This window comes from Meriones unguiculatus, chromosome 1, assembly GCF_030254825.1.
Source record: "Meriones unguiculatus strain TT.TT164.6M chromosome 1, Bangor_MerUng_6.1, whole genome shotgun sequence".
Taxonomy (NCBI): domain Eukaryota; kingdom Metazoa; phylum Chordata; class Mammalia; order Rodentia; family Muridae; genus Meriones; species Meriones unguiculatus.
Window position 1 is genome coordinate 43,668,785 of NC_083349.1, and position 72,089 is coordinate 43,740,873.

Below are 72,089 nucleotides of genomic sequence, written 5' to 3' on the forward strand. Positions count from 1 at the left end.
CTCTCTCTCTCTCTCCCTGTCTTAAAGACACACTTAATTTTTAACAAAATGGCATCTGAGCTTGCCATTGAGATGGGACTCCGAACCCCACAGCAGAGCAGCGGAGCTTTTGCACCCCTCCTCTTCATCACTTTCAGGTTGGAAAGAAGAGTGCCCCGAAGATGCTCCCTACCCACCTCACAATACCAGCTCTCCCTAAGGGCTCAGGAGAGGGAGGGAAAGGGCTCCTTGCTGCCCCCCAGACCCCTCAAAGGCCAGCTCCATCATCCCGGAGGCGGAGGCAACAGCAGCAATAGTTGCATCAGCGCTCTTAGCCGCGGCGCCAGAAGGGTACAGTAGGGAGCTAGGGAGCGCACAGCTGCTGCGGCCGCAGGTTCCCTGGATCAGGAAATTAGGACAGGCACCCGGGATTGGAGGTGAGGACGGTGCGTGAGCCAACCAGCGGCCGCCCTGGGTGCCCCCGTGAGCCCCGGGCCGACGCGCGGAGCCCCCGGGCCCCCGGAGCCGTCCGGATGGCGGCGGCTACGGCCCCAGCCACTGCCACTCACGCACGCACGCCGCCACCTGCCCCCGCACCCTCCTCACCGCGCGCGGGAGAGCGGTGCCCGCAGGAGCTGCTGGCCTGAGCTCCCCCGCTGGGGTCCCCGAGCCGCCCGGCCGCACTTCTGCTGCCGCCCGGGTGGGTGCCCCCGGCCGCTCGACTCCGCTGTCCCCGGAGGCGAACGGGCTCCCCGCCCCCTCCTCCCGCGCCGTCCCCTCCCCTCCTCTCTCCCTCCCCTCTTCTGCAACGCCTGCGTTATTTTCTGCCCGCAGGGTCCGCGCGCGCACCGCGGCCGCGGCGGGGGGGGGGGAGGTGACCGGGTGGGTGGGTGGCCGGGCGGGTGGCTGGCTGGCGGGGAGTAGAGCGTGCAAGTTGCAGGGGAAAAGGGGGTGCCCGCTCCTTCCGTGCTCTCCGTGCTCCCGGCTCCTCACTCCTTCCCCCTCCTCCTCGCCTCCTCCCTCCCCGCCCCCACCTCCTTCCTCCTCTCCGAAGGGCTGGTAACTTGTTGTGCGGAGCGAACGGCGACAACGACGGCGGCGGCGGCGGCACCATCCGGGCGGGCAGCATGGGCACGTCCGCGCGCTGGGCGCTGTGGCTGCTGCTCGCGCTGTGCTGGGCGCCCCGGGACGGCGGCGCCACTGCAAGCGGTGAGTGGGGACGCGCCCCTCCGCCCTCGGCCCGGAACAAGCCCGGGCGGCCGCGATCGCTGCGTTTTGGGGGACCCCGGGGCTCCTCTTGCCCACCCCCCCCTCCGAGCAGACGCCTCTCCACGCTCCTCTCCTGCCTCCCCTCCCCACCCGGGTGGCGCCTCTGAGCTGTCAGAGCCGAGGCTACTGGGAGCCGGGCCCGGAGGGACCGTGGGGTTTAGGGTGTCCTAAAGCGTCCCTTGAACTTGTTGTCATCCTTCTGTGTCCCCCCTTCTTTCCCAAACCTCGGCTTTACGTGGTTTTCACCCCCACTGACAAGGGCTAGGGGCTGTGGGCTTGGGAGCCACTGAACAATGGTTCTGCCTCCTCTGCCGGGCGGGCTGTTAAGACCGGGGCAGAGCGTGGGGCCTGGAAGCCCGGGTGCGCCCCTCGGACTTAAGCGGGGCTGAGAGCGCTCGGTGGGTGAAGGTGGGCGTCTCCGGGGACGCCGGGCGCCAGGTGCCGGCCGGCCCGGAGTCCTCGCGCAGCCGTGAGCAGGCGCACGTTCGGTGGGCGGCAGCCTGGAGGCCGAGCCATGACAAGTGCGCAGCCGGCGCACCCGGACTGCGACTCCCCGGGCGCCGGGCGGGCTCTGGGGCTCCGAGTGTGGCTTTCAACCGGACCGTCCTCCGACTGCTTCCCTTCCTTCTCCGGGGATCCCGCCGCTCCTGCGGCGTTCGCCCACCTCTGGGTCTTTGAGATAACTGAACGGGGGAGGGGAGTGGGACCAAGACTTAATCAGGTTACTTTGCCGAGCCTCGTTCCGGGCGACACTTTCCCCCTAGAGAAACTGAGTCCCGGTGCAGCGACTGTCATTAGCCCTTGTTCTACACAATAGGACCGAAGGTTTGCTCCAAGAGCTCAACTGTGACTGTAACCTGGGGAGGCCTGGGGGTGACTACCGTAGAGTCCCCGGGGGTCGGGCTTGTGAGTTTTCAGTCCCCCCTCTTGGGTCGCACAACTTTCCAGAGCAAGACTCCTCCCTAGCAAGGTCCCCCGTCTGATCCTCGGTGGGCCACTGACGAGGTCTTAAGAGGTGACACCAGAGAGCTTGCTTGCCAACCCGCTCTAGGTAATTAGGGCAGAACGCTGTCCCAGCTCTAAACAGTCCGTGGTCCCCATCTCCTGTCGCCGGAGAGCTTAGAAGGCCCGCCTGCGTGCAGTCACGTGTGTCCTGGAGCGCGAGCGAACTTTCAAGTGTGTGGTCGAGCGATCTGTCGAGCTAGGCTGGCTCCCGGAGCCCCTGGGCCTTTGGTTCCGCTGTCCTGAGCGTGAGAAGCTGGGCAGGGCTTTTCTGCCCCGTGCGATTGGCTGCTGGCTGGATTGCGTTAAGGTGGATCACGTGTCTTCGCGGATTTAATTGAGCTGCCCCAGCTGGGTTACCTTTAAGATCAGCCTGGCTCAGAGGGACTGTTCCCTCTGGCGCTTTCTCCTGCCTGCACTCTGGAAGGGGCCCGTGTGTGGTGAGGTTAGAATCCTATGTGTGGCAAGCCCATGAGCCCACAGGAGCCCTGCTTAACAGAAATTTTCAGACGCTGCCATTAATCATTAATGGATGAGTAATGCTAACTTATTAAACCATCTCTCAGAAGAGGGACTTGACTTGCGTTATATTTTTGGTAATATTTCAAAACATGAAGGTACAAAATACGTTATTGACTGTGATACAGGGAGGTGGGAAAAAGAGTCACTTGAACTGCAGGTCCTTTTGTTTTCTTGGGATTTTTAACGTGCTGACTTTAATGTTAGGTGCTGCTTTTTATGGGGTGCTGGGAAAGGACCCAGGCTCCTGCAAAGAGCTGGTCAGCAGTCCGAAGTCGTTCAGATGGGGTCAGGAAAGTGAGGATACCCTCCGTTCCTCCTTTACTGCAAGCGGGATATGATGTTGCTGCAAAATGTGGAAGAGAGAACCCAGCATACACCTAAGCCATCAGAGCTGGGGAAACAGCTTTTTCCGAACTACAGGAAACTTGCAGTTGGTTGAAGCAGGCAGTGACCCTCACTCCAACTGTCCATGCCTTAGGTTAAAAACACCAAGACACGTGGACTGATGTTCTGCCCCTGACCATGTATGCTTAATCTTTCTCTCCAACCCTTCCCTGTGTCCCCTAACACACACACACACACACACACACACACACACACACACACGCGCGCGCGCGCGCGCGCGCATGCACGCACGCACGCGCGCAGGCACTCAGAGGCTGCTCCAAACTACCTGACACCGGGCAGGCAGGTGTGCACAAAGTTTCTGCACGGAACTTTAATGGGGCTAACAAGAGACGTTAACAAATGAGACGTTACAAAAGCTGATGGCAGAAGACATGGGGGCTCTGGGACTGAGAAGTGAGGTGCTGTGCAGTCTTTAAAGCCAGGATTCTGCAAAGGCTCTTCCAACATGACAAAAGACGATTACTTACTACTTTCCTTTCTCTGGGAGTGAGTGTTTTACCAGCAACACCAGTGTACCTGTAGGTAGGAATCTGGACGACCCGGAGCAATTATGCCTGTCCTACCAGAACAAGAGGTGGGAGAGAGGCTAGCAACCCATGTAAAAAAACGAAGGTTTTTCTTTTTAAAGAGAATTACAATCCAGACTCCACAGGCAGTGCATTTCCTAAAGCCCGGAAAAGCTTTCCCCCCAGGTTTATCCTCTTTACCAGACTCTCCAGTGCTGGTCCTGTGTCATTTCAGCTCTTTGCTCTTAATGCTTGAGTCCCCAGAGACCTACAGCATGTATGTAATGGCCAAGTTTACCGCATGTTTATAAAAGCCAAGTTCAGTAGAGCTGGCATGTGTTAAAGACTTCAGGCCAACCAACTGCGTTTGCAAACACTCTGCAATACTTGTAAAGGTGGCTGCTTCTACCTTCTAAACAATTGCACACCTGATCAACATGCCTGCTTTCTAGAAAAATGAATGACCACAGACAGGACTTCACCCCAGTGCTTTCTGTGGAAGAGCTAAACAGCTGCTCTGACCCCCTTCTGTTCTCTGAAAAATGTCAGACCAACAAAATGTGATATCCTACAGTGCAGCCCTAAGGACAGGAGCACAGATAGGGCCCCAGGCATATGGCTTCCGGCTTAGATTCCCAAACCCTGCCGCTTACCACGTAGCATAGAAAGAAAAAACTGTATAGTAAATATTTTCTAGTCCCTCACAGGGTATAAAGTTCTTCCAAGTGGAGGAAACAGGATGGAGATTGGGTAATTCCCATTTCAGCCTCTGCCTCGGACCTGGTTAACTTGACCTTGCTTTGGGAAGTCACTGGCACATGCTCGCCTATGAGACACTGCAGAGCTGAAATGGCCCTGAGATGATGCTTGTCACATATAGACCTGGCTTACAAGAGAGAGTTTTACACAGACTAAGGCAGCTGCCCTACACATAGTAGGTGATAGGGTTCTGCTAACTTGAAGTAATTGCAAGAGATGATCACCCAGACACGGTAGATGGCGTTCAAGAAAAATAGAAGCCCTTCCATGGAGGTTATGAGTGTAATGTACTTACTAAACAGGAGGAATCTAAGACTGTTTTCTTAATAATCTGAGGTAGCTTTTTCTGAGATCTTCAAAGCATAACATAACCCAGTTCTTGGAGAACCTGATTTTGTAAGCAAAAACTAGCTCATTTTTATTCTTTCTATTTGTTTTCAGTATGAATCAGTGTCTCTCTGCTAAGGTTCCAGTGTTGGTTTGCAATCAAGGCCCTGAACATGGTTAATCCCAACTGGTTAGACATGATGGCTGTGGTTTAGCTACGTGAGAAAGAAGGTGGCATTTTAAGCTGGACCACTTTGCCTTCATGTGGACAAAGAACCCTGGGTGTTTTGGGCCTGCTAGTCATATTTAGGCTCTAAATTAGAAATGTAAGACAGAATCCACTACATGTCATGGGAGTATGCACAGAGATTTCCAGAAACACTTCAGTGTTTGTGCAAAGGCTTTTCACTAGCCTTGTGTGGTAGAAATGCCCTGGGGGGGTGGATGTTGAGGGTATGCCTAAGCCAGCACTTAAGAACATTTAGGGTAAGAAACTACAATTTAGAAGGGTCAGAAACCCACTAGGGTGGCCAGTCTTGCCACCAATTTGGTGTATCTGGGTTGGCAATGTGGCCAATAGTCTTTGGGTGTCCAGAAACAGTCTCAGCATGGAGGTGAGGTTGAGGGAATGTGTAGTTCACCAGGACGTAATGATTAACCTTTGAGAGTTCATATGTTTAACATTTCCTACAAAGACTGTTAGTGTATGCGGTTCAAGTCTCTATACCTGCCTCTGATTTTCACTGTTCCTATAATACTTTCTCAAGCTCTAAGTTATTAACTGGCAGGGAAGTTATCAGGAAGGTTATAAATTGAAGCCAGTCTTCTTTGTACATCTGCTCAAAACCGCTTGCTATCATGTCCACACAGAAACCAGAAAGCTGGCCTTTTTGTGCCTTTTTTTTTTTTTTAATAGAAAGTCAAACAAGGAAATTCAAGATCCCAAAAGGGCCGAGCATAGAAGCTGTGAACAGAATAAGCAGAGCTGGTGTTTCTTGATCATGAAAGCCACAGATATCAGCTGAAGGTGTCTTGAGAGTCCCCCCACATGCTGCTTTGATGACAGCTCAAAATGTTTCCCTAAAATCAGCCGCAACTTAGACTTTAACATGCCAAAGCCAGAAGGGATTTTATCTCAGCCAAGGGTCCCGGGAAGGCGGTGACTCAAACAACAGTGGTGGGCTATTGCCAGCATTTCCCCACGAGCAGCAGCACATCAGAAGTAAGACCTGGGTCTGACACAGCAACCTCCTAACCTCGCCAGACCTTCCGTGTGTGTTAGACTCTCTCATGTGTAAATGTGACTGACTCACTAATTATGGCAGACAGATGTGCAACGTGCCTTGTGTTTTAATGATAACTTGCCAGCAGATGAGATGAAAGTACTCTCCCGGGCATGGGAAGTGGGTACCTTTATAACTTTATCTCTCAGAGGATCCTACCAGGCAAGACTTCATTTAGCAGGTCCCACTTCATTTCAAGTTCAGAAAAGCTGAGAAAAATATTTTGACAAAAGTCTGTAAGGCAGAATGGATTTACAGGCCAATTCGTTAACCAACTAATGCATTCAGGACTATTGACGAGCACTTAGCAAACCTTTGGATGCTAGGCGATAAATCCACAGGGAACTGGCTTTGGGATGGGTATGAAAACTTTTGGGAAATAAGCCAGAATCCCACCTGGCTCTAGGGACAAAAATATGAAGGCCGAAGGCCTCCATGGAGTGAAGTGGTGCTATCTGATCCTGCCCCTGGTGGGGAAGGGAATAGGAATCGGATGGACAAATAGAAACAAAACGTTAGTGAGGGCGACGTAAGGCAGGAGAAATAAGGGAAATCCCTTAGAGTTGTTAGCTCAGCTGCGGTAGCCAGAGCAGATGGTGGGTGGTGACTGAGAGGAAGAAGTCAGGGGAAGCTGGTAGGGAACTGAGACTCAATCCTGGAGTCAGTGGGAAGCCAGGAAATGATCCTGTCCTAGGCCCTTCTGGAGAGTCTAAGTGGCTTAAATCACTGTCTTAATTTGGATAGAGACTGCGACAGCCTGGAGGCAAAGGGAAGGGTGGCTTAAATTTAGATCAAGTGAGAGATGAAGGGTTAGACATGGCCAGGATTTGATGGCCCGAAGTCAGAGGAGAAGAGTCTGGGCTTCCTCTGGGCTACTGGTTCAGAGTAAGTGGTGAGCCGAGTAGAGATGAGACACAGAAGAGAAGAGGGTAGGTTTGGGAACAAACTGCTTTACTGTGCATATCTGCTAAGGCATTCAGACGAATGCTACCTATACGATGTGCTCAAAAGCTGTACTCAGGTTGTCAGCAACATGTCTGCTGTAAAACACTTTCCTTTATCTCCTGTCTCTACCCAGCGACAGACATGAGGGCTTATGGGAATTAACAGTATATTCAGTGTGCAATTTCAAGCTTGAAAACAAAGCTTCTTCCATGATCGTTGCCTCTATCTCGGTCTCCATGCTGGTGCCGCTTGGACTGTTCTCCATCCCCAGGCAGATAAGGTAGAGAGCCTTTACAATGACTCAGCCAATGTGCCCTAATCAAGAAGATCAAGAGACTTAGTCCTTCTAGAAAGAGCTGCTAGTGGAATTCTAGCAGCTTATTTAAAGGGCCAGGATGGGGATAGGAAATAGCCCTACCTCAACCATAAAGCTATACTGTAGAATGTCTTCTTGAGAAACTGTTTCATTCTTGATGGATTTCAGTAGACAGTACTAGCCAAATTCTAAGCAAATAGGATGTTCTAGAATGTAGTCCTGAGTTGGTTACTGTCATCTGTGTGCTTGACAGCGTGGGATATAGAACCAGAGCACTTGGGTTCAACTCTTAGATAAGCCCAGGATAGTCTTTGGTAAGTCACTGTATTTTTTTTTCTTTTCCTAAACTGTAAAGAGGGAAAGAGGAAAGATCACATAGAGCTAATGAGGTAAGAGATGAGAAGTCTTGGCCAACAATAAAGTGTTCGATTATACCTATGATTCTAAGATGACCCCAATCAGGTGTAAATGGATCAGCTTGTGATAACCAAACTGTACAGTTTACTATTCGGATCTCAGGACCTTTTTCTGGGCACCTTGCTGCAGCGGAAAAACTTTTTTTTGCTGACTCAGAAGTCTGTTTGTCCTAAAAGGAGTTTTAGCCTATGAATAGAAGGATTGGCATTAAATTAGTAAGCAGTAGAGATGAGGCAGACTAAAAATAAATGCCCTTGGTGGCCCTAGAAGTACCAAAAGAAATGGACTGAAGAAATACCAGCAGATGATAGCACCTTTAGGTGTCGGCATGGGAAGGGAGTGCTGGGCCTGGCAGAGGGTGGCAACACCAGACCCACCCCTCCCGATTTAAGTACCCGCTGGGCCTGATACTATGAACATCTTCTCAATATTCTAGGCATTCAGGCCAGAGGACTCTTGCCAAAGTCACTCAAAGCCTACAGGGAAATCTGTGGCCCATCCTGAAAGCCAGCTAGGCTATTCACTGTAAGGCCCAGGCAGCGCTTTACTGAAGCTCAGATGCTGATTTTCCATGTTAACCCTCGATGAACCAATTAGACAGTGGCAATCTGTGCATTCAAATCCCCACACCTCCTGAGGCCAGTGAACTGCTGACTGTGTGTGGCAGTGGGTGTGTTAACTATTTAGATGAGCAATGCTCCTGGGTCATGGATACTATGTTCTGAAGTCTCGTGACATCTGTAAGTGACAACAAAGGCAGAATGTTCTTCAACATTTTGGAGAATGTTATCTATTACTAACTTTAATAGTCACATACATGGGTAGGTACAAGTGACCCCAAATCTTCTGGCCCAAAAGGACAAAGGTATTCCTGCTCAATAGTCGAGCTAGAAGGAAACTTAGTTTAATCTCTTCGTGGAAGAGGAGCCTTTTCATGTTCCTCAACTAACACTAAGAGAATATTTCTCTTTGCAATGGAGGCAGAACTCCAGGCTCCCTGCCTCCTACTCTATCCCACCCCCAATCCCTTTAGCCCTGAGCTATTTTCTTAGAACCCTGCAGTTTTAAGGAACCCACTGAAAACTATATTTACTCCGGCTTCCCACCTTCGGAGCAGACAGATCCAGGGGTATAGAGTCCCTAACATTCCCACTCTCAACGTTCTTTATGGTGTACCGTGGCTTAGCTCAGCTTAATTAAAGAAACTTGGTTGTGGATGACTTCATGCCAGTCTGTTTCCTCGGTGAACTGTACTAGTGAACTTGAGATTTAACTTTCACGTTCATGGTTGAAGGTAAAACTACAGGTCTACAATCCCATAATGCCCAAAGGGTTGAGAATCAAAAGTTTAATTCATCAATTCATCAATTAATCAAAAGCTTTCAGTTCTGGACCACCAAGCAGAAATGGTGTCAATGGAACACCCATATGGAAAGGTAGGATCATTTTGGAACCTGCAGAGAAAACCTTAGTGTTCCAGGCTGGTGGCTGAGGTCTCTGTGTTCAATTGAGTGGCTGAGTTCTTCCAGAAGTGCATAGAACAGAGACCTCAACAGAACAGGGAGCAACCCTAAAGTGCTGAGGGAGCTAGAAATCGGAGAGGCATGGTCATAAGGCTTAGGGTCTTTGTTTGCTTCTCTTTAGAGGACCCTTTAGCAATGCATCTGGCTTACCAGCACCTTTTCTCAATCATCTTTTAGACAAGCAGGAATGTTTTGGTACTTACTGTCTTCCTCATGTAATAAAGTATCATGTGTATCATGGTGACATGTAACTTTCTGATAAGCAAGCAGAAGCCTGGGTGACATGGACACGTGTAAGACAAGAAAATTAGATTAGCTGGGCATGGTGGCACACTCCTGTAATTGCAGAAGCACTCGAAGAGGCAGAGACAGGCAGATTTCTGTGAGTTCAAGGCCAGCCTGGTCTACAAAGTGAGCCCAAGACAGCCAAGGCTACACAGAGAAACCCTGTCTTTAAAAACCAAAAACCAACGAAACCAAAAAAGTAGAAGTTGCTTTAGATATTAGAATGAGCAGATGAAAATTCTTATGTCTATTATAACCCTGTTTTGGGCCAAATCTACAGGGATTTTAACATATTACTGTTGAAAGCTTGTATATTACATCTAAATCCAGAGACCAGAATGACCATGAACTATGTATTAGCCTTATCATATTATATCCTGGGCTTTTAGCTCCAAGAAAGCTAGAGTATCTACAAGATCCATCACACAAGCCTCATTTTTTAGGAACTTCTCTCGCACAGGCCTAATCCTGGGAAAACAAAACAACAACAACAACAACAAAATAACACAACAAAAACCAACTTCCAAGACTGATGGCATGGTTATCATTCTCACTCTACAGATTTCAATGTTTTGGGTTTTTTGTTTTGTTTTGTTTTTTTTTTTTTTTTTGGCTCATTTTGACTTGTCCTTCATAATGAAAGTCCTTCAAATGTCAGTTTCTTTAGCCCTTACTGCAATGAACTATCCTTTCTAAGTGTGTTTTATTCTATATGCTCTGAGTGTAAACTCCTTTTTCTAATAAAGTCCTCAAAGTAGATTCCTTCTCTTCCCATAGTCCATCAAACTGAAAGGATATAGAACCAGCAAATGGCTCCTGGAACATGTATCTCCAGCTTTGAGAAGATGGGGAACATCCTGCGAGCACAGTGGCAATGGGGCAGTGTGGGCGGGGGTGGGGTGGGGAGAGGCAGCCAGATACCTCACACTTAGCTTATTGGTTTTAAAGACAAACAAGCGATGTTCACCTCTTGTTTCCTTTGTAACTCCCTAGCATTTTTATTCTATAAAACATTTGTAGAATGAATAAACATTATGAAATGTTGGTAAGAAATATCAAGTTATATTGCTTCGTAGCCAAGTTCTAGCTGCTAAAAGTTTAAGAGCAGAAAGGTCCGTATATCTTTAAAAGCAATATACACAGTACCTGAAGGTAGTCACACCCATGTGGTAAGCTTGACTTGGGCCAAATTTTAATCTCTTTGGGAATTAGCTACAAAACTCAGAATTCTCCCCGACGGCAGGGCGTAGTTGACACTAGAGAGACCAACTAGAGCATTGTGTGTTTCACACAAGAGTTCCAGTCTGTGCTTGCCTCTGCCCTGTCTGTTCCTATGCCAGCATGCCCCAGCTGCAAGTGAAGAGAGGTGGCAGGAAATCGGAAGGCTTTCTGCTTGGAAACACCCTCCCCCAGCAAATCTGCATGCACCCCAGGACTCACGCTGGGTTTTGTAAGTCAATGCAGTGTGTTTAGGAGAGGGCTGTAAGGGACAAGAGCTGCTCCTTTTATATTGCAGAGCAATCTGGTCCTGAAGAAGGATAGACACACTATGAAGAAAGCACTGAACATTAGCTGTCCTGGTCATGGAGCACCTCCGTGAAGTCTTAGTTTACCACTCTGTAAGCGACAGGTCCCTCATGAGCCAAAGCAACTGAGCTGGGAGAAGCGGAATTTGGGTGTAGGGCTTTAACTTGCTCTCCTTTTCTCTCTCCACTGAGTTAGAAATGGCACCCTGTTGCCTCCTAACCATGCTTTCTTGATGCTTTCGACTTGTTAGGGGAGCTGGTGTTTAAACACGTGTTTTCCAAAGGAGGCCTCAGTTCTTAAGACAGGGGACCATTATCAACCCTTTATTTCTGCTCACTGCCTCCAGAAGTAGTTTTCTCTTTGCTTGTGATAGCAGCAGCACTCTTGAATAAAGCTGTGGGTGTGGCCAGGAAATGCTATTAAAGGGATTATGGTTGTCTGCATGTTGCTGGCCACACACAAACACACTATGCAAAGAAGAGTCCAGAGGCCCCTTGCATCTCTGACCTAACTAGGTTCATTATTCTAGGTCTGATTCCATTGGCCCAAGATTGCTCTTCCAGTCACTCTCCAATTTTTTAGACATAAAAAGGATTTTTATTACCTTATTTATTTCTTATGCTATTATGTGTATACACGGGTGCCGTAGCATACACAAGAGGTCAGAGGACAACTTACAGGAATCAGATCGTTCTTTCTACACTGTAAGTCCCAGGAATAAAACTTATGCCTCAATCTTGGTAGCAAGTGCCATTGCCTGCTGAGTCATCTCATCTCTGGATCCTGGAAGAAAATGATCTCCGTGTTCTTTTAGAGATACAGCCATGCATCACACACTGATAGAGATTAAGTCCCAACAAGTACAGTGTTGAACAATTCATTGCTCCTTTGCTTAAACACACAGCGATGGTTGTATTATTTACTGTCCTATTTCTGTGATGAGATACCATGAGCAACGCAACTTATAAAAGAAAGTACTTCATTGGGGTCTCGCTTATAGTTTCAGAAGGTTAGTCTAGGACCATCATGATGGGGAACATGGCATCCGATAGACAGGCATGACACTGGAACAATAGCTGAAAACTTACAACTTGATTCATCCAGAGAGAGAAAAACAGACAGACAGACAGACACACACACACACACACATAGACAAAGACAGACACAGACACAGAAACACAAAGACCCAGACACACACAGAGAGAGAGACAGAGACACAAAGACCCAGAGAGAAAGAGAGAGAGAGAGAGAGACTGGGCTTGGTGTGGGCTTTTGGAACTTCCTAATCATTCCATCAAGTGGAGGCCAAACATTAAAATGTGTGAGCCTATGGGGACCGTTCTCATTCAACCCACAATGGTTTGACTTCATACCTATGGTCAAGCCTATTGAGTCTAGGCTACCTGTATACAACATGGTACTTGCACTAAATCTTGTAGGCAGTTATAACACAATGGCACGTTTGTGTGTGTGTATCCAAATATATCTAAACATGTAAAGGAACAGAAAAATACACCTGTAAAAGATTAAAATGGTACCTCTGTACAGGATGCGTAGCATGGATGGACTTGCAGGATTGGAAGTTGTGCTCTGGGCAAGGCTGTGAGTGAAAAGTCAAGGCCAAGGACATTGTTGTCACTTCAAAAATATGCTTGGTGGACCCTCAACTTAGAAAAAGTTTCTAAACATATTTCTGTTTTTAATAATGAAGTATCCTTATTTTTGTTTTTAAACATTAAAAATTATATGCTTATTCCGTGGGTAGGGAGCACACATGCCATTGCACCAGTGTGAAGGTTGGAAGACAAATTTCAGGAGTCATTTCATTCTACCATAGGTTCCAGGGCTTGAACCCAGGTGATCAGGCTAGGCAGCAAGTGCTTTTAGCCAATGAGCCGTCTCACTGGCCCACTTTTTTAGAATTTTAAACTCTGATATCATCTTAAAACACATGCTGCACAGTTACACAAAAATATTTTCTTTATATGTTTATTCTATAAGCTTTTCTGTACTTATCTTCTTGTGTCTTGACCTTTTTCTAGGGGCTAGCACAAGCACATCCACCTTCTTACAGGCCTTTAGAGGGTCAGGCCCATCATTATCTTGCCTTGTGTCCATGAGCTATCCTTTGCAGCACTAAGGCCTTTTAAATTTTCTCCCAGAGGAGAGTACTGGAGCTCTCTCTGGGGCGGGTCCTTCCTTCACGCTTTTTGGAAATATGCCCGGGGTGGTCTGCATGCTTTGTTTCTTCTTCTCAATCAGACAATTCTCTATGGACTCCCCTTCCTGTCGATGAAGCCATTTTAGTGCTGGGTGTCCATGTTTTCCAATGCATTCCCGAGCTGCTTAAAGTCTGCAATCTTCTCCTAACCCTTCAATTTTCTCAGAAGTGGTTCTTTTTCGTCTGAAGATTTTTTTTTTCCTTCTGGTTCTTCAGCTGAGTATTCTCTAGATGCTGGGAATTATTTTGCTCTCTTACAATTTTACAGTCACCACTGGAGATGGTGACATAAAACATCACTGGCCAGCGTGTGACTGGATTTCTCAAAAGCTCTATAACTATTTTCTGCTTTCTGGATTCTACTAGTTGGAACCTGGGATCACAGCTGTGCCTCTCTGGGAGAAAAGCTGGAACTCTCGTGTTCTGTTTTAGCTTGTTGCCCAGTGAAAGACTGTGCTACTGGTGCCCACTGTCCCCAAACCCATCCAAGGCTGGACCCTAGAATGTTACAGCTTGCTGAATCTGCAGCTGTCCTATCCAGGGAAATTGGGGAACTTGTATCTCTGACTCACCTTCAATGCATGCATTGTTCAATGTTCCTTTCTCATCCTAGGGAAAAAAGGCAAATGTGACAGCTCCCAATTCCAGTGCACAAATGGCCGCTGCATTACTCTGCTGTGGAAATGTGACGGAGATGAAGACTGTGCTGATGGCAGTGATGAAAAGAACTGTGGTAAGTGAAGACTTTGGCAGTCTCGCTTGTCACAAAGCTTTACTTCTTGATTGGGCTTATGCACTTGATTCAAATGTGCAGGTATTCTGTTAGTTCCTACAAATGTATTGAAATTCTACAAATAAAAAGTATCGCTTTGAATCAGAGTCCAATTAATCTATACTGATCTAGAGGACTATAATTGAATATTTGACGTGAAGTAATCAACTTGAATATGGAATGTTGGCCACCAAGTGGGATTTCTTCCAAGTGAGAAGACCTGATTTATCTTATGTCAGACAGGCATGTGCTATAGGAAACAGAGAAAGAAAAGAGAAGACCTAGAAGCAGACGGAAGATTGCTTGAAAGTGACTTTATACAAACACGGCAATGTGCAGAGATGTCTTAGTGGTTACGATTGTATGTGGCTTTTCCAGAGGACCTGAGTTCTGTTCTTACTGCCCGTGTTGGGCATCTCACTAATTCTCTATAACTCCAGCTCTAGGGGATCTGACGCTCTTATGTGATACTCATGGATATTCCCTGGGTATGGGCCCATGTACAGGTGCACATGGTATACAAATATATAGACATGCACATGTACACAAAAATAAAATAATCTTTAAAGTCCCAAGTGGCTCTGATCCAAGAAGACAGCAAGCTACGGATACTATGAAATCCCTTAACATGTCTGAGATTAACTCACTGGTGTAAAAATAACAAGCCAGCACATGTCAAAGATCAGAAAAGGAGTCTTTCTGTTTCTCTGCTCACAATATTTTCTTCTTTGAAAGCATTAGGCAGGGTAGAAAATATTCTTTCCCCAAACGGATACGAACATAACATCATACCATTGATCAGCCTCTATCATAAGGTCATTGTGAGAAATGCCTGTGTGTAGGCCCCATGACCTATGTCACAAAGAATAGCTGAGAACTTCATGCCAAGATCACACAGACCTGGAATTCTTGCTGAAGTTTAGTTTTTTTAATCCCTTTGTTCTGTATTCTAAAATCCCTGAGCAATGTTGAGTGAGATCAGTGTGACCATTGTCATTTGCCTTTTGAAAGATGGTACCTACAGTGCTGCTTATAGAGACACATGCATACCCCAGCACTCAGGAACAGAAGAAAAATAAAGGCCATGTCAGATTTTATTGACTGGCATGAACTTTTTTTTTATTACAATTTATTCATTGTATATCCTGGTTGTAGCCCCCCTCCCTTAACTCCTCCCAATCCTACCCTTCCTCCCTCTTCCTCCCCCATTCCCTTACCCTAGTCCACTGAAAGGGGGAGTTCCCCTCCCCTGCCATCTGCCTCTAGCTTATCAAGTCTCATGAGGACTGCCTGGCATGTTCTTTATGCCTTTGCCTGCTTCTTTGTTTATCATCATTAAAATGCCACAAACATAATCCTAGCCAGCCATACCCCAGTGCCAGCTCTGAAAGTCCATTCTGTAAAAACTTACCCCCAATCTCATGACCAAGAATGGTTCTCCTGTGCTATCCTTTTCCTTTGTGTGCTTTTAGTATAAAGATTTCAGTCTGCTCCAGGAGACATTGAGTTCCCTACTGTTTCTAGGTTGTTTAGAGAATATGGTTCTCTCAATCTGTATCTCACTAAGAGGACCTCCTTTCAACTGTTCTTTGGTTGAAAAGAACAAGTCTACCAAAAAGTAAAAAATAAAAAAAATCATGTATCAGGCAAAAGCCTTACTTTGCTTATTTTTATACTTCCTGTTATAGAAGGTTTTATCATCTAACTCAGCAGAAACACCTGGGTCATCATAGGAGCAATAACCAGACCAAGTCCTTTCTGCATAAATACTCTCTACCAGCCACAAGGTAGAAAGATTTGGGTGAGGAAGGGGGGTAGATGAACAGCACAGTGAGTCAAGATCACTTGAGGAATGATAAATTAAACATACCGCTAGGCAGATTTGATGCTAGCTCCCATCCATGGAGGTAAACAGGGAAAGCGTAAGCATCACCAAAAGCAGCCTTAAACGTGGGCTTGAAGTGGAAAAACTATTTACTTAAAACTGCCGAAACCTCCTTCCGACTTCCCTGCCTAACTTCTGACCCACACTGGTTGTCATTTTCAGGAGCACTCACTTTTGAGAGTGACATCTAGTGTAATCAATCAGTTTGAGTGTGGATTCCATATGCCACTTGCTTCTGTGGGTTCCCAGAAATGGCTTTCCTTCCCTATAAAACACTGTCTGTCTGCATGTCAGTGTTGATTCAAGTATCTTTTCTTTGCCCTTACAGTATATGCTCAAGATTGAGAAAAATGAACTCTGTGAAGACATGTCCTTATGTATCTTTGCTCTAACTCTTTGTTGCATAGTTGATCTTACATATCACCATGGCATTTTCTACCTTGCAAAATCATCTGCTTTCTTCATGGCCATTACCCTGTTCTCTCTTTTGCAATTTACAGCGGTGATCCACAGATTGAATTAACGCAACAAGCTCTTTAGCCTGGCCTCTGTTTCCATATGGGCCCTGGAGAACATGTATAGCCTTGTATAGTATTTTCTGTGTTAACACCGTAGTATAGTGATCTAGAAACAGGGGTGAATTTATGAGCTGGCATGGCTTTCCATGGTTCCTTAGCTATGTAGTTCGAGGCTATGAATAAGCCCTTAGAGATCATCATAATTCATTAGCCCATGCTGACTGTTTCAAAGTAACTGTCTCCCAAGTTTATAGGCTGAACCAGAGTGACCTAAGAGTAGGCCCTAGCTCCTGAGGCCTCTACCTAGCTTAAAGCACTTGCGCCAAATAATCTCTGTTAAAGTCGCAGTGCATTGTAGGCTCTGGATGATTTACAAATACAGAACACTGATTCTGAGTGGTAGTTTGAAAATGGATGTTTGAGTAGAAAGTATAGACACATAGGCATGGAAGAATCTAGTGTAATCTAGTCACAGGGTGTTGGTGTCTTACCTGGCTACTTTGGCAAGGTTCTTTCCGATTCTCAAACTCCTTCATGGGTATGGTGACCAAACCCCCTGCTCTGCTTGTCTTTACTCTCCTGGTCTAATGAACGATGAAAAGCTGTAGTGTAACTCTACATAGTAGAGTTGATATTTTGCCTTTTGGCTATTTGGTAGGAGCTGTGAATTATGGAACTTAGCACCAGCAGCTTCAGTGATTTTCATTTGGTTGATATTAAACCAAACTTTGGCTAAAATCTCTTTGAATTCCAAGTTCTACCGCTTGTTATAAGTGTTATAATTGGCTTTGAGTTTGTCTAGGGGGCGAGCTCCTCTGCCCCGGAAGGCTGGTAGGAATGGCAATATTCAGTTCTGGAGCATACCTCTACATACCTTTACTCTGAATGCATGCATTGTGATATATGCCCCTGAAACAATCTTGGGTTACACTGCTGTGGCAAAAATACCATAGGCAGGATGGCGTAAATGATGAAAGTTTGATTTGAGAATTTTGAGTGCTAGAAAGTCCCCCAAGAAGTGGCAGCACTTTTACCAGAGTGGGTTTGATAAAAGCCCTCTTTCTGAATTGCAGATGGTTGCTTTTTTCCTATGTCCTTCCATGATAGGAGTGAGCAAGTAAACAAGCACCCGTGATTCTAATGAGGGCAGCCATCCCACCTGCAAAGACTCCATCCTCATGATATAATCACATCCCTCAGGTCCTCCCTCCTAGTACAGCACAACAGGGATTCCAGGATATGAAGTATATGAAGACACACCATTCTTTCCATAGCAAACAGTTACCCTAAGGACCAGTCATAGGATGGAGCGTTTGGTTATTAAAAATATTTTCTATGGTTATTAAAAATATCTCCTCTGGGGCTCATGCTGAAGTTTGATTTTTAATAAACAATTTTAAAAGAATGGTGTGAGAGGTGTTAGGGCATTTAAGAAGTGACTAGATCAGTGAGGAGGAATAAATTCTCCCTGGACCAGATTAATTACTGAAAGAGTGGGCAAGACAGCAAGGCATGAGATCATCCCCCAGAGCTGAGCAGTCACTAGTGCATGCTCTTAAGAGTCCCAGTTTCTAGAACCTTGAGCTGAAATAAGTTCCTTTCCTTTACAAAATGTCCACTATAAAGTGTTCCGTTATAGGGACAGAAATGGTCTTAGGGAAAAACATCTCAGAGTGCGTGAATGAGTTGAAAGAAATCCATGGCGATAGCGTTGTAAACAGACTAGTTCATTTTAAGATGCCCCTGGATCATAAGACAATGGACAGCCTTTGTCTTCCCTTGACTCTTTTGGCCTTCAAGTCTCTCCAATAAATAACTCCCTCTCCTGAGACCTATGAGGAAAAGATGAGCTTTCTAAAGACTCCCTAGATATCAACAGTTTGAATATCAGTCAATCGATTCAGAATTACTTTTAAAGGAAAACATACCTAAATCTAGTTTTTACCTAATGCGAAAAGTGGGGTCTGGGATAACTGACTCTAATTCTAACTCTGGCACTAAACTCTTGTAGTGAAGAAGACCTGTGCTGAATCTGACTTTGTGTGCAAAAACGGCCAGTGTGTTCCTAACCGATGGCAGTGTGATGGGGATCCCGACTGTGAAGATGGTTCTGATGAAAGCCCAGAACAGTGCCGTGAGTGTGCCTTGAATTGCTTTGGACTTGACCTCTTCCGTGCTGTTCTGTCTCTGTTCTAAGTGAAGCTTTTATCGATTGCTTGGCATTCATTTTTCTTTGCCTGCCTTAAACTTGAGGCCAACTGACTTGAAGGTCATTCAAGCTATTAACAGTTATTCCATCTTCTTTAAAGACTGCTTTCCCTAGTCTAACAAGACTGACATTCTCTTGGGTAGCTTCCTCATTTGAATACTCACGACTGAAGCCAGCAGATTCAATTAAGAACTCCTTGACTAGGTGCATAGATTTCAAACGTTTGACAATAACTGAATAGATGATCCCCTGATCCTGGAGGTGAAGTCAAGATGTGAAGGATTCCTAAGAGTTGCGCATAAGTTTTGAAATGCCCAGATTTTCATATTATTAAAACAACAAGATGATTAGTAATTGGATAATTTGGGAATTTTAACAAACCTGCAGGGCCCATAAAGTCTGTTGCTGGATAAGAAAAGCTTTAAAAAGGTACAAATATATCTCTCTTCCCATAGGATGACATGCAGGCAAAAGTCTCAAAACCATAGAGAAAGATGAGTTGGAATCAAATAAACAGAGATTATTTGCATGCTAAGATGAAAAGTCTGAGGATTCTTTGCAGGAGAGGCCTGCTGATACAGAAGAAATAGGATTGGCATGAAACAAATTTAGGTTTAGGACATGATTATGAAAATAACTAAGGCTGGACTTTTATTTTCTAGCAAAGAAGCGCTAGCGACAATTTTGTCAGTGAGTTAGAAACCCGAGGGTCCTAGACAAGGTCTACACAGATTCAGCTCCATGTTTTAGTAGCTAATGATGTGGTAAAAATCAAGGATCAGGATATATTCTTGCTTTGCATATATAAGGAAAGCTGTGAAAGGAGGCCTAGGAAAAAACTGTCCCCTGGAAGACTTCAGAGGTATTAGCCCGTCTGACCTTTAAGGGAGTAGGATTAGGTGACAATATCTGGTGTGCCCACTGATGTCTAAACATAAGTAATGGAGTAGGAGCAGGCCAACAAATCAACTTAACTGTGCCAAGTAAAACAAAAGCCAGAGCTGAGCATGCGGCAGAACCTTGAAGGAGTGACCTGGTCAGGGTTCTCAGGTACGCTGCCAGGTGGCCTTGCTTGGCGGAGCTTCTAAGGACGGAGCTGGCGAAGGATCTGCCTGGCTTCCACCACTCAGTGTGCCCTGTGTACCTGACCACTGAGTTCCAGGTGTTGCACTTCCAGGCAGCACGGGAGCAGCAGCTTTGCACTGACCAGTTTGGAGGCTCTTTTGAGACTGTATGTCATCAACAGATATGAGAACATGCCGCATAAATGAAATCAGCTGTGGCGCCCGTTCCACTCAGTGTATCCCAGTGTCCTGGCGATGCGATGGTGAAAATGATTGTGACAATGGAGAAGATGAAGAAAACTGTGGTAAGAAGGCCAGTGTGCAGTGGCATACCCCAACGACCCTTTTCCTAAAGAAAGGTGAACAAGGGATGCTAACTTAAGCCCGAAGACACCGTGCCACTGACTCACTTTTCAGTGGCTTCGCTGTCTGCTCAATATTTGTCCTTCCTAACCACCATAAGACTATGAAAGTCCTTTTTCCTGGCAATTGGCCATTGCCTGGCATGTCTTCCAGGCACACAGAAGCAAGCAGAGAAATCATCTTGGTGCTTACATTCAGCATAGTGCATTTAACATAGCTTAGTGAGGTAGCAGCAATGTGGGCTTTTGTCTTTTATGACAGGAACTCATGGGCCTTCCTTACATTGGCTCAATAAGAGTAGAAGGTGACAGGGCCAGAAGACACAACCATAGGTTTAGTTAGATTAGCTTCTTGGAATAAGGTACTTGAGTATGAGACAAACATTTCCGCCAACTAGAATCCGTGGCTAAGGCAGCATAGAAGCCTGATCTAGCACGTTGCCAGCAAACAGTCTACCCAAGCTTCGTGTCCTGTTATAATACTGTCTCTGAATGCTAGCACTGTTTCCTATTCTTTCATGCTTCTATTCTTGGAAAGTCTATAATGAGGTGTTCCATGTTAAAGGTGAGGTCCTGGGAAAAAATCTGCAGGTTAGAACAAACATTGCTCTCAGTTTTCCTTCAAGCTACTACCCCTTGATGGCGCTTCTAGAACCTGAGCTGATGAGCCTAATGTCAGGCTGCAGTAGTATCCGAGGGAGTCCAGAGTCCTCGCAGGTCAAACACTAGTTGTACAGATCACTTCGTGAGGACAACACCACTGCACCTAGTCCAATGAGTTTCATGTTCAGTCATAGAATTGAGCTTCATACATTGTCATGGCGAGCCCTGGAGCTGCCAAACATTTCCCTCGCAAATCTACACTTTGCTTCCCAAGAGAGTCGTGGTCTCCTGTCCAATTACCAACAAATTGTGACCTTGGTATGTTTGGCAGGAATTTAACCAAAATCCCAACTGGCTGCTATGACTACCTTGTCATCAATAGCACGCAGGGTTGCTAGGCTGTGATTCTGGCCCTAGCAGTGACTTTAAAAAAAAAAAAAAAACTGAAAATTATTAAGATGGTATTCCTAATGCTTATTTAAAAGACCCAAAAGAAAGAAACCGTGTAGAGTGTTCTTTGGTTTGTTTCCTTTTGGATAGTGCCTTAATACCCATTATACATTGCCCATAAAGCTGATGCATTTCCTCAGCTAGTGATGTGCTGTGGGCTGACATGCAATAGGTTGGTCTAGACATAACTCTGCCTTCCAAAATGAAATACCCAATACCAGCTTAAGCTATTGGACACTGTCCCTTTAAGCGTCAGTTGTGGGTCTCATCTCAAATTAGTTTCTAGCCTCCTACTGTTTTCTTGGTCATTTATTTCTGCTCTTATACATGGTATGGCTGCATCTTTTATACTGTGAAACTGTTTTGTCATGTTCCAGATGCTTGTTCTCAGTATCACAGCGCTATAGCTTTTTAAATTAGAAAGCTAAAGTTAATCATCAAAGATCAGTGTGCTTTGATTTGGCGACGAGAAGCTTCTGTTAAAAACCAACGAAGGCTGATGCACCTTCCATGGGGCGTCTTCCCTCTAACAGGCAACATCACATGCAGTGCCGATGAGTTCACCTGCTCCAGTGGCCGCTGTGTCTCCAGGAACTTCGTGTGCAACGGCCAGGACGACTGTGACGACGGCACTGACGAGCTGGACTGCGCGCCCCCGACCTGCGGCGCCCACGAGTTCCAGTGCAGCACATCCTCCTGCATCCCGCTCAGCTGGGTGTGCGATGACGATGCGGACTGCTCGGACCAGTCGGATGAGTCTCTGGAGCAGTGCGGCCGGCAGCCAGTGATCCACACCAGATGCCCCGCCAGTGAGATCCAGTGCGGCTCTGGCGAGTGCATTCACAAGAAATGGCGCTGCGACGGCGATCCGGACTGCAGGGACGGCAGCGACGAGCTCAGCTGCCGTAAGTAGCTTTCCGGTTCTCCTCCACGCGCCGGCAGGCAGCCACGCGGCTGACCCTCATTCCGCCGTGTGGTTACCTCCTTCCGCAGCCTCTCGAACCTGCAGACCTGACCAGTTCGAATGTGAAGATGGCAGCTGCATCCACGGCAGCAGGCAGTGCAACGGCATCCGAGACTGTGTTGACGGCTCTGACGAAGTCAACTGCAAAAACGGTGAGGGGGCTCTCAAGGGCGTTCTGTCAGGCCATTGGCCACTCCAGTCAGACCAACGGGGGGACTTCTCTCCTGTGTTTGGTTTACAGTCAATCAGTGCCTGGGTCCTGGAAAGTTCAAGTGCAGGAGTGGGGAATGCATAGACATCACCAAAGTATGCGACCAGGAGCAGGACTGCAGAGACTGGAGTGATGAGCCCCTGAAAGAATGCCGTAAGTGAGGGGGCTTGCTTGAGGCCACAGCTAAGAGGTTGCGTTCAGCCCGTCGGAGCTGATGCTATTTGGACCTCGTTTAGTGCCCTGTTGAACTCAGGATGAACTAAAATCTAATGGTTAAGCTTGAAGATAAAGCATTACGAAGTGGAACTTCAGCCATTGACAAGCTAACTCAGAGTTTAGGAACTCCTTCAGATAGATAAAAAACAATCGCAAAACTTGACTCAGTCATGCATAACTAACTGATAGCTTCCCATCTAGCCTGAAATGTATAGCTTCAATAATCATAATAATCATCAAATCTTAGAAAAGGCATCGCCGATAGTCCGAGCTTAAATGTGGATAAGACAACTCAATGAAGAATAAGCTGTCATGCTAATTTGGACTCTGGGTTACAAAAGAGAAAACAAAATGAGCACATGAAGTTGGGAGGGAGACGCTTGCAAAGCTTCTTCAGAGGGTTGGGTCGGTAGGGGGTGGTGGATAGAATCAAAATACATTGTATCCATACATGGAAGTCTCAAAGAATAAATTAAAATATTAAAAGCAAAACAAAACAAAACAAAAGCTGTGGGTTGACTTTGCTACCCTTTAATTCCAGATATCAACGAATGCTTGGTCAATAATGGTGGCTGTTCCCATATCTGCAAAGACCTAGTTATAGGCTATGAATGTGACTGTGCAGCTGGGTTTGAACTGATAGATAGGAAAACCTGCGGAGGTGAGTTGAAGCGAAGAGCCTGGCTCTTAGAGGACAGGGGGAGGGGGAACAAGCCTCTAGGGACAGCAAGACTAATTCTAATTTCCCTCCTAGATATTGATGAATGCCAAAACCCAGGGATCTGCAGTCAGATTTGTATCAACTTAAAAGGCGGTTACAAGTGTGAATGTAGTCGTGGCTATCAAATGGATCTTGCCACGGGCGTGTGCAAGGCAGTAGGTAAATGGACTTGGGCTGGTGTTGCTCTGGTACCTTTATGAACCAGTGATTCTGAAAGGTACAACCGGTGGCTGCAGCAGCCAACCTACACATAGCCACACCCCAGAGCAATGCTCCAAAACACCTAGTGGAGCAGGATAGTTTAGATCATCTTCCCACCCATCTGCCTTGGTGCCCCTTTTGCATAGGATGCTATGAATAGTCATCATGTTGGCCTCCAAACAGCACAATTCAAACAAGTACCTGCGATTGTATGCTGCGATCCCAAGACTGCCTCACTAAATAGCGTGGAAGTACTTCCAGATCCTGGGCGGTTGGGACCCCAGGCTGGGTAGTACTGAGATGTTTACCACTATCTTTATAAGTGTTCCTCCGTGGGGAGCAGGTAACTTGGCAGATCCTGCCTGACAGCAAAACTAAAGCAACCTCGTGTCTGTCTTACAGGCAAGGAGCCGAGCCTGATCTTCACTAATCGAAGAGACATCAGGAAGATTGGACTAGAGAGGAAGGAATACATCCAACTTGTAGAACAACTAAGAAACACGGTGGCTCTGGATGCTGACATCGCAGCTCAGAAGCTGTTCTGGGCTGATCTAAGCCAAAGGGCCATCTTCAGGTAACTTTTCAGCAGCAGCATTCCTGACATCTGGGTGGAGAAGTCATTGTCATTGGGCCTGTGGGAAGGGTTGGGGTAAGGGTTGGTTCTCTCTTTGTCTCTAGCTCCAGTCGACCACCTACTTAGCTGGGGGTGTTGAATCCAACACTGGTTTTTTGGCTATTAAATTGCCGTTACTTAGGAATGGACCATTGTTCATGACGTAAAAGATGGCTATGCCTGCAGAAGACATCTGAATTCCTCATATTTCCTCCCCTTTTATAGTTGTGAACTATCTTCTTGTACTACAAATAGCAATGATGATAGCAGTTCTTTCTCAGCAGAAACTGTAGACCTGGGATGATGGCTGCTTAGTCAAATGCTTCTCCTCCTGTTTTGTTGAGCTTGCATCTAGAATTCCTATCCACAACTAGATAAGCTACAGTATTACTAGCTTTCCATCCCCAAGCAGCATGGCTAAATAGTTTCAGTGGGGAGCAATGGAGTTCCCAGGGACCTTTCTGAGTAAAGTCTTTGAACATATTTCATAAGCAGAAAGTCCATTCTCCAGGGTCCAATGGTGACAACTTTTCAATTTCTTGTGACCTATTCTGTTTCAGTGCCTCAATTGATGACAAGGTTGGTAGACATTTTAAAATGATCGACAATGTCTATAATCCTGCAGCCATTGCTGTTGATTGGGTGTACAAGACCATCTACTGGACTGATGCGGCTTCTAAGACTATTTCAGTAGCTACCCTAGATGGAGCCAAGAGGAAATTCCTGTTTAACTCTGACTTGCGAGAGCCTGCCTCCATAGCTGTGGACCCTTTGTCTGGGTTCGTATTCTGTGTTTACCTTCACTTAGCCACGTAGGTCAGGAGCTGTTCTCATAAGGTGTTCATGACCTTTGCTCATAAAGATCTCACTTATTGGAAGAGTGCCCAGGAACAGAGTTACCTGGTTCAAGACACCAATGATAGTGTTCCTTGCCTAGCCCCTCCCACTCCCCCCTCTACCCCTCCAGCCAATTCTCCCTCTTCTTTCATCTCATGTCTCTCCTCTCACTCTCTCCTTTTTCTTCTCCTTCTCTCTCCCTCTCTCCTCTCTCTCCCTTCTTCTCTTCTTCCCTCTTTCTCTCTTTCACACACACTCATGCAATTTATGTATCTTTACAAAATCTGGTATCTACAAGTAGGAGAAAAGATGTGATACTTGTTGTTGGCGTTTTCTGTACTTAATACAGAAAACCTCCAGTTGCCTCCATTTTTCTGAAAAATAAAATAATTTCTTTCTTCTCTATGGCTAAATAAAATTCCATGTGGACATGATAAATTTGAATGAAAATATCTTCTTGAAACCAATCACAATACACAATTGATACATGTGCTAAATAGTAAACTAATAAAAAATGTTGTGAGTAACAAACTATGAGCAGCCCTGGGACAGCCCTTATGTGTGATGGGCTCTTCCAATCTTGCTCCTTCTTTTCCAGCTGCTTTAGATTTGTGCATTATATACACCGAAAGTATGTTTGAATCCATTGTCTACCCAGCTTCTGTACAAATAATCTTGTGTGTGTGTGTGTGTGTGTGTGTGTGTGTGTGTGTGTGAACACTTTGCTGGGTTAGTTAGCTCTGTGTGGTCAAATCTAGGACTTGCAGGAAATACTGGGATTTGCATAGCCCTGTTCCCTCAAGGTTTCTATCTAAAAATGCAAATTGTGAAAGTACAATTGAAAGGAATAGACCTTTGTCAAAATGTTTCACAAATGCAGGCAGCTTAGAAAGTTGACTGTAATCATCACATTTGGCCCCTATGAAATGTCATTAGAACACAATCTTCAAGCTGCTCCTGCAGAGCTTACAGAAAATGCCCCTTTTGTGACTCTGAAAGAATGTGCCTTTTAAAAGGAAATGGAGAGACTTGGGACTTTGGGCTGATACGTACATATCAGATCAACACAGACTAACATGGCTATAACTTGGAAATTATATTATTGTGTCCGATAGTCCTGAGGAGTGGACACAGAGCCTCATACATGGTAGGCCAAATGCTCTACCACTGAGCTGTGCCTCCAACCCTTGTGAATTCCAACTGTTAAGTTTAATTTACTCAAAGCATAATTAGAGCCTTAAGCATCAGCATTCATCTCAAGAGCCTCAAGCTCGAGAGTGTTCTGCTCATTCTTTAAGCTTTTGTTTTAAGTTGCAGCTTTATTTCTTCTAAGCCATTAAGGCATGTTTCTGATTTAACTTTTCCCAGCTTCGTTTACTGGTCAGATTGGGGTGAGCCAGCTAAAATAGAAAAAGCAGGAATGAACGGATTTGATAGGCGTCCACTGGTGACGGAGGACATCCAATGGCCTAATGGAATTACACTTGGTATGTATGTCCTGCTCCCTCACTCAGTAGTCAACTGTCTTCACAGTGTTTAAATGTTTGCCCCTTATAAATTTGAGGTGATTCTTCTAGTTCCACCAATAGCAGCAACTTTGGGAGAGACTGGCTGGGGAAACATGGCAGACTTAACAAACTGGGTGCCAGCAATTTCTGATTGGACTAAAATGCAATGGACACTCAGTGACTCTTGAATCTTTGGGGTTCTCATGTGGAACACTGCAGGCATGGGTGTCTTTGCCTTTCCTGTGTGGTAACTTATAACAGTTTCCTTCTGAATTATCTGAGAAGAGATGGAAAATACAAGCCTTCTCTTTTCTTTCTTTTTTTTTTTCCTTTAAACACTTTTTATAATGTAACATACCTTGATAGTCTTAGCAATCCCATCCCCCCCTAGGGAATGCAGATAGACACATGTGGCTTCACCAGTATCATGTGACCCCATTAAGAACCATAAAACAGAATAGATACTTTGGGTATTTTAAATAGAAGCCGGAGCAGCAACCACTCACATAATGTCAATTATTTTCCTGCCTAGACCTTGTCAAAAGCCGTCTCTACTGGCTGGATTCCAAACTGCACATGCTGTCTAGTGTGGACCTGAATGGTCAAGATCGCAGGATAGTGCTCAAGTCTCTGGAGTTCCTAGCGCACCCTCTTGCACTCACAATATTTGAGGTAAGATGTGTACCTCACATCTAAGAAGAAGCTTTTGGAACAGGTGTGTGGGAAGGGGAAGGAGCCATAGACACCAGAACAACTTTCACCTAAGGCCTGGTATACATTAGACACTAAGTCTTCAAGAGAACTTCAAGAAACTTGTCATTTGCTTCTCTTTCCCTAATCATGAAAAGCTTAGATCTTGATTGGTGTCAATCTTGGGTATATGCATGCTAATTGTAGGGGTTCTGTTTTAGGATCGTGTCTACTGGATAGATGGAGAAAATGAAGCGGTGTATGGTGCCAATAAATTCACTGGGTCAGAGCTGGCTACGCTAGTCAACAACCTCAATGATGCTCAAGACATCATTGTCTACCATGAACTCATCCAGCCATCAGGTAGCATGGAGAAGCCCATGACAATGCTAAAGGAATAGTGTGATCCACAACCTATCATCTACTGGCTCCTTAGCAGCGCACCTTCCTATAAAATGGAGCCTTTGTCCATCTTGAACCCCAGGCCAAACTCTACCCCTGATGCCTGATAGTGCATCCCAGCCATCTTAAAGAAATGGCCTGAGAGTCAGCTCCTAGCTCCCTCCCACCCTCCGGCAGAGCTTTCATCTCTATATCTCCTGGGTCTTCCTTGCTAAGCCTGTTGTACCAGCTTCCATGGTAGCCTTCAGGCCACAGATACACCTTATGATTAGTTTTCTAGGTTTGCTGTAGCAAAATACTGCAAACTGGGTGCCTTAAACAACAGAAATTTACTGTCTCACAATTCTGGAAACTAAAAAGTCCAAAGTCAAGGTGTTGGTAAGTTGGTTCCTTCTGGGAACTTGAGGGAAGACTCTCTCCCACATTTCTCTTCTGCGCTTGCAGATGGCCATGTCTATTCACTTCTTTTTTTTTTTTTTTTTTTTTGAAACATGCATGCATCCATATTTCATCTTCTGAAAAGGACACTGGATGCTGGAAACCTACCCTAATGACCTCATCTTAACTTGATTGCCTCTGTCAATATATTATCTACAAATAAGGTCATATTCTAAGATACTGGCAGTTGAGACTTCACTGTGTGAATTTTATGAATGGACACAATCTGTAACACTGATGCAAATTATCAACTGAATCTAGTCATGTTATCTCCCACCCAGAACACCAGCTCATCTATCTAATGAGACCCTCATACCTCCCTGGGGCTGAGTTCCTTCTACTTTGTAGGAATAAGTTGATATAAAGCCAGGCAAATTGACTTGTCTCCTTCTGGGTCTTCACTCTAAGCTTTGAATAGTGTGAGCCAGACTTGGCCTCTCATCTCCCTTCACACCCATGTAGGGAAGACATACTCTTACTCTATGAATCTGGTATCTTTAGAGTTTGCTTCCTGTACATCGATTGATACCCATTTAATGCCCATGATAGCCATTCTTCACTGATGTTAATCTCACTTGAAGGATTGACAGAGTGGACAAACTTAAGCTCCATGGAGACTATACATAGTTAATACTGCAATGCCTATTTTAAAGAAAATTTTCCTGACTAGGTAAAAATTGGTGTGAAGAAGATATGGAGAATGGAGGATGTGAATACCTCTGCCTGCCAGCACCACAGATCAATGAACACTCTCCGAAATATACCTGTTCCTGTCCCAATGGGTACAATCTTGAGGAAAATGGACGAGAGTGTCAAAGTAAGGCTTTCTGCATTTCAACCACAAGCAAGACATAGAACAAGCCCTGTAAGACACCAGCTACAACTTCTCCATTTTTAGAGACTCTGCTGTAGCTAACCTTTGAAACTGATTTCAGGATAGGTAATTAGGTGTTACGATTGCACGGTGAGCATTCTCTCAGTGCTTTGGGGCTGACCTGTGACCCATTTCAATATCAGAGGAGTCTATAGGGGACAAAAGTATCAATGCACCACATGCTAATTTGTACCCATATCATACCCCTAAGCTAGCCAATTTTTAGCTAACTAAAGTCCTCCATAGATGACAGAACAAATATACTGAAGACAATTGAGGAAGAAGGCCATAGCTTCAGGACACTTACCGGCCTCGGGAGATTACACAAGTTTAAACTCACAGATAGTCTGAACTTGAATTTTAAGATTCTGTGCTCAGCTTTTGGTTGAGCAGCAAACTGAACTTGCTGATTGTAAGCAAGGAGCTCACATAGTGATGTCTTAGTTAGCATCGTTATATAGTACCATGATAAACACTTCCTCGGTTTTCTGAGGATATAGTTGCAAGACCTCCTGGGGTGAATAGCACACTCTAGCAGTCTTGAGAGCATCTGTGGTCATTTCATGAGGTTGAAGTTTTGTTGAGAAGGGAATCCATATGTCTGTGACTCTTTCTGAGCTGTCAAATTCCACATGCTGACTGCCCTGCTCAAAGCTTCCTATGTTTCTGGGGTTTTGAGCAAAGCTGGCTATTTCTCTACATTCAGATACATCTGCTTTGCAAGTTAATCCTGCAATGGGTTGTCTCTTTTTACTTGGAGCTAAAATAAACTTTCAACGTGACTTCTCCGGACGATGCAGCCGGCCACTCAGGAACCTTGGCCTTTAACCAGGTTCTTGGTTTTTGTAATCCAGGTACTTCAACTCCTGTGACTTACAGTGAGACAAAAGATATCAACACAACAGACATTCTACGAACTAGTGGACTGGTTCCTGGAGGTATTGGGTCCAGTACTGCCAACCGTTAATGTCAACTAACTGCCGCTTACATAATTAATGCAGCCTTTAACTACTGGTTCTGCCCCAACTGGCTACTTGTGCCTAAAGTCCAAAGATGTAGAATGTGCACATCCTGGATTCCTCTGACTTATTTAAACCTGTTGGCGGAATGGCCATGTAACTCGAATAATTCTAAGCCAATGTTCTTCTGATACCAAATTATAGTGGATACTATATCAATATCCATACCGTCAGTATTAGGTACAAAGGTAGGAGGAGCTCTACCTCATGGGTAGATTGCTATGTCTTAATCCAAATTTCTTTAGACTGATTTCTTGCATGTCCTTGTAGGGATTAACGTGACCACAGCGGTATCAGAGGTCAGTGTTCCCCCAAAGGGGACATCAGCCGCCTGGGCCATCCTTCCTCTCTGTAAGTAAATTCATTTTTCATATAGATCTTATGGATGGTTTTAGTTCATCTGCAACCACCTTCCTGTGGTCTTTTATGCTGTCATAACACACAAGACACTCTAAATTGCACCCCCTCTCTCACCTACTTGGTACCTACACTTCAGTGCAATTTTTCACATGACAATGCACACTGGTGAATATTCATCAATTGCCTAAAAGGTCCTATCATGTGCTGGACTCTTTAGCCTGCTTATTCCTCTTTCAAATGTTTTTTGAAAAGGAGGTAGAATTCAGGAGGCGTAAATTAAAAGTAGTAAAAGATTTTCAAGCTCAGGGGCAAAGCATGTGAGTGCTGAGGTACTTTGCTTTAATGGCCCCTTTAACTTAGCTTACTAGTTGACCTAACACACGAGGACTACTTGACCAGCACTCCAAAGGCTTCTGTGATTTTCATGCCTTTGGCCGAGGGTTGGAGCTTAGGATGCTGCCCTTCCCTGAGTGCACTTTCCCCGGAGCAAAGATTCACACAACCACAGGGCTGAAGTTATCTCAGAATTTTATCTCACCCATTTTCCAACTTCTAATTATCCAAGCTCCCTAAAACATGGAGCTTTTGTTAATGTCAATTATCATAGATCCATGAACATTAGACCTTCCTTAGTCTCCTCTGATTCTTTTTTTTTTTTTTTTTTCAGTGCTCTTAGTGATGGCAGCAGTAGGTGGCTACTTGATGTGGCGGAATTGGCAACATAAAAACATGAAGAGCATGAACTTTGACAATCCTGTGTACTTGAAGACCACTGAAGAGGACCTCTCAATAGACATCGGCAGACACAGCGCTTCAGTAGGACACACATACCCAGCAGTAAGTGTGCTCTGTCTATATTACTGTGGCTTGAGATGAATCTCTTCAAAGGAAGCCATAGCTGCTAGTGTTGGCTACCTGGGCTGGGGAGAATCATTGAGTCCCCAGACATTTTATCCAGCGACTGCATGTTAGATGCTAAATGTCTGGCCCACTGGAACAGTCAGTTAATAAACATCTAACTTAGAGAGGAAGGCAGATAAGTCCCACCTGACATTATTTTAGGTTATAGAAATGGCAGTATGAACCATTTAGCTTCTCTTTAAACTTCAGTTCCTTGCATACTGGACAGCTAAAGGCACATGTGAAAAACATTTCTAGGGGAGCTGGCTGAAAGTCAATAGCTTGAGTGATATTCAATATTAGCCAAGAGTACTAAATGCTTTCCTTGAAGAGGCGCTCCATCCCACCCAGGAGAGCCAGCTTCCTGCAGGTGCGACAACAGCAATCACTTGTTCTTCTTCTAAAAACCCACGTGCATATTTGGCCTCCACTTCAGGATCAGTGGATGAGCACGAAACGTGATGAGCAGGAAGGGTGTTCTTGCAAGCTCTCCAGCGAAACATGGAACCATGTTCGCTTTACATTATATGTCTTTTCACATTTGTCTCTAGGACTTAACAATTTGTAGACAGAATCAGTTGCACTGTTTTTGTTTTCCCTACCAAGTAGTTAGGGGTTAAGTATCCCTTATTTGAAATACTTGGTGCCAGAGTGTTCAGGGTTGGGGATATTTTAAAGGTGTCAGTGTTAGGGCATGGCTTTTCTAATTTTTGCATACATAAAAAATTTGAACACAAAATCATCTTGTTTCATGTATTCTTATACACATAGGCTAAGACACTTTACACAATATTTTAATATGTGCTCATTTTGACCACAACGAATAACATAAGGTGAGGTGTGGAATTTTCTCTTTGTGTGTCATGGGGAGCCTCTTAGAGTTTCAGGTTTCCAGGTTGGGGACACAAATACAACTCATGTGTCTGACCTCCAGCTTTTTACGTCTTTTAATGGCCAACACGAAAGCAAAGTCCACTTCATAGAGTTGCTAACAGTGAGTAACACCACGCTTACTGGAACCTTTCTTCTCCGCAGATATCAGTTGTAAGCACAGATGACGACCTCGCCTGACATCTGAACAACTCTTAACCCGTGAGGTTCAAACCAAGAACACCCAACTCTGAAATGGTAACTGAGCCAGCGCTGAAGTCTTTTCTTCCTCCCATCTGGAAGAACATCAAGATATCTTTTCGTGGCTCAAGTTTGTGTACTTGACCATTTTTATATTACTTTTGTAAATACTCTTGGCCACATTCTACTTCAGCTTTGGATGTGGTTACCAAGTATCTTTAACCCTGACTCTCTAGACAGTATTGCCACCTCTGGCCAAATATGCACTTTCCCTAGAAAGCCATATTTCAGCAACGAACCTTGTGCCATAGTGACTCCCACCTGTACATACACTGTATAGGCCACCTGTACATACCCCAGAGAACAATCACTATTCTTAAGCACTTTGAAGATATTTCTATGTAAATTATTGTAAACTTTTTTTCAATGGTTGGGACAATGGCAATAGGATAAAACGGGTTACTAAGATGAAATTGCCAAAAAAAAAAAAATTTGTAAACTAATTTTGTACGTATGAATGAAATCTTTGACCTCCGTGGAGGTTTGCAAAGACTGACTTCAAACTACTGTACATTTTTTTTCAAGTGCTAAAAAGATTAAACCAAGCAGCTTAACCCTGGTTTTGATCATTCCTCTAAGATGAGCTTCTGAGAAAAGGAGTACCAAATGCTCTAGACATCTAAGCTATAGTTCTTGATGTTGTACAACTAAGTCCATAATTGGGCTAGAATCTTTTACAACTAAGAACTAACAACAAAAATTAGTATTTAGTATTTGTTCCCCCAAATCTATCATCTATCCTTCCTTTCTTTTTTCCTTCCTTCTTTCCTTTCTTCCTTTTTCCCTTTCTTCCTTTCCTTTCTTCCTTCCTTTCTTCGATGCTTGCTTTCTTCCTTTCTCCATCCCTCCCTCCCTTCCTTTCATTTCTTTCCTTCCCTTCCCTTCCTCTCTTCTGCTTTCCTTCCTTCCTTTCTTTTCTTCCTTCCTTTGCTGGCCTCAAACTTGCAATGCCCCTGCCTCAGCTTCCCAAGTTCTAAGATTACATGCCTGTACCACTATACCCAGCCCATTTATTTTGTTTTTTATTTTATAAAAGACACTGTCTTCAAAGAATTCCTTTTGCTAACAGAAGATTTCTTTTTCTTATTTTCTTTCACAATGATCTAGAAATACATGCTAAGATTCCCATGAATTCTCACACTTGGTTGTCCATGTTCTATCACTCTTTGTAGGTCAAAGACAAGTGCCTTCTCTGGCATGGGAAAGGGCTCGATTATAAGAGTCTGGCCTGTCTTACCATGGAGCTGGGTAGGAAGGATACTCGGAAGTGTTCTTGAACAGTCTAAGTTGCGGTTCTTAGTGTGTCTCAGGAACAGCAGCATGGGCTGCTAGGAACCTAATAGAAATGAGGATTTTGAGCCTCACCCCAAACCTACTTAATCAGAAACCCTAGTGATAGGGACGAGGAAACAGTTTTCACAAACTCTTCATGTACTTCTGATATAACCTAAAGTTTGACAAAGAAATCATGTTAATGCGGCTTCATGGAAAGTATAACTGTAACATTGTCTAGCATCATATATGTAGAGACATGTTCTTCCTGTGGGGAATTGGTAGAACTCTGTGTGAACAGACAAGGAGTTGGGGGTACTGTATAAAGGGGGGGGGAGATTTGTTTGTTTTCTATCACATTGGCTGCCACATCCTTACTCTGAAGTGTCAAGATGCCTGGGAAGTGAAGAAAGATGCAAGGCTTAAAGCACAGTCAGGATGCTCTACCTAACTCTTCTGTGAGGTGTAGAACAGCACCGGTTCCTCGGGGAAGAATTGGCCGAGCTAGTATCTAAAACAGTCAAAGTCATTTTGTTCTTTTAACCTTATCTCTTTTGTAAAAGAGAAATTTAGATAGAGATTTACAGTAGATTAAAAAAAATGTACAAAGTCACTGACAGAGTGTTGTTAAGTATTGCTAGAGTAGCTAGCTATCTGGTGAGACTGCTAATTGGTTCAGTGTATAATAGCTTATAAGGGATGAGAACACTGGCCTTTATTACCCAGACAAAACCTTAAGAACTCTGTGAGATGGGTTGATGCAAATTGGGTGAGTCTCCAGAGCAGTGGTTCCCAACCTGTGGGCCTTGACCCCTTTGGGGTCACTTATCAGATATTCTGTATATCAGACTTATGTTACAATTAATAACAGTAGCAGAATTATAGTAGGAACAAAATAATTTTATAGTTGGGTTAGGGTGCTCTATTTAAGGGTCGTAGCATTAGGAGGGTTGAGAACCACTGCTCTAGAGCTTACTGTAGTAAATAACTCAGTAAGGGGTGAAAGATGAGCAACAAATTCTTAGGAAGGATATTTATGATTAAACTACCTTGTCACGTAAGGCAACTGTGAGTGGAATGTCCAGGGACTTGAGGAATATCTGCAAAGGATAGAAAAATCAATAGATTTGTAGACCCTGGTGAAGAAATCTAGCCAAGTCTCACAGTCCCGAATCTGTAAAAAGGTGTAAGGAGCTATATGCTCCTCAGCAAGAAGCAGGCCTGGCAGATGACCAGTCCCCTTAGAATATTTGAACAACTACTTTGAAGCCTTGGCATCATTCCTGAGCCTTTGGATCTGGATAAATTGGGGGCAAAAATAATTCTTTGAGGCTTCTACTTGGCGCTTGCCTTGATTGCCTTTGTTATTAGAAGTCAGGCCACCCCATCAAAGTGAGCAAGCGAGTTTTACACAGCACTGACTGTTGACCTGTTAAAGGACTAGCTTTTCAGCTGAGAACACTGCAGAAATCTGAGACCCACCCAAAGTCTAGCCTTTAACCATCTTCACTCCAAACCCAAAGAAGCTGGCGGGCTTCCTGTGAATCAGGCAGTTAAACAGAATTGATTTCCTAGCATTCTGAACTAGTAAAATCTTTCCTAATGGGACAGTATGTTCCCTTAAGCTTTTATTTGTGGCAAAACAAACAATCAAATAAAAAAAAATCACAGACCTTTTTGCTTACTTAGATTCAAGAACAACAACAACCAAAAAATAAGAAGAAGAAGAAAATTAAAATAAAAATAAAAGCTATTCTTGATCAGACTTTCAGCCTTTTGTTTCTAAAGCCAATGTTTTGCCTTCTATGGAAAGAGTATGACTTGGGTCCCAATTTCAGCCATATGCTAGACTCAAACTGAGCAAATTCCGGAGATGGAAAAAAAGCCTATAAGGGTATCTTGTTTTCAAGGAAAAAGGAAAATGACTTTGAAGATGAGACAGTCTTTATACAGGTTTACTTGTTTCTTTTTTTGTTCGGTTATTTTTCTCCCAGCCAGCATGGAGGTTTGTAGCTCACCAGAGCTTTGTGGAAGGATAGTAACGGTGTTTGTGTGACTCTCCTTCCTATCCGCCTTCACCAGCGAGAAGCTGAATGTAAGTTAGTAGGGAGTCCTAGGTTGAGGTTTGTGATTGCATCGCTTTACAGTGTCATTTCAGCTTAGTGTTTATGAACCCGGCTCATCCAAGACACAGGAATGAAGTGTAGCCACAGACCAGGGTCCGATTAGGTCTCCCTGTGTGTGTCTGTGTGGGGCATGGGAAAGTGTGAGACAGAAAAAGTGTGGGGAGTGTGGGCTCGGCAGTGACTCTGGGATATCTCAAGAATGGCTTTATTGGCTGTGCTTGGGGGAAAAGTAACGCAGGCGGCTGGGTGGGTTTGTTTAGAGCTCTACCTGTTATGTCAACAGCACATACTTCTCTGTCCTGTGGGTGCCAGCTTGGGCAAGTTCCTAAGCTTCTCTGTGGTACAGAGATGACAGAGACTCTCTGGGACAAAAGGATGGGTAATAGAATCTAATTGTTCAGTACAGTGTCTGGCATTTGATGTGTATGGGCAAACGTACTGTCACTGTCAGTATGTGTTTCTACAAAGCCCGGGGGACTGGTAAGTGACCGCGGGTGGGCAAGGCAGGCAGCTTCCCTCACTGAGTAACGAGGGCCTTTCACCCTGATAATACTTGTCCCCCATCACACTGAAGTCTGAAGTTCAGCCCATACAGGTGAAAAGCCTTGAAGGGCTCTATAATTTAAACGCTGGAGTCATAGCTGGTCTGCATCTGCCTCCATCTTGACTGCTCCTCCTAGGACACAGAAACAAGTATTGGAACATGCAGAGTCTTTAAATGGCTGTTGAAGCGTTTTTATTGGCCCTTCAGTTCTTACCGTATGCTTGATGTTGTGCTAAATAAATGTTCTTCCATCTCTTATTAGGGCTTCCCAGTAACCCTAATAGGCAAGGACTATCTTCATGTTGCAGATGTAAAAGCTAAGGCTATGAACCATGTGAGATTGCAAACCAAATAAGCTTGCTGCCTTGGTTTCGGGAGAGGGTGCTGTCCTGTGCAAAATGTTAAGCTGTATATCACATTGTATGTTTGCCGAGTCTCCTTTTCTATAGCCTGAAGAGCATGGGTACAGTTTCTCAGTTGTTTCAGATCCAGTATGATGGTGCACAGAACTATAAAGTTGACACCAAGGCCTCAGAATACCACAGTACCACTCAGTTAAGCCATGCCTTCAAGATGCTAGACTTGGTAGGGTCCTTTTCCTTGGTCACCAGAGTAGAAATATGGATAGCTTTAAAGAAAAAAAAAAAAACAACACAGATTTCCTAAAGGAATTTGGAGACATCATATCAGTCACTAGCAGAGCACATTAGGGGAAAGCGTGCTACCACACAATAATTCTCAGTTTCCGAGGCAGCCAAGTGGAGAACACACCAGAGAAGACAGGAGGAATGTGGCTTGCTCACAGAATGATGGTGCTGTGACTTAAAAACCGATCTCAAGTGTTTCAGAATCTGCCATGATACCCGGCTGTTTCTCAATTTACTTGTATACTTGGAGAGAAAAGAATGTTTTTAAGTAGAAAGATTGACTTCACAAAACTATCTAGTGTCTTTTAAATATCACACTTGGTACTAAAATATGATTTAAGAGCCTGTGGTGCCACAGGAGGCCCATGTACACACCAGACCATCCTCAACTTAGGATCGTCACTGTTGTAAAGGCACATGTTGGAACTCATCAAGTCCTGCTGACCTGTAGATAATTATTTTTCTCTAAATGAACTGTACATTTATCTTAAATAAAAATTTATTTTTGAGATAACTGTTGCAAGTCTACTTACTCTAGAGACATTTTAGGAAAACATTTGCTCAAAATTTCCTTCTTCTCTCAGCTGAATAACTAAGGATGGACCCAGTCACCCTCTAATGAAAACAATAAGAATCAGCCAGACCTGAACTGCTTGGGCTAAGACGAGCCCTATATTGCTTCACTGAGAAGGACAGTAGGGCCTCAACACAGGTGACAGTATGTTAGTTACCTCTTCAACACTTCTGCATCCCTGTCTCTCTTTCCATGAATGAAATAAAGTGAAGGCCCTCCTGTTCTAGAAGACTGTTGGGCCAGCTCTTCTGCCCAGATCAGGCTGCACCTGAGTGAAAGGATGTTGCTTCAGGATGACAGATAAAACAGGCATTGACCAGCTGGGAAGCCATTCCTGCATTTTCTGCCTTTACCAGCTCTTCTAAGGTCTATTGAAATTGATTTATAATAAGAGTAAGTCTTCATGAGCCTTATCCCACATGAACCTTTTCTAGATGTTCCTCAACCAAAGAATGGATAAAGAAATTGGGATATGTTTACACCATGGAATATTACTCAGCTATTAAAAAAAAAGGAAATAATGAAATTTGCAGGCAAATGGATGGAACTAGAAAAGATCATCCTGAGTAAGATAACACAGAAGCCAAAAGACACACACCACACACTGTATATACTCACTTATAAGTGGACATTAGCCGTATAATATAGGCTAAACATACTAAAATTCATAAACCAAAAGAAACTAAATGACAAGGAGTACCCTAGGGAGGATGATTAATTCTTATTCAGAAGGGCAAATAGAATAGACACTGGAAACAGTTGAACAGAGGGAAGAGGAAACAAGCCTATCATAGGTGTCCTCTGAAATATTCCACCCAGAAGGCCAGTGAAGCAGATGCTGAGACTCAACCAAACTCTGAAAGAGTGACGGGAGTCTTATGGAAGAGTTGGGGCATTAAAGGACCAGGAGGGGACAGGAGCTCCACAAGGAGAACAACAAAGCCAACAAATCAAGGCCCAGGGCGTCCTTCAGAGATGGATACACCAACCAAGGAGCAGGCATGGAAAAGACCTAGAACCCCTGCTCATATGTAGCCCATAGACAGCTCAGTCTACATGTGTGTGTTCCCTAGTAAGGGGATCAGGTCTTATCTCTGACATGGACTCTGTTACCTGCTCTTTGATCATTTCCCCCTGGTGGGGCAGCCTTGCCAGGCCACAGAGGAAGAGGATGTAGACAGTCTCCATGAGACTTGGTAGGCTACGGTCAGATGGTAGAGTGGGAGGACTCTACTCTATGTGGACTAGGGGAGGAGAATAGGGGGAAGAGGGAGATAGGGTGGTACTGGGAGGAGATGACAATGGGGGTTACAATTGGGATCTAAAGTGACAAAATTATAAAAAAGAAAAAAGAAAAGAAATGGACTACTGGTGTTTGAATTATACTGGATGAAAAATCTTGAAACTGACTTCTGGAGGGAGTTAAGAAAATTGGAAGACAGAGAAACTCAGAAAAGGAAGACAGGAAGGGAGGAAGAAAGAGGAGGTAGAGAAGGAAGGGGAGGGGAGGGAAGAAAAGTAAAAGGGCAGGAGGGAAGGACTCTGAATGCAAAGAGACACACACAGGGACACAGCCACCTGACTGGCTGTGGTCACACACATACTGGCTACCATCTGGGCTCTTCTGAAAATTACCACACCTCCCTCCATAGGTGTCTCAGAAAGATACAACACGTACCAAGTAGATGGTTCAAATAACAACTACTGCTTTCCTTGTACCACCCCTAAATCATCATCCTCAATTTTTTTTTTTTTAGTAAAGTTTAAATCTTTTACTCATGTTCACTTAGGGATCTGGTTTTTTGATCTAATCCTTTGCATTAATCTCCCATTTACAAGTGTTCCTTCTTAATTCTCTCCTTGAAACACTAGCTTTGGTGACCTTTTCTACATTCCTAAAAAAACAAGAGGATTAATCGTCCCACACTTATGGGCTTTGCACAAAGCCTCACGTGTGACTTTCTACTGATTAAAGAATGCAAGAGTTCGCCAGTTATACAGCGAGCTCTTTTTAATCAGTGGAGGAAGGCAGCTTACACCTAACACAGCTCAGGAAGGCGAGGTTAATACACCCTCTAGACTGATTATATTCAGTAGGCATGCCTGGCCCATAGTGTAAGAAAAAGAGAGCTCAGGTCTGAATAACCAAGGCAATAACTTGTGTTTAGTTCTGGGGCAGAACGCTGGCCATATTATTTCTTTATTTAAAAGAAATAAAGAGGGTTTTTAATTACATGTGGGTGCATGTGTCTGTGTGTAGGTGTGTCCGTGTGAGCGCAGATGCCCATCAGAGCCAGTGCTATTGGATCCCACTGGAGCTGGAGTTACAGGTAGTTGTGAGCCGCCCTACACAGTGATGGGAACCAAACTTGTGTCCTCTGCAATAGCAATTTGTGCCTCTAATTGCTGAGCCACCACTCCAGCCCTGTATTTGTCTTCATCTATTCATAAGTGACATTTTCTGAGGATCTGTTCTTTAATACAAAAGGAAATTTACCTCTGCCCTGATCCCAAATGAATAGCCCTAGGGTTTTCTGATAAAAACTTCCCAGTGGAGGATAGTGTCAGGTAGTTAGATGCCATACTGTTCTTCCCTCTTGCCCCAATGAAATAGTGCTGACAGTCTCTCAGAGGTTCAAGATGGGCAGATTCTAGAGGGAACATCAATTAGGGCAAAATGTGAAACTCTCTTAATGAAATTAAGCTAGGATGTGTGGACTTGCCCTTCATGTAAGTTACTCTGCCTCATGTACAAACACACATCACATCATGTGTGCTATCCTTAATTCACTTGCTCAGCATGTCCCATAGGTCAGGCACTGTTCTTTATGCTGAGCAGCCAGTAAGACCATGACAGAGGAAGCCTTCTGGTAGCCTTCATGGTGCTCATTCTACCTAGCAGCCTGACACTGAGCTAGGTGAAGACCAGAGCCAGGAAGGAAAATAAAACAGGCCACAGAACACAGAATGATAGTTCCAGTTTTTGATGACATGTCAGGGATACCCTTCCAGGGAGGTGACTGCAGAGGAAAGCCGTGATGAAGTGTGGAGCAAGCCCAGCAGGGGAGGGGCAAGGTTCTGAGTGAAACGCTTGTGTGACTCATCACAGCCAAAGCAAAGGTGGCTTCATAGCTATACGAGGCCAAGGCAGAGAGCGGGAGGAGAGAAGGCAGCAAGACCAAGTGTTGTCAGCTTGGAGGGTCATGCTTAGAACTCAGGAACGTCTAAGCGATAGGATGGCACAAACAAACAATTTTAAGAGCTTAGCTCCGGAGGCTGTTTGGAGTAGACTGCAGGGAGACGAATGCACGAGGCCAGTGTAGGTTAGAGGACTAGGCTTGGTTGGGGTGCATAGAAAGCTATACTTCACATTCGCTGCCCGAGGAAGGTATGTGCACAGCAGGCCTTCAGGAATGGAGAGTGAGTTGTGACACATGTCCTTTCATCCAGGCTCCTATCTCAGCTGTGTCTTCTGCCTGAAGTTACCAGCCAGACTGACCCTGACTCACAAGCCACACAGATGAAAGAAAACCTAACCGTTCTGTGAGCAATGGGATAAAAGTTAACGGTGCTGTTCTGGAGACAAGGCAGTTAGAATCTAAAGGAATCTAGTAGCACCTGGAGTGTAAATCTTCATCTGCAGCCCAGGGGCCTCAATGTGCCAGACAGTCCTTTTCTATCTCCCCAGTGAAGTCCTTCTTGGGACACACTTGGATGGGGTCATTGGAGAACAAAGCTACAGGCCAGCTTGCAAGCACCCACCTCTGGAAGCTTGCTTTCTATAGGTGACATTTTCTCTTTTATAACACAGTGGCTTTAGATAGTGTTTTCTGTCCATCCAGCAGCTTCTTGTGTCTCTGCTAGCCACTTAGTTCTTAAAACTAAAACTTAAAAACTTCAAAGAACCATCCAAACTACTTACCTTAGGAAATGTTAGAATCCCAGCTTTCCTGAGTTAAGGGGACCCAAAATCACTGAGCCTGATACCAGGAGGAGGAAGACAGCCTGGTGGAGCAAAGAACCCATTCAGCAGACTGGCTTCAAGCCACCCACGATGTAACAACAACTCTTGTCATAGGCCAAGGGAAAAAAAAAAAAGAAAGTAAGAAAATAAAAGGATAACTGTGGGCAATAAGGTCTTCTTGGGGTCTAAAATGTGAAGGATTTTATTTAAAGGTACTAATACATGAACTGAGTTTCCAAGCTGCCACTCTGCATGCCCCAGAAAAGAACCCAAATGTTAACAAACAGCTTATGAAACAGAAAGCCACTTCCCACACATCAGCCCCAGTACCTGCCTCTGCTCAAAAAAAGCAAGCCTGCCTTCACACTATCTGGGGATCTGGTAACCTCCAGGAAGGACACTGCTGAGAATAGCGTACGTGCAGCTCTCCTCGCAGCCCCTCCCTGGCAGCACACACAACGTTCCCAACACTCTGTGAACTGTCTCCATTAGGAAACAGATAAAGATTTCAATGGGCCTAATTAATAGCGTCAATTCACCAGAAGTGGCAAACTAGTTTGCATGCAATCTCGGGCTCTTGGAAACCCAGTGAAATTGGGGTGGAATGGTATCTGCTCTTGCCTTGGCAGAAGGCCTGAGAACATAATGTCCCTGGGAAAGGCACTTTCTATATCACTCTAGGGATGGGAAATCCTTAGATTTACAGCAGAATGTCCCTGAGTTGAGTCTGGGGAGTGGGCTAATCCCCTGCTCCAAATTCTATGAAGAATCAGGTCAAGAAGGGGAGAAGGTTGAGCCAAAGTGCAGGGCGTAGAAGTCTGAGCCCTGAATAAACAGACAATAGGAATATGAAATACACAATTTGTGTGTGTGTGTGTGTGTGTGTGTGTGTGTGTTTGTGTGTGTGTCTGTATGTGTACACACACTAGATAAATTCTCCCACCTCCATGGTCCTTCGGTAAAATTTACTTGAGTAGCTTCTGATGAAAATCATAGCAAGACGGCAATCCTAGACCTGGGTGCACATGTCAGCAGAAGAGGGGACTTACCAGGCAACCCATTGACCGCACAAATTCAATCACTGGAGAAGCACAGAGCCCGGAGAGGGCACACTCTGGGGAGTTTTGTTCTCTTACAGTTCAGGAGCCCTTATACACATAACTTGAAGGTGATCCTATACAAAGAGTTTAATCATTCTGTCTATGAAACAAGACTCATGCTATAAGGTTTTCTTCTTCTGGTATAATGTTAGAGCTCAAAAAGTTTCTATTAGATGTTTGGGGGATGTGGATGCCCAACCTGTAATCGTGACATGATAAAGTACATGGGAGGGCGGGCATAGGTCGTATGAAGTACTACCATTTAAGAAAACATATGAAAAACTCTGCCATCCATCAAATTGGGTTACTGACAAAGATCCTGGGATATATCCCTAGTGGACACTGAGGAATGACTGAAACACAAATCCTCAACTTTAATGTCATTGACCCGGGATCTCCTGCTGCCTACCTATGAAGGCTAAGGATGTGCACAAGCCAGGCTAGAATTCTCTAACTCCTGCATCTCAGTAACCCAGTATTTTCTATTACTGTTTCCTTATTCATAAGATTCAATGTTTAAGTCCGGAGATAACCACTGAAATGGACAGAGCTAGCTGCAGAATTAGTATCTTATGTGATAATAAAATATTGGAGTCCTTTATACAATTGTAACAAATTGAAAATTTCACAAGACATCCGATTCCGCATCGGAAAAAACAATGTACTTTGGTTAGAAGACACAGAGAAGTCAAGGTGGAGCTGAGGTGGAAGTGTCCTCCCTGCTGGTCATTGTTCATAGAACCAGAGGTGCTATGCCGGTTGCTTGGGGAGAATTGTCACCAGCAATCTCACTCAGTTTTGAACCTTGTGTGTGATAACATAAACCCACCACAAGAGGTATGCCTGCTTGTGCAATGGTGGCGTGACTGTTTTACAGGCGGGGATGGAAGGAAGAGGTAATCCACTGCTTTCTGACTGGATTTAAGGCCACACCACAGGAGGGATTACATTGCTGTTACAGTAAACCCAGCCTAACGCCTAGGGCTGGTGAGAGAGATTAAAGACTCCAACTCCAGCAGTGTAATGTTGCTTTTAACCATGGGGTTCAGATCGGATGTGTTTTGATCTGAACACTTAAGTATAAAAATCTGTGTTTTCATTCTGAAGGAGGTGCCACGGTGATAAAATCACGAGAGCCTGGGTTGGAGGCTGTGAGTTCCGATCTTAGGTGCTTCCTACTTGCCTTACAATCCTGGTAAATTCTCTTCCATCACTAACTCTCCATTTCTCCACCTTAAAACAAGCCAATGATAAACTCTGACTTAGTCAGTGCACACAGTTGTTATGAGAACCAGCTGGGAGAACAGATGCATACTATCAAATGTGAGTTCTCTCTTGCTCTCTCCCCCCCCCCAGAGCTGTTTGAATAAAAGACATTTGACATGTGCACATTTGGCAGGTTCACATCCCAGACAGAGGCTGCACTGAAGTTTGACACCACAGACTTTGGGTTTACAACAAGAGTCACCATGCAGGATGCTCCTCGGTTAAAATCATGCCACCCACATTGACAAAGCCAACTCATTCACACTGCCCCCATGAGACCTATTCCCTAATCCAATAACTCTTCCAGAGATGGTGACTACGGCTTCCTCTTAACAACAGTTCTTAATGTTAACAAGGTATGCATGCTTTACAAACACAGAGGCTTTGTGAGACTTAAAGGGCAGAAGGAAATCACAAAAGATACTTTTAGGAAACTGGTGTCTTAGGAGATATTGTCAAGAGCTATAACAGATTCACAGGATACAGTGGTTTTGATCTTCAGCTAAGCCCACGTCACTGTTCTTACAGTTGGACTTGCTAAGCATTTTACTTGGCCCTGGCCTCTCCTGGGAGCTGATGCAATGCAAGGCAACCCAGTGAGGGCGGCCGTGGCAATCAATCACATTGTGATATTGTTTTCTTCGACACAATGAACAGTGGAGAAGGAAATACCCTGGACACCATTCCCGGAAGAGAAGACCAAGTCCAGGTTGTCCTTGTTCATATGACAAATCTTCAGAGTTGTGAGCAGCCAACACCTTTACAGAGTGGTGTTACAAATGGTTCCTTTGGATTTTTGTTTCCCTTATGACGATTCAAACACACAAAGGAAAGGAAATCCAAAATAGTCTTTGAGAACTCCAGTCACTTAAAAATGTTCTGGTCTGATTTCACTCTTGGTCCTTCATAAAGCAAGTGTGAGGCCAAGCTGGATTTGTTTAGCTAAATAAGAAGCTCCAGGCAGGAGGTGTCACTCTTCTCCATTCATGGTGACAGTCTTCTCACAGCCTTTCCATGAAGAAAACATCTTTTTTTTAATTACATCTTTTAAAAATTATTTTATTTTTATTAATTACAGTTTATTCACTTTGTATCCCCCCTGTACCTTCCTCCTTCCTCCCTTCCCAATCCCATCCTCCCCTTTCCCCACCCATGTCCCTCTCCTAGTCCACTGAAAAGGGAGGTCCTCCTCCCCTTCCCTCTGATCCTAGTCTATCAGGTCTCATCAGGAGTGGCTGCATTGTCTTCTTCTGTGGCCTGGTAAGGCTGATCCCCCCTCAGGGGAAGGTGATCAAAAGGCAGGACAATCAGTTCATGTCAGAGACAGTCCCTGTCCTCATTTCTATGGAGGCCATTTGGACACTGAACTGCCATAGGCTACCTCCGTGCAGGGGTTCCAGGCCATCTCCATGACTGGTCCTTGACTGGAGTATCAGTTTCAGAAAAGACCCTGTGCCCAGACTTTTTGGATCTGTTGCTGTCCTTGTGGAGCTCCTGTCCTCTCCAGGTCTTACTATCTCCTACTTCTTTCACAAGATTCTCTGTACTCTGCCCAAAATTTGGCTATGAGTCTCAGCATATGCCTGGATACCCTGCAGGGTAGAGCCTTTCAGAGGCCCTCTGTGGTAGGCTCCTGTCCTGTTCCCTGTTTTCTCCCTCTTCCGATGTCCATCCTCTTTGCCTTTCTGAATGGGGATTGAACATCTTAGCCAGATTAGCTTCCTGATTAGCTTCCTTAAGTGTACAAATTTTAGTATGTTTATCCTATATAATATACCACTGCTAGACATATATCCAAAAGATGCTCAAGTATACAACAAGGACATCTGCTCAACCATGTTTGTAGCAGCTTTATTTGTAATAGCCAGAAGCTGGAAACAGCCCAGATGTCCCTCAGCTGAGGAATGGATACAGAAATTGTGGTACATCTACACATTGGAATATTACTCAGCAATAAAAAACAAGGAAATCATGAAATTTGCAGGTAAATGGTGGGAACTGGAGAAGATCATCCTAAGTGAGGTATCCCAGAAGCAGAAAGACACACAGGGTATATACTCACTCATAAGTGAATATTAGACATATAATATAAGAAAACATTTCTTGCACATTTCATCAGGAAGGGTCACTTTCTCTCCTGTGTTAACAAATGTCTCCCAGCCTTCAAAAATTAACCAGAAACTTTATCTTCAAGAACATTGGCAATTAGAATATGTTTTCCTCATTGTTTAAGTTCTCTCCTTATCTAAAGCTGCTAGATTCAGTTTCTCAAGGAAGCTATGTAGACATCATCTTTTTATACCATGATTTATGCTCATGATACTGGTGTTCAAGACCCTCCCCATCAAATATTGAAGAAAGTAATAGTTCCCTGCTTATCTAATGTCTCCTGGAAAACCGAAGGCCACAGAATATTTCTCAAATCATTTCAACATGCAAACAGTATTTTGATACAAAACCAGATGAAATATGACCAGAAAATAGGTCAATGCACTCAGTGATCAAAGACACAGAAAATTCTTCGGGCATGCATGTCTACTTATTTAATAAATTATTAAGAAAGAAACAATGAAATCTCTTATAAATACAGATAATCTACTGAGTTTTATGTATTGTGGAAATAACCCTGTCCTGCTCCTAACATTGATAAATTGCCTGCATCCACAACCATGCTCACATGAATTTCTACACACCCACTAACCTACAGATCATCACCATTTATGACAGCAAATGAAATGAATTCCCAAAGAAAATGCTAGCAAGTCAAATTCAAAAGTATTATACAGAGTATAGCATGACCAAATTATGATTCTCAAGCTAAACTAGGAATGTTAAATATTAAGCAATCTCATTTGGCATATCAACGGATCAAGTAAGAAAAAGCTTATAGAATGCATTCTGTAAAAAACCAACTGACAAGTTTAACTAAAATAAATCCCTTTGAAATCCAAGATTTTAAGGAAAGCTCATTAAAGTGATAAAGAGAGGGAAGGAGAAAGAATGACAGAAAGAACACAACAGCCTTAAGAGTCAACTTATTGACATGTGATTAACGTGTTTTTTTCCTAAGACTCTCAGTAAAATGAAACTACAGTGTTTACCAAGGATGCTTGTAGCTTGTTTTCTCTCACCCTTCATGCTATATGCCTCCTGGTCCCAGGTTCCTAGAGTTTATACCACAGAGAGTGGCTGTGAGCTGCTGGGTCACCTGGTGCCACACAGCTTATACTGTGTTTCACCTTCTATTTTGGCCAAAGAGTCAATGCAAAAGTGTCTATGAGTCACATAGCTGACAAGAAGTAGGAAAAAAGCCAAAGCAACTGAGACTATGACCGCCTCCTTATACAGCATCGAATGAGAAAGCCTTTTAAAAAGATACCTCTTTGGTTTTACATTTAAAGAGCCAGGGTGCCTCACTTTTCTTGTTAACCCAGCTTTTGCCTTAGAACTCAAAATAACTCAAATAGTTATTTCTCAAATAACTGAGAAATAACAATTTCTCAGGGATCTTCAGCTACACAGTCTTAAAGAGACAAAACCAGAGACTTCCCATAGAAAGCAGGATGACAAGCTGGGAATCAACATTGTACATCAATCTGTTTTTTACAGATTTATCTATTCATTTTTTGTATGTATGTGCTTGCATGTGAGTTTACATAGGTATGCACCTGCACAAGAATATGTGTGTATGTGTGTGTGTGTGTGTTTACCATGAGTGTTCAGGTGCCTATGGAAGCCAGAAGAACATGTGAGATCTCCTGGCACTGGATTTCCAGGCAGTTGTGCACCACCAATGTGGGTGCTGGCAACTGAAACCAGGTCCTCTGTAAAAGCAGCTAGTGCTTATACCTTTTGAGCCATTTCTCCAGCCCCATAAAGTCAAATGTTTCAGCCCAAGTTCATATTCCTGATAGCTCCCCCAACACAAATGTACACCAAAGAGGACCAGAAGTTTTGATACACCATGAAAATTAATCTATAGTCATGAGTTCCTGAAAGACACTCTAAAATTACCAGGTCCTGAGCTAAAAGATGTATGAGAAAAACTTTCAGTCCACGGTGCTACTTTTACAGAGTTGTAACCATTATTTTAGTTTCTCATTCCTAAGTATTAACAGCGGAAGACCAAACATTTCAAAGACACTTTCTAATTCTAAAAGAATACATAGAAGAAATGGGAAAGAAGAAAAGGAAACAAAGCATATAACAACTAGAAGACTGGTCTAGGAGACCTCCAGAGAGAGAGTTAAAGAGCATCATCAAAGATATAATGTGAGTTTCCTGAAGTAAGAGCCAAGGATTACTGATTATCCAGCATAAGGCTGGTCACCACAACACTCAGAAAAACCAAAGATGTAGTCAGAACAAATAAAAGACGAAGCAACAAGATGCCTTTGGACTTTTCAACAGTACCCCCAGAAATTGAATGACATAATAATGGTCCTAACATTTAATACTTGTAAAATTCTTAAGTATCCTATCCTCCATTAAACTATTAATCAAAGGGAAGATAAGATAGAAAAAAAAAAACATTTTTCAAATACCTTAGAATGATTTTCAAAAAAAACTTGAAGTTAGAAAATTATAAAGGACATTAAAAGTGATTATGCAAAAAATTAAAACAAATGATTCCACTGAGAACAAGCCTCACATTATTATAAAGATGTGCATACCAGCTATTACTATAGCCCAGTGCTGCTTAATAAAAAGATGTGAGGAAAATATTTAAGCATAGCAAGTCAGTTGATAATGCCTAACAATAAAAATAAGGAAGGACAGTAAAATTATATACTTTGGAAAATGGGATATGATAAATATTAGCAATAAAAGCAGTAAGAGTTAATGATACTTTTCTCTGTGCAGCTAGTTTTGGGAGGAGGAATGAGTAAGAAAAAGCTGGGTTTTGTTATAATCATTGTAAAACCTTTTGACTTTTAAAACTGCCTGCTCTAAAAATAGTAACTTCAGAAAAAGAGAGCCATGAGCACACAGGAGAGAGGGGGCTCCTTTATGCGCCAGTTTAAGGAAGGTAAAACTGAAATTCTAAGAAACCAACTTTCTCTAACTCTACAGTGATGAAGGAATGCACAGACTCCATCAGCAAAACCACAGGCATAAAGAAAGGACTCTGAGCTCCAGTTTAAACACATGGACAGCTTCCCAAACATACACCTGGTTCACCAACTCTTATCTCCATGGTATCTGCTCCCTGAGATGGCAAGAGAGTTCCTGTCAGTTGCTATCCCTGCTTCCCTTACTAGAGGACACACATGAAGCCTAAGTTGCCCATCTGCTACATTTTTGTATGGGGTCTAGGCCTGGTTCATGCATGGTCCTTGGTTGATGCTTCACTCTCAGCAAACCCCTCTGGGCCATGGGTAGTTGGCTCTGTTGGTCTTCTTGTGGAGTTCCTGTCACCTCCAGGTCCTCTTCTCTTTCCTCCTACTTTTCTGTAAGATGCCATTTGTATCACCCAATGTTTGGCTGTGAGTCTCAGCATCTGTTTGGAGGTACTGCTGGATAGAGCTCCACAGAGAGTAACTGTGATAGGCCCCTGTCTGCAAGCTTAGCCACTGGTCATTAGTATAGACACAGGTAAGGAGAATGGATGCAAAAACAGGACCCATCATTCTGTTGCATACAAGAAACACACCTCAGCAATAAAGATGAACATTACCTCAGAGTAAAGGGATGGAAAAAGCAAGTGGACCCAAGAAGCAAGCTGGAGATACTAGAATAGAGTAGCCATTCTAGTAGCTACTCCATTTTAGTATCTAATAAAATGGATTTTTAAGTAAAATTAATCAAAAGAGATGGGGAAGGACACTTGATTCTCATCAAAGGAAAAATCTACCAAGATGGCATCTCAATTCTGAACATCTATTCCCCAAATGTAAGAGCACCCTCATTCATAAAAGAAACATTACTAAAGCTTAAATCACAGACAGAACTCCACACATGAATAGTGGGAGATTTCAACACCTGACTCTCACCAATGGACAGATTCATTGAGACAGAAACTAAATGGGAAAATAAAGAAACTAACAGACATCATGAATCATATAGACCTAAGATATTTATAGAACATTTTACCCAAACACAAAGGAATATAACTTCTTCTCAGAATCTTCTCCAAAATTGACCATATACTCAGTCACAAAGCAAGCCTCAATAGATACAAGAGGATTGAAATAACCTTTTGTATCTTATCAGACCACCATGGATTAAAGCTGGAACTCAACAACAGAAAACCTACAGATGCATGGAAACTGAACAACTCCCTACTCAATGAACACTGGGTCAGGCATAAAATAAAGAAAGAAATTAAAGACTTTCTGGTATCCAACTAAAATGAAGGCACAAAATACCCAAACTTATGGGACAGAAATGAAAGCAGTGCTAAGAGGAAAGTTCATAGCACTAAGTGCCTTCATAAAGAAATAGGGGAGATTGCATACTCGTAACTTAGCAGCACACCTGAAAGCTCTAGCAGAAAACATCAGGCTTTTCTAAAAGAAGTGGATTTGGGTTCTGTAACTTGCATCCACTACAATTGTCTTAGTCAGGTGCAGCCCCCAGATGGCTCATGAACGGCACAGCATCGGGGTCGCTTAATGTCTTTAGAACACCAGCAAGAATGGAGTGAGAACCAAACAGGTTTGCTTCTGTTCTGCCAGGTCAGAATCAAGGTTACAAATTGGCATTGCCAAGCAATCTTAAAGAAGTGTGCTTTTCTAGTTTGGGCAGAAGGGGAACAAAGAACTGGTTACGTTCAGTGACGCATACCAGCGTTGATCCCTCTACCAAAGCCAGCCAGGCTGCCAGAGTGAGCATGCACGCTGTGCATTCCAATACTCCACCAACTTGACCAGCAACCAAACACAGCACAGCAAACTGAAACAGACTTGTCAATGCAATACTCTCTACAAATGAAGGCCCGGAACAGCTGGAGTGAGTTTCTTGGTTCCTATTTCTTTCTTTGTGTGTTCCCTTCACCTACCTAACTCCCCAACATACAAATTCTATCCGGCCTAATTTTTTTTTTTTTTCTAGGACAGTAATGCTCTTTAGGATGGTAAGTACGATGTCCTCAGACAGGTAGGTTTCCATAAATGACTATTACTTTTAAAGCCTGCACTATCCTTAAGAGAATGCTTTTAATGTAAGTGTTCAAATGGCACTCCCCTTGGAGGGACTAAAGAAGAGACAGTGCTCTCCAAGAAAGATCAGCAAGGAGGAAAGCAGAAAGACCACTCAGCTGGCATGCAGGTGCTGTGCAGGAAAGATAATCTCAGTTGCATGGAACAGGGCCAATTACAGTTTGCTCCTTGTGTCAGGAGCCTTGGCTGTCTTAGACTCACTCTGTAGACCTCGAACTCATAGAGATCCACCTGCCTCTGCCTCTCAGACTGCTGGGATTACAGGCATGCGCCACTGTGCAGGGCAGCATGGTGCTTTCAACAAAGGTGGCTGTGGTGGCTGGAATGAGAATGGCCCCCAAAGGCTCAGATATTTGCCTGCTTGGTCCCAGCTAGTATGGGGAGGATTAGGAGGTGGAGACCCTGTTGGAGAAGGTGTGCCACTAAAGGTATACTTGAAGTTTAAAAGCTTCTTGTCATCCCCAGTCAATGCCTGCTTCCTGCTTGCAGTGTGCGATGTGAGCTCTCTGTTCTTCCTGCCTTGGCTTCACCCTCATGGACTCTAATGCTCTAGAACTGTAAGGATAGTGAAATGTCTTCTTGTGTAATTTGTCTTGGCCATGATGTTTTACCACAGCAAGAGAACAGAAAGACTCACTACCACACACATACCCCCTGAGCCAACACCAAGTAGTAGCTAGCGGCAGAATTTGGAGGCACCAGTGCAGAGGAGGGTTCCTGGGGTCCCTTCTATCCTCACAGTCTTTATTCCCAGCTTCCTATGCTGCCCCTGTGTTGAGCTGTGGCTTGACTCTCAGGCACCGGCCTCCTTTCCCGGGCTTCATTCACTTTTGGATGGGTAACACCATCTCTGTTTTTTTGTTTGTAAGGTACAACGCCAAATATCACACTCTCTGCTTTTGAACCCAAAGACTGCCTATAGTTGAAACTAAGTGAAACTAACTAAGCTGAAAATGTGTGACCCAAAGTGCTCTCAAACCTAAAATTTTCAGAACACTGGCAAGCGACTGCAAGTGAAAATTCCACACAACAAGCCACAGTTAGAACACAGATGCACTAAAAATATTAGATAAAATTACTTCCAGACTATTTGTATGTGCATATAAAACATAGATGAATTTAGGGTCGGATTCCAATTTTATTACATATGCATATAAATGTGTACTTGTGTGTATATATGTATATGTATGCAAAAATCTGAAAATAAGAAATCAGAAAAAGTTATGGTCTCAAGCATGCTGGAAAGGGAATATGCAGCTTTGCACCTTGTCCAAGCAAACCATCGACCCCTCCATTCAGCAGCCTCAGTGGACCTGTCTGTGCCCTCTCCATCTGAAGAGGAGACATAGACTTACTTTCCACATTCTGTACTCCAAACTACACCACTGAGGGCAACCCTAGCAACACCTGGGTTGATGTCACTGCTATTGCCCCATATAGAAGGTGATGACAATGGGATATAGCCTGGCCTTGGTTTTAATTAAGTAACGTGTTTCACCATAGATCCATCTGTCACTCATAGACTGTGCATACTTTGTATGACTTGCATACATTTTAAACATCCTAATACACAAAGCCTCCAACTGTGAAATTCCTGAAAAACCGTGTTTCCATCTCCATTCAGCCCAGCAACATAGCCTCTGAGGTCACACGCATACTATGGGGGGCGGAGGGAACAGTGGCAGTTGTATGTATTTTTCTTCAGTATGAACTGCCCTTTTCCTAAGTTCTCTTTGTTCTAATTTTTCAAACATATCTTAGAGGCAGGGACATCACTATTAAGAAACCTACTCTGTCCAGGTCAGCTAGGACTACACAGAGAAACTCTGTCTTGAAAAAAGAAAGAAAGAAGAAAAGAAAGAAAGAGAAATTGATACTGTCCTCTGACACTTAGCCACCATTATCTCCACCCACGGTGTGCTTCTCATCCAGAGTCATTAACTGCTTGTCCCTCTGCCTTCCCTAGGGTAAGCTCCTTAGAATCAGCTACTGTGTCATAAACAATTTATAATTTTTTGTCCTACCATCAACCTGGAACAGAGTAATAATCAACAGATATTTGTTGAATGGCCAAACGTTACCCTACTCTCTAGGTTTTTTCTCAGTTCTCACAAGATCTTACTCCCCTTAAGCACACAAAGAAATTGAAGCTTATCTTTAATGGCTCATTATCTAGCTAAATGTGAAGGGTGATTTCCAAACAGCAGAAATTCTTGGTGAACTCAGGTGGCATTAAGCGTGAAACTGAAAAAAACTCAGACATGTAGATCAGTAGAGCAAAATTGAAGCCACTAACCCGAGTGTGCAAATCCATCATTGTCTGATATTTTATAAAGATGTCAAAAATACAGTTTCTCTGTAGCGCATCGGCCTTCTGCCGCGTGGGCTCAGCCTCAACGAGGGATAGAAAGCATGCGGTTAACCTCATGAGCCTTAACCTCCCTAAAAAGGATTCTGGATCTTGAAATAAAGTACTCCATACATGCCACCTCTGTCCAGTACCTTCATACTTAACACAGGTCTTGCAGTTGTAGAATCCGGAGGTTCCCTTTCGTACTCTCATAATAGGGACTGTCCACCCACCGCACCTTCAAGAAATAGCTGGAGCATCAATGGATAGAGAAGAGGTGATAGGGAGAAAATAAAAGAGCAAAATAAAATAGAGCACCAGAATCCCATAATTCATTGCAAAGGCTCCTTTGCTACAAATGACAACAGCTGTCAGTCAGGTGTCAGAGAGTTTAACTTTTAGCACAGTCACCCTCTCGCTCTATTTTTCTGTTGTAAGGCCTTGGGACTCTATACCTATTAGAGTCCTATGAGAGCTCAGAAAAACAAAGATTGCCCTGAAATTAGAGCATCTAAACAGGGTTGCACACTCCTCTCACCAGAATTGTACAAAAATTCCATGTACCTGAAAATTAACTTTATCTTTTAAGCATGTGCTTACCGAAGTAAAGTGTGTGTGTACATGCATGCACACATGCAGAAGCATGTCGTGTATTCTATTTCTGGTCTTGAGAGAGATCTTTTATTGAAGTAGAGATGAGCTATGAGAAGCAGCATTATGCAGCAATTAACTGATATTGACAGGTCTAATAATAGCTCATCCTCAGTTAATCCTATAATTTGCTCTCATAATGGGATGGTAATCGTGAAGAGGCCTGAACTTCAAGCAAGCATCCCTCAGCACCCAGCTTCCTGTTCTGAGTGGATAGCTATGAAATATCAAGCCAACGTATCTCTACTGTAAAGATTTCAACCCAGAAGACTGTGCTTTCTCTGCATTCTGTTGATTCATTTATTAATGCCAAGATTTTGTTCTAGCCATAGATTTTTACATACATTTGAGATATGTTTTTTGTTGTTGTTGATGATGATTTGCTTGTGGCAGAAAAGAAATATATATATATATATATATATATATATATATATATATATATCAAGTTTAAGTCTACATAACAAACTTCAAGGTTATTGTATTTTAAAATAGAAATATTCACCATATCCATTTTCATAAATTGTTTTTAGAACTGTCCATATGGGTAATCTCTCAGCATGGTCTCTAATATTAGTGACAGGCGTGCCTTTGAAAAAGAGCAACACTACATTCTTCCCTAGCTTTTTTTTTTCTTAAATTTTGTCATAGCAAAAGAAAGATCACACACACACACAAAAATCACATCTTCATTTTCTGACTATTGAACTAATTGGAACTCTTTAGTTTGTATCATTTATCTATGTAATGACCATAAAAGAAATGCATTCGGATTCTTTTTGCTGCAAGTAACAAAAAGAAAGTTAAAACCAACTGTCAAAACCTTAAGGAATTTATTATTTTACTTCTCTAAAGTCCAGAAGTAGAGCCCTCCCAAAGTCACAAATCCTATGGTCACCATGGCCTCAGATTCTCCCAATAGTTTTCGCTTTATGACTTCAGCTTCCTCCGTTGTTCTCAATCTGGCTCTCCCTTGAGTTGGGAAGACATGGCTAAACAGCTTTAGGGATCAAGTGGACATCATGATGGGGACTGCTATCTTCCTATTAATCTAAAGGAAGCTCTCCAGCACCAACATTCTTCTGATTAGTCAAAATTGTATCAGAGAACCATGTTAAGACCAATTGTAAACAAGAGTTGTGAATTACTGTGATTGGCCAGTTCCATCTTCTACCACTAGCTCCTGAATGTGGGGATGCAGAAAAAGCTAGACACTTTACTAAGAACTATGTTTACAAAAAGAAAAGGAGAAACAACTATTGAAAAGCAAAAAGTTCCTATAATATGGTCACTGTACACATTGACTTCTCACAGACTGACAAAGGTTTCCTGACTATGTTTTATGTGCTGCTCGTTATCCTGTGTCCCAAGAGAACACTACAGTTAGAAAAAGCGGACACCATCTGTGTTAGCTACTGTCCTATTGCCGTGATAAAACACCATGACCAGAAGCATCAAATGAAAGAGTTTATTTTGGCTTATAGTTTCAGAAGAATAAGAGTTCATCTCAAAGGGAGGGGCAGCCATAGCAGCAAGCAACAGGCATAGTGGTGGGGGGCAGGAGGCTGGGAGGTCACTTTATCACAGGCATGAAGCAGAGAGACTGCACTGGAAGTGGAATGAGGCTCTGAACTCCCAAAGCCTACCCCAGTGACGTACTTCCTCTAGAAAGGCTATGCCTTCCTATGATTTCTCCAAATGCGGAAACACATGTTTAAATGCCTGAGCCTATGGGTGAAACTTCTCATTCAAACCACAAAGTTCCACACCCTGGCCCCAGTAGGCTCATGACCTGTTCATAAAGCAAAATGCATTTAGTCCAACTTCAAAATCCTCATTGTCTTTCACAGTCTCAACACTGGTCCAGGTCCAAAGTCTCTGCTGAGACTCAGACAGGTTCTTAACTGTAACCACATGTAAATTCAAAAGGCATATCATATACTGCAGTGGTTTGAATAAAAATGCCCCCCATAGGTTCACAGGGAGTACCATTATTTGAAAGTATTAGGACATGTGGCTTTGTTGAAGTAGGTGTTGCCTTATTGGAGAAAGTGTGGCACTAAGGTTGGACTTTAAAGTTTCAGAAGCTCAAGCCAGGCCCGGTGGTTCTCTCTCTTCCTGTTGCCTGTCAATCCAGATGTAGAACTCTCTCTTGGCTCCTTCTGCAGCACTATGTCTTCTGAGAGATCACATCTTTAACCCCAAGCGTGAAGCAGAGAGAGCAAACCAAAAGTGGTATGAGGCTTTAAAATCTCAAAGCCTCCCCCCACTCCCCAAGTGAACTTCCTGTAGCAAGGCTGCATTTTTCTATAATCTAGCCAAACAGCACAAGTAACTGAGGACCAAGTGTTCAAATGTTTGACCCTATAGGGAGACATTTCTTATTCAAACCATCACACCATCTCTACCCTAACTATATGGCCATTTTTTTGACTGTTCACATTTTTTTGCATAGTTCCAAAGCTAAAAGGAGCCATCAAATACCATAAAATTCTCATTTTATAGTGAGGAGGAAGAATCCTGGAATATAAAGTCATTTGGTAGACTGAGGACATACATGACTTTTTTTATTATCTGTCATTTGCATTTTTGTGGCACCAATTTTTCTAGGTGCAAGATATTTTATGCATATAAACAGAGCTTATTATATGACAATCTATGATATGTCTGATATTTTTAGAGAGAACTATTACAGAATTATTTTCTATAGGATTCATTTAAATGGCATTAAGATAAAAATCCCACTAAAATGTGTCCATAATCTCTTTTAGAGTGGATCACTCATAAATCCTGAATATTCAACAGACTTGCTCTTGTACCCCATCCCAGACTCTGTCACTCCCAGTCAGATATTTGGGTGCTTCGGGAGGCTCAGTCTGTATCCCAGTGAGTCAGCTAGATCCTTCAAAATCCTCAGCAGGTGAAGGTGTTATAACCCCTCCCCCACACACACACCATGCATTATAGTCACTAAGTGTGCTAGCTGGTTTTATGCCAACTCCCAGAGTCATCTGAGGAAGAGGGAACCTCAACTGAGAAAATGTCGCCATCAGATTGGCCTGTAGACAAGCTGTTGTCCATTTTCTTAATAAGCTATTGATGTGGGAGGACCCACATGGTCCAGGTGGTCCTGGACGGGAGTGGGAGTGGGGTCATAGAAAAGGAAGCTGAATGCTTGCCGATGGGAGTCTAGCATAGTTGTCCTCTAAGTGGCTTCATCCAGCAGCTGATGGAAACAGATGCAGAGACCCACAGCCAAACGTTGAGTGGAGGCCAGAGAGCCTTGTAGAAGTATGGGCAGGGATGGGGGGAAAGATAAAGATACAGGAGTGCTATAAGAAGACCAACAGACCTAACTAACCAGGGCCCAGGGAGCCTGTGGAGACTGAAGCACCAACCAATGACCATGCATGGACTAGACTTAGGCCCCCTACACAGATGTAGCCAATAGGCAGCTCAGTCCTCATAAAGGTTCCTTAGTAATGGGAATGAGGGCTGACTCTGACATGGACTCTGTTGCCTGATCTTTGATCATTTTCCCCTGGAGGGGCTACCTCACTTGGCCACAGGAGAGAGGATGCAGTCCTTATGCTACTTGATTTGCTGGGGTGGGTGGGTGGGGTTCTCCTTCTCTGAGGAGTAAGGAGGATAGAAGAAACAGGGAGGAAGGATGAGACCAGGGGCAAAGGAGGGAGGGGGCTATGACTAGGATGTAAAATAAGTAAATAACAATGAAAATTTTAAAACTATTTTTAAAAAGAAGGAAGCTGAGCTAGCCCTGGGGAATCACCCAGTAATTAGCCCTTCTCCATGGCTCCTGCTTCAGTTGCTGCCTCCAGGTTCCTGCCCCAACTTCCTCTCAGGAGGGACTGTGACCTGCCAGTTGTATAACTGGAATAAAACTCTTTCCTCCCCAGTCATGGTCTGTTATCACATCAATAGAAACCCTAACTAAGACATTAAGAAATACCTCTTCCTACAAGTTGTGTCTGCTGACTCTGGGATCTCTGTTAATGGATGACTTCTGGAAAGATTCAGAACCACCTAACACTTTCGTGTAGTCTGGACATGAAAACTGCTGTAGATATAGTCCAGTTTGTTTTAAGAAACTTCACTCTATTTGTGATACATTGATTGCTCTTTTATGAATTAATTCTGTAGACATTCATGGAGTTACACAAAGGAAAAGGTACAAAGTTGTCTGTAGCTGTGTCACTTATATTAGACAGTTCTTAGTGCTCACAGCATATTCCTAAATATCACAGGAGCAATAGAAAGAGAGAATTCTATGAATAGAAATCTTAATATAAATATCCTGGTGCAGAACAATATGACAGAGCTGTGTATGAGGAAAGAGAAGGAAGGGCTGGAGAGATGACTCAGAAGTTGAGAGCATCTGGTGCTCTGGCACAGACTAGCGCTCAGTTCCCAGCACCCACACCAGAAACTGTGTGAAACAGGAACACATAACTGCCTGTAACTCCAGCTGTAGGGGGTCTGACACCTTCTTCTGACCCGTATGGGCACCCACAAACAAGTGACACACACTCACATAGACATATCCAAACACGTAATAAAAAACAAAATAAACTGTCAGGCATGGTATTGCATGCCTTTAACCTCAGCACACTGGAGGCAGAGGCAGGCAGATCTCTATGAGTTCAAAGCCAGCCTAGTATATACAGTGAGCTCCAGAACAGTAAGGACTACATCAGGAGACCTACCTCAAAAAAATATAGATATAGATATAGATATAGATATAGATATAGATATAGATATGTGTGTGTGCATAGCAACCTGCTCATCTACAAATATATATGTATAGATGACAAAATTATATATGTATGCACCTGCATGAGTCCATGTATAATGTATAGATATTACTTACAGTAGTTCTCTATATTTATGAATATTGAAAGACATGAATCTATGCTAATTGCTTTTATTTTGAAGTTAACGATTGTACTGCTAACCACACGCATGCTTTGCTCATTTGCTCTGTGCTTTTTAAAGTCTTGCATTTCACATTGACAAACCATCACATGAATGTGGGAGGCAAAATATGTTCTTTTGATAGGTGTAGGCATTGTAGAATGCCCAAGTCGGGACAGTTAGCATGTCTACTATTGCAAATGTTCACCACTTCCTTGGGGGTTTATCATCTGAAGTATTATTCTACATTTCTTCTTTCTTAGCTGTTGAGAAACACGCAGGACACTATGGAGCATGGTTACCTTGGCATGCTTTGTGCCCCATTATATCATCTAGTGGTTGGGGAAAGAAAAATCAATAGAGCAAGCTCAAAAGAATAACATGATTTCATGAAACGATCATGGAATTCTAATGTTTTTCTATCGGTTTTCTCAGAAAACAGACACACTCCACATTGTTTAGCTGCTTCCAGGAGTCTCTGGTAGAGGTTAGGGGTTATGATACAGACTTAGTGTTTCATCTGACTCTCTACAGAAGAAGGTCGCAGCTGGAGGAGCGTGCAGAGCAGTGAATAATGCAGTTTCCTCAAGGGAGGGTGCAGGAAGAGAAAGACAAGGCAAGAAGATTCACCTTCTAGCCAATGGTGTGCAATTTTTGACTTTTGTAGAATGGGCAAACATTACCCAAATTAAGAACATGAATAATTAATGGTTTTCTTAAATTGTTTAATTAATTATGCAACAAATCTCTGAGCTGTCTGCCCAGGGCAAGAATTAAGGTGCCCTGATGTGATGCTCTGTTTCCGGCACACCTTTGCCAATACCATCCTGAAGGGTGTGAGGAGTCAGGGAGCCAGACAAGCATGTGCTCAGTATTTTTGTTATTTTATAACCAAGCTTAAAACAATCACCAATAATGTGAAATATACAAAAAAAGGGGGTGCTGAATGTCATTCTTCCTTCTAGCGTAGAAAAACTAGCATGCAACAACTTCTTGCTTTACACAGCAAGGTAAGACCTTCGTATAGCTGTTCAGGCCAAGCTGCACTGGCATCCTCAGATCCAGGGCTAAGAACCTCCCCTGTAAGAGAACATTTTGAAATTTTGCTTCAGAATAACTAGACAGAAGTCACGGACAAACCAAGGACTGCCATTCATGATCATAACTACCAATGAGGAAAGTGTGCCCTTAAAGAAAACAGTGTCACTCGAAGCCTTGAGGAAACACGGAGCACTCTATCTGCAGCTGAGTGTTGGAAGGCTGCCAGTTCACCCTCCCTACCTCACCCCCATCACACCCAGAATGCCCGTGGAATTTCTTATAACATGACTTTCATGTTATAGGAATGAATACCCTGGGTGAAACATGAAGTGCTGAAAACATGGCAGAATGGGAATGTAGCATACTGTGGCTTCTGCCTTTCCCACACACACAACCTCAGTCTTATCCCACTGACCCTAGGCATAGCACAAATTCAGACACTGGACAAACTGCTTACTAGTGTGGAACCTTTATGAGCTACAACTCATAGACGCAACTGATAGAAGGAAGGATTTATTTGGCTTACAGTTACAAAGGGTAAGAGTTCCTTGCCATGGGGGGCATGGCAGCAAGCAGCAGCCATGGCTGCTGTAGCAGAAGCTGAGAGCTCACGTCTCCAATGGCAAACAGAAAGCAGTGTGTGTGCTTGGAGTGGGAGGAGGCCTGGTGACAGACATCTTCCAGCAAGGCCAGCCACACACCTTATAAACCTTTCCAAACAGCATCACCAACTGGGAATGGGGTATTCCAATGCCAGAGGAAAAAAATGGAGTGAGGCCAAGTGAACTTATTTTGTTCTTTCTGCTTCTTGATGATCATAGGAAACACATAACTTCCCACTGCTGTCCATCCAACTGTCAGGATCACCCACAGCTTTGTCACCTTCCACCCCTCCACCGCACTTTATACCAGTGAGGCGGCTGAACTCCAAGGTGCTTGGAGAAAAACAACCAGATCCCAGAGGTGCTTAGCAATCACAAAGAGTAAAAATAAACAAGGGTTAGGTCCCTGGTAAAGGAAAGCTGGTTAGGGCATGGAGAGGGCAACCTACTAAAAAATAAAATAAAATAAAATAAATAGCAGTCCCTACTCGTCTACAAGTGACATGTCCCAAAACAATTCTCAAATGCCTGAAACCATGGATAGCATCAATTTTACATACACATATTCTTTGGCTTTCCCTACACATATATAGGAAATGAGGATAAATTTAATTTAAAAGGTAGGTACAATAAGAGACTAATAATGATGGTTACTAATAAACAGAACAATTATAATGCTGTAGTGCATGTGTGTGGATGTGTGTGTTGTTGATATGTCCTTCATCTAAGCAAATGTTCTAGCCCTGAGCCATATTGCCAGCCGCCTCCTTTAATAATGCCCTATAATTCATTTTCTCTTTAAAATATAAATTTTTCATGTTGGCGACATCCATTTAAGATTTTGGTACCACAAATGACCTTGGGTAACAAAAATTAATAGTGTGAAACTGTGGACCAAAGGGGCTAACAGCAATGATTGAAAAACCAAAGAAGATTCAAGCTCAGCATAAGGAAAAAGATGATCCTAGAAACCCTTCCGTTTAAAAGGAAAATCAGCCGATGAATTCATTTGATTCATCGGGAGGTCATCAGGAGCTGATCACTGTTGTTGCTTAAATTCCCTGGCCTGAGAAGCTGAAAGGATCAGCTGAGGGAGAACACAGAGCATTTATCCTACGGAAACAGAGCACAATGGGCATGAACCAACACAAGAGAAAGAAAAGACAAGGGGAAAGGAATGGCCAGAAACCAAAGCAAAACCTGCCTCGAAAAAGGACCTGAAGTTTTGTGCCAAAACTATCTCATGGATTTTGTGCCAAAATCATCTCATGGATGATGCCATTGAAAGATAAAGTAGATTTGTCTATGTTCTAGAGTAAACTTCCAAACTCCAAGAATGAAGAGAGTCCCGCAACCTTCTGTCTAGAAAAAAAAAAAAAAGTGATCCAAAAGGAAAAGGAAATCCTATAAGCTAGAAAAATCTTACAATGGAAAAGGAAAGCATTATGTATTCTTCCTATCAGAAGTACAACTGAAATGGAAAATTGATGTGAGAGTTCATATGGCCATTTAAGAAAGACACTAAGAAACCATGATTAAGGGAGGCGCCATGCCCAAAAGTAGGTAGCCAACACAAGACAAGCTCCGTGGTGGTTTTGGAGGGTTTTATGTTTGTTTGCTTGCTTGCTTGTTTTGTCTCATAATACTTTGTCTAAACATTTTTTAACTTACAAGTCTATTGTATATATGTTATGCTTCTAATTTTGTGTTTTTATGAGATTTCTGTGTGTGTGAATCTGTCTGTGCCTTTCTGTGTCTATCTGCGCTTCTTCTCCTTTTTCTTCGTCTCCTTTTTCACCATTTGTTTCTGTTCTGGTTTATTTGTTTTGATTTTATCTTATTTTAATATTTTTATCTTTTATGTATAGGCATGCTTCTGCCTGCATGTGTATCTGTGCCTATGCACACCAGAAGAGGGCACCGGATCCACCTGGGACTAGAGTTACAGCTGGTAGGAACCACCAAGTGGGTGCTGGGGATGAAATTCAGGTCCTCTGAAAAAGCAACCAGAGCGCTCAACACTGAGCCATCTCTCCAGACCATTTATTTATTTTTAGATGACTGTTTTTAATGAGAGAGAGCAAGAAATGGTGTAGATTTGGATGGGTGGGAAAGAATTGGCAGAAGTTGGGGGAGGGGAAACCATAATCAGAATATCCTGTATGAAAAAGAATCATTTTCAGTAAAGGGAGAGAAAGAGATAAGACATTACAATGATTCCATAGTTACAATGAAAGCATGGATATAAGGTAAGACAGCACTTCATAAAGTAAAATCACACAGTGCAGTATGATTAAAATGGCTTTAAAATATACATATAAAATGCTAGAATAAATAGCTAAGATAACAAGAGTTTGGAGTAGTGATAAGATCATTTCTACAGTGTTACAGTGATGATTATTTTTTTAAAGAAACATTTGCGTTAAGTGAACGGTTTTTTTTTTTTCCTTTTGAAGAGTGTGTGTGTGTGTGTGTGTGTGTGTGTGTGTGTGTGTGTTTACACGTGCCACACACCTGTGTAGACGTCGGAGGACAGCTTGTGGAAGTTGATTCTCTCCTTCCACCATTTGGATTCAGAGGAAAGAACGAAGGCTGCCGGGCTTTTCAGCAAGTGCCTTTACCCACTGGGCCATCACTGCCCATCATCAGTGTGCAATATAAAAGACCCATCTTTTTAAATGAGCAACGTGAGACAGCCGTGGTTGTGACTCATAGGTACTAAGGGATATTCATACACACAGCACATTCTTTGCAACAGGACCAGACGACTCAGCTCCAGGATTAACATGTCAATATCAGTTTTGAAGACTGATAATGCCTAGGGCAAAGATTTGCCCTAAAACTTTTGAAGCATTGAATATTCTCTCATTGCTTGGAATAAAAAGGCCTTGATGCTCCTTGTTGCCTGAGTGTTTGGGAAGACTCAGACCCAGGTTTTATTAAAAGCATGCTCTCTTCCTCATTAATCAGTAGGTATACATCCTCATAACTCTTCTTTTCTTCTTCTTCTTCTTCTTCTTATTATTATTATTATTATTATTATTATTTTACAATTTATTCACTTTGTATCCTGGTTGTAGCCCCCTCCCTCATCTGCTCTCAGTCCTACCCTCCCTCCCTTTTCCTCCCTTGCCCCCATCTCCTAGTCCACTGATAAGGAAGTCCTTATCCCCTGCTGTCTGACCCTAGCCTATCAGGTCCCATCAGGACTGCCTGGATCCTCTTCTTCTGTGGGCTGGCTAGGTCACACAACCAGGGAGAAGTGATCAAGGAGCAGGCAAACAAGTTCATGTCACAGACTGTCTCTTCTCCCCTTACTAGGGAACCCACATGAAGACTGAACTGCCTGTGGGCTACATCTGAGCAGGGAGTCTAGGTCCTCTCTATGCACGGCCTTTGGTTGATGGATCAGTCTCTGCAACCCTCACCCCCCCACCCCTGCACCAGGCCCAGGTTATTTTTTTGGGGGGGTGGGGAGGTTTGTTGGTCTCTTTGTGGGGCTCTTGTCCTCTCCAGATCCTTCTATATCCCTGTTCTTACATAAGACTCCCTGTGCTCTGTCCAAAGTTTGGCTGTGAGTCTCTGCATCTGCTTTGATCCCCTGCTAGATGGAGTCTTTTAGAGGACATCTGTGATAGGCTCCCAACCTGTTTCCTCTCTTCTACTGCCTCAGTGTCTATCCTGTTTTCCCTTCTGAATGAGAATTAAGCATCTTCCCTTAAGAAAGGATCCTCCTTGTTGTTTAGCTTCTTTAGATCTGTAGGTTTTCATAGGTTTATCTTATATTATAAAGCTAATATCCACTTAGAAGTGAGTATATACCCTGTATGTCTTTCTGCTTCTGGGTTACCTCACTCAGGATGATCTTTTCTAGTTCCATCCATTTGCCTGTAAATTTCATGAGTTCCTTGTTTTTAATAACTGAGTAGTATTCCATTGTGTATATGTACCACAATTTTTGTATCCATTTTTCAATTGAGGGACATCTAGGTTGTTTCCAGATTCTGGCTATTATGAATAAAGCTGCTATGAACACAGTTGAGCAAATGTCCTGGTTGTATGGTGGGTATATGCCCAGGAGTGATATAACTAAGTCTTGGGGAAGCACTATTCCCAGTTTTCTGAGAAAGTGTCAGATTAATTTCCAAAGTGGTTGTACAAGATTGCATTCCCACCAGTATAAAAATGCAAATAGATCCATACTTATCACCCTGCACAAAAGTAAAGACCAAGTGGATCAAAGACCTCAACATAAAACCAGACACACTAAATCTGTTAGAAGAAAAAATGGGGAAGAGCCTTGAACTCACTGGCACAGGAGACAGCTTCCTAAACAGAATACTCACAGCACAGGCTCTAAGGTCAACAATCAATAAATGGGACCTCATGAAACTGAAAAGCTTCTGTAAAGCAAAGGACAAGGTCAACAGAACAAAACAACAGACTGGGAAAGGATATTCACCAACCCTACATCTGACAGAGGGCTAATATCCAGAATATATAAAGAACTCAAGAAGTTAAATGCCAACAAACCAAATAATCCAATTAAAAACTGGGGGACAGAGCTAAACAGAGAATTTTCAACTGAGGAGTATCAAATGGCAGAGAAACTCTTAAAGAAATGTTCAACGTCCTTAGTCAACATTTGATTTGCTGCAAATCAAAACGACCCTGAGATTTCACCGTATAACAATCAGAATGGCTAAGATCAAAAACTCAAGTGACAGCACATGCTGGAGAGGATGTGGAGAAAGGGGAACTTTAACCACTCTTCTACACACACAGTGTCAGAAAGAGAACAGGAGATGCTGAGCACTCACAGGTGGGTCTTGCTATTTATAGGAAGCAATGTTAGATGGTCACTTATCATTCAAATGAAGTGAGACAAAATAAGCCTGTCACACAATCTTGTCTGAGTACATACAAGAATAATGTCGTCATAATCACCACCAGTTTCATAAATAATAATAATCAGTGTTAGCCGTTATCCATCCTTTCTGTCTCTCAGACCAAAAATGCAGATTCACAATCAGAATTCCTCAAATTCTAATGGTAACCAATTCAGAGCAAGACCTTGCTTCTTCATAATAATAATAAAAAAAAAAAACAACAACAACAAAAAAAAAAAACAAACCTGTTCTAGGAACACTTCATACCTTGTTCCTCTTCTTTCCACGTGTTTATCCCCTTCAAGGAGCCAGGCCGGGAGCCTAACTAATTTCGACTCCAAGTGTGTTCCTGATCTTTGGCTTCAGAACACAGACAAATGGAACAATATATTTGTTATTGGCTATGTACACCTTGAGAGCAATCAAACAAAATTCGGCTGGTGACCCAGAATGGCATATTGCCTACTGCCATTACAGAGTCCATTGCTTATTGTTACACAGTTGTTTTCAAGCCTGGCTCATCTCTTACCCTCCAGGAATATCAAAGCTCAATTGAAAAAACATGATGAAATATATATACACATCTATATATGTACATAAATGGTCCCTTCTCCCTCAAAGTCCAATCCTAGGAGACCAGCAGAGACTGCTATACTTCAGTCCTACCATGTGGCAACTATTACAATTTAATGAGGTACACATACATATACACACAGACTCTTTGGGAGTGCGAGGCTCATGTATTGAGGTATGGCTCCCAATGTCGCACTGCTCGGATATGGAGCTGGGAGGTGATGGAGGTCAGTAAGTCTCTGGACTCACTTGTGATTAATCCCCTGATGCTGTAATTATCAAGAGGTGGCAGAAAGCAGAAAGTGAGGTCTGGAGGAAGTGGGTCAATGGGGTGTTCCCTATAAAGACAGACTGTTCTCCTGGACCTCTGTCATTTCTCTCCTCCCAGCCACCAGTAGATGAAGGACTCTGTCCACCATTCCCCAGCTACCATGCTCTGCTGTCCCACTATATGCCTAGAAACAATGATGCCACCAGAACAATGTCCTGAAACCAATGACACCATGAAGCAAAATATACTTTCCCTCCTTCACACTGTTTCCCTCAGGTGTTTGTCACAGGAATGACAAGGTAACCAACAATATCTGTGCAGCGGCCCTTGCAGAATTCAACTTTTGTTTAACTGTGAGAACACATATTGGATCTCATTACTGGTGAGGCTGTTCTTTATGTTAAGTAGCTCTAGAACGCTCAGGAGAGATGCATTTCTTTGGCAATACCAAGGACAATTATCCTTCTCTTGAGCCATCGGTCTGTTTCTATCTTGTACACAGCGTGAATCTCGGAACTGTAACGTCTCCCTGCTCAGATGGGAGTGAGCCAAATGTACAGCAAGGTGCAGCTTTTGGCTCTTTGTTTCCACGCTGGCTCCCTTTTATAGCTTTGCTGTCGCTTTCCTTTCTCTCCTGTGCTGAAATTATGGGGTTTTGCTACATTTTATGACTTCTGTAAGCACTTCAATTTTTTTTTACAGGTGGGTAGACAAAAAAGAAAGAAAGAAAGAAAGAAAGAAAGAAAGAAAGAAAGAAAGAAAGAAAGAAAGAAAGAAAGAAAGAAAGAAAGAGAGAGAGAGAGAGAAAGTTGAACCCCAAACAGTATTGTACAAATTATAAAGTGGGGAGGACATATAGGAAAAGATGAGCAGTTATAGACTAGACCCTGGAAGTCAGGCAGGTAGAAGTGCAAAGAGGGACACCCCAATCTGTAGAAGCAGAATCCCCCAAATAAGAACAGAATCCTGCAGAGCATGTGGGAGTGGCAGAGTACATGGTCTCCAGGAGACAGAGGATACAAACAGGTGAGCTGGAGCTTGGAAACAAGCAGCAGCAGCAGGAGTTTAGGCTTGATATGGGTCATCTCTGGCCTTTGTATGTGTTTACCAAACACAATTGCCCTTGGCTTTCCTCAGGAGACCAGGTGACAGAAAGAGTGCTGTATTGATCTGCTATGGCTGCTGTAAAGTATCATATTAAAAAGAAATGTGTTCCCTCACATTTCCGGAGATTAGCAGTCCAAGCTCTAGGTGTGAGAAGGGTTGAAGTCTCCAGAGCCTCCCTCCTCCTTTGTGGAGAGCCTGCCTCCTCCCTGTACCCTCACACGGCCTCTCTTGGTGTGCCTGTGTCCTGATCTCCTCTTCTTGTGATTGGTAAATCATGTGGAACCACTCTTGTGACACCATTTACCTCAATTACCTCTTTAATGTCATGCCTGTCAAACACCCAAAGGCACAATCCAAAGCAATACTGCTCCAGCTCTTGAACGTTCACAGGTTTAAAGTCAGTAACTTCTAACATCCTGCAAATAGTTTGCATCCATCCAAATGTAGTTAAAACCTGAGTTCTTGGAGATGAGAACTTCAGTTCAGCCTGTAACAAATACTCGGAGAATCTTCTAGGAAAGGCACAAAGCATGTGACAGCTATGACAACTAGGATTAAAATGGAAGATGCACCATGTCTCTGTGAGGTTTGGTACCTCCTGATGAAGGGATGGGGTGCGCAGGTGATGTAAAGCAGATATGCCCACTTCCCTTGTTCCCCTAAGTCAAGTAGGGTTAGGATATTGGAACACTCAACATCAAGAGGGAAGCCTGAATTCAAGCTGGATGACATTGACAGAAGACTTTCAGTGACTATGGTGATAATCAAAACTACATATAATTTATTATTTATTTCTCAGCTCTATGATACAGGACATGCAGTAGAGCTGCATGAGCTGGCAATTCTCCCATCACTAACTTGTGGAGAACACAGCCTGGTCTTTGTTTTCTAGGTTTATTTCTTTTATGTGTAAGAGTGCTTTTCCTTTATGGTTATCAGTGTACTATGTGCATGTCTGGTGCCTGTGGAAGACAGAGGGAGGTGTCAGATCCCCTGGGACTAGAGTTACAGAAGGCTGTGAGCTGCCATATTGATACTGGCAAACCTCTGTCCTCTGGAAAAGCACACAGAGCTTTTAACCTCTGAGCCATCTCCCAGCCTGATTGACTTGGATGTTCATTGCCTGTTTCCTGACTGTCTTCCATGGACTCCTGACTATAGCTACTGGCTATCCTTGGATAGCCAATTCTCGCTTTAGTAAGCGTTGTAGTGGGGATCAAATTTAGGACTTTGTAAGTGCTAATTGCACATTTCCATGACCCCTACTCTAGCCCTGAATTTTCCCTTTTTAAATTGCCTGACTATGTTCCAGAAGGTGATCATAGACTCTGCTGACCAGTATCTCAACCTCTGCAACTGAAAATGCACTACCAGCTGAGTTCTGTACAGATGGTTTATACTCAATAATTTCTGTCGGAAAATGCTGAGTGCTTTTTATGTGATTCCAATTTACATTTGGCATCCAGTTTCAAGGCTGGCCCCTTTTCCTCTCTAACCTGAGCCTTAGCTTAGCCTTGGCAGCTGTGTGTGTGTCATAGGAAGGCATTCTCTCCATGAAAACATCATTTCTAAAAAATCCCCAAACCGCCGCTTGCTATGCACATGGGAAGGAAATGGTACATTCTTTGTAACAGGATGGATTACTTCCTGTTATAGATCCAAATGGAAACCATGGCTTTCCTTCGGAAGAAGGAACATCTGTGACATTGTTATACCACCTATTGAATAATTGCTTCCCAGTAGTAACTGTGACGTTATAATGGAATCATCTCAACATCGGTCTGTTAGATTAGCAAGTAAGTTCTCTTCTGGCCATTATAGCATACTAATCCCTCTGGGCAGACTTTTGCCTTTCTGCAACACCCTGTTTAAGCAAAAGCTCATCAGTTAACTACTGTTCCTAACCCTACTGTCTATTACAGAGTCAGCTGATTGACATTACCCTCTATTATTCTAAATGAACGTTTTCTCTTCAGATAAGTATATTATATGCATGAAAGCTGGCACCAGATCCAACTCTAGAGGCATGCGCTTGAGAAATAGTAACTGGCAGCTTTAAGGAAAAGCTCAAAAAATTCTGGTCATAGCTCTGTCTGGGGCAAGACTGAAGAGCAGAGGATGCCCTGGAGGCATTTCCAGTAACCCAGACCTGTGGTGATTCTTTACCCTTTCAAAACTAGGAGAGAAAAAAAGGATCATAGACAAAAGAATTTTACTAAATGACTCCAGTCAAAAACAAAACAAAACAAAACAACAACAACAACAAAAAAAAAAAAACAAGAGGTGGGTAGCCACATGTGTAAGACAAACACCATTAGGAAGAGATGGCATATCCAAAGTGGTGAGCTACAGTTTTTTTTTAGACCTTATAGCTCACTTGATTGAGATTTTGTTGAAGACTGAGGGCTTGGAGGTGCACTCAGTGTCACAGGATTTGGTCGAAGACTACATACCCCTGTGTTTGGATGGTTCCACATGTGAAGTCATGATGTGTAAGATAGCCTAAGAGAGGCCAGTTGCCTTTCAGCATCTTTCTGTCAATATGATTAGCTTTCTAGCCTTGCCCCACTTGGATACTGATGGACTGAGCAACTGTGATTTATGCTATCGTTGGCTTCTCAGCATCACCAGCAGGCTAGCTCCACTGACTGGGTGGCTCTGATTTAGTGATATTGTACTTGTTGATGGGAACAAACAACCACCAAAAGCCTGAAGCAGAAATAAAAGTCAATCACTTCCCTTCCCAGAAAAAAAAACTAGGAAAAGACAGATCATATACTAAAAAGTGCGAGCACATTTGAGTGTCCACACTCTCTCTCTCTCTCTCTCTCTCTCTCTCTCTCTCTCTCTCTCTCTCTCTCACACACACACACACACACACACACACACACACACACACACACACCTCTTCTCATCCTTACTAAGCAATAAACATCTTGCTCCCAGGAAAGCCTTATGTGGTCGGACCACAGTACAAGGTCAGATTTGGTCCTGAGTGTGAGGGGTGAAGGGAAGCTTGTGAGCAGGTCAAGAAAGTGAATAACAGCTCCCACATTCTGTGACCTTGGCTCATCTGCAAACAACAGCCAGAATCATAGTGATTCCTTCACAGGTTGTAAAGAAGATATACAATCATTCTGATAACATGGAAAATGCTTTTAAAAACAAACAGCAGCCATTACTGTCGTTTAAGAGAAATAATATTTTAAGATAAGCTATTTGGTCAATGAGTATTTACCTTGTTCTTTGCACCAGGCAATTGTACATGAATTACCTCATTGGATTCCCATATCTGCTTTATAGCATAGATTTTATTTTCTGGCTTAGACAAGTAAAACTATTAGCCTAAAGTCTTTGGACCATAGTTGTCACCCCAGGCCTGTTTTCCTCCAAGGCTTCTAGATGACAGGTTTAACGAACCATGTTTTGATAGCCCAGGCAAGAGCATTTTTAAAGGGACCTTGTTATTTTTCTAGGCTTTCGTGACTTTGTGGTTACCGTGCTAGACCTAGGAAGAAGGTCTAGTTATCATGTATATTCCATTGTCTCTCAAGAGAATTAGACATGCATTTATTTACATTAGTCTCAACATTCCTTACAAGCAAAATCCCACTTTCAATGTATTTAAAAGAACCCCTACAAGTTCTTTGCCCTTGGATCAGGGCAAAATCAAGACTAATATTTAGACTAGACTATGCATCTGTCTTTCTATTGATAGGTAGGCAGGCAAGCAGACAGATAGACTGATTAGTAAGGTCTCTTGAGAGAAACAAAGCCAATACAACATATGATATACAAATACAAAAATTTATTAGAACTGGCACATATGCTTAATGAGACTAAACCCCACCATCTCCTGCAATCAATGTGCTGTGGGAACTTAGTTAGGTAATTCTAGTGAAGTCTCAAGTCTGAGAACCCAGGGAGTTGGTAATGGAAATCCCAGGCCAAATACCAGAGAAGACCCATGTCCCAGCTCATTAGACAAGCAGGAAGAGAAAGGAGCCAATTCCTCCTTCTATTTTTGTTCCGTTCAGACCTTTGGTGGATAAATGATCCACCACCCTACCCTTGGGCACGCTAATTTTCTGTACTCCATTCACTTGTTTAAAGGATGACTTCATTTGGAAGTGTTCTAATAGGCACATCTAGAAATTCTATTTAATCTGGGTATCTCACAGCACAGTACAGCTGATAAAACATAAAATTAAACACTACAGTAGCTTTAAGATATTGAGCTCATACATTTATAAACACATAAACTCACTAGGATCGTGTGTGTGTGTGCGTGTATTGCATGTATCTGCTGTTTGTCTTTCCTTTTTGACATCACATTTATGACATACTCTGAGATCATTTCCCATAGTAAGAAGGACCACAAACCTTCATTATTTCTTTGTGTGGCCAATATCTGTCCTTGTGACTTCTATTAGTAACATTATCCTATTTCCTCCCATTTTCTACAGCCAACTCTTCATTTCCTGTGAATAATTGAAGTTACTCAGTTTTGGTCTTTCAAATCCAGCAAAAACCTTGCTTCTTGCAACTGAAATGAAAGAGGAAGGAAGCAACCACAAAATATTTTTGTAATCATAGTCCTGGAATACAAAAATAAATAACAACTCCCCAAAGAAGCCATGTTTTGAATGTGTTTCTGGTATTAGAGTTATTTCCATAACCACTATATTCTGCTTCTTGCCACTAATGTTATCTGGGGATTGTGAGGAACAATAGTGCCTAGAAAGTAAAATAGAGAGTACCAGGGCTGGGGCAAAGTAGAATAGAA

At 43.3% G+C, this 72,089-nt stretch overlaps 1 protein-coding gene across 5 annotated transcripts; it reads left to right on the top strand.

Moving 5' to 3' along the window:
- The first annotated feature begins 317 nt into the window (after positions 1 to 317).
- Positions 318 to 37,340, top strand: Vldlr (very low density lipoprotein receptor). Of its 5 annotated transcripts, none has more exons than XM_021654831.2 (20): positions 318 to 416; positions 1,034 to 1,188; positions 13,903 to 14,022; positions 18,476 to 18,598; positions 19,920 to 20,042; positions 21,686 to 22,057; positions 22,146 to 22,268; positions 22,358 to 22,480; positions 23,085 to 23,204; positions 23,298 to 23,423; positions 23,868 to 24,039; positions 24,639 to 24,857; positions 26,284 to 26,402; positions 26,956 to 27,095; positions 27,335 to 27,476; positions 28,624 to 28,770; positions 29,682 to 29,765; positions 30,117 to 30,197; positions 30,874 to 31,043; positions 32,142 to 37,340. In XM_021654831.2, exons 2-20 carry the CDS (start codon positions 1,107 to 1,109, stop codon positions 32,175 to 32,177), a joined length of 2,622 nt encoding a protein of 873 aa, XP_021510506.1. In that variant the 5' UTR covers positions 318 to 416; positions 1,034 to 1,106; the 3' UTR covers positions 32,178 to 37,340. The 5 variants fall into 5 exon arrangements, with proteins under 5 accessions (XP_021510506.1, XP_021510509.1, XP_021510507.1 ...); XM_021654832.2 differs by lacking the exon at positions 318 to 416 and adding an exon at positions 476 to 679; XM_021654834.2 differs by lacking the exons at positions 318 to 416; positions 19,920 to 20,042 and having other exon boundaries at positions 475 to 1,188.
- The last annotated feature ends 34,749 nt before the right edge of the window (positions 37,341 to 72,089 follow it).

Excerpts from the sequence above, each read along its gene's own strand:
- Vldlr (XM_021654831.2), top strand. The coding sequence starts at position 1,107 with ATGGGCACGTCCGCGCGCTGGGCGCTGTGGCTGCTGCTCGCGCTGTGC. Across the intron at positions 14,023-18,475 it reads CAGTGATGAAAAGAACTGTG|TGAAGAAGACCTGTGCTGAA; the intron begins GTAAGTGAAGAC and ends AAACTCTTGTAG. Across the intron at positions 28,771-29,681 it reads AAATGGACGAGAGTGTCAAA|GTACTTCAACTCCTGTGACT; the intron begins GTAAGGCTTTCT and ends TTTGTAATCCAG.